General features: G+C 42.8%; 2 long non-coding RNA genes across 3 annotated transcripts; one reads left to right on the top strand and one right to left on the bottom strand.

Annotated features, from left to right (window-relative positions):
• Nucleotides 1–16,104: 16,104 nt before the first annotated feature.
• Nucleotides 16,105–58,725, top strand: LOC309348794. Of its 2 annotated transcripts, XR_014159552.1 has the most exons (4): nucleotides 16,105–16,178; nucleotides 34,511–34,587; nucleotides 51,659–51,834; nucleotides 57,479–58,725. It is a non-coding gene; the product is annotated as an uncharacterized lncRNA (long non-coding RNA). The 2 variants fall into 2 exon arrangements; XR_014159553.1 differs by lacking the exons at nucleotides 16,105–16,178; nucleotides 34,511–34,587 and adding an exon at nucleotides 45,999–46,079.
• On the bottom strand, nucleotides 40,412–43,460 carry LOC309348909. The gene is made up of 3 exons (XR_014159584.1): nucleotides 43,293–43,460; nucleotides 42,359–42,420; nucleotides 40,412–40,575 (listed from the first exon to the last, which is right to left on the bottom strand). It is a non-coding gene; the product is annotated as an uncharacterized lncRNA (long non-coding RNA).
• Nucleotides 58,726–72,089: the final 13,364 nt, after the last annotated feature.

Below are 72,089 nucleotides of genomic sequence, written 5' to 3'. Positions count from 1 at the left end.
CTGCAATTTTGCACTCATTAGCATGTGCATGGAACCCACAGACTTTGGAAAGGGTTACTGGCACTTCTGTGTGCCCATGATTACAGACCATATATCATGGGTGCAGAACCCTCTTGGGTGTTAAGGCTGTGAGCTCCCTCCCCCATTATAGGGTCAGGTTGTGCATATATATGTGTAAATAAATAATATATCACAACAGTTTCTGTTGTCCCTCATTCTGAGGAAACTGAACCTCTGGAATCTCTCACTGCTCAGAGATTGGGGTGGCATGCAACAATATACTTTATTGTTGATATTCTGTCAAGATGTTGGGAGCCCCGCTAAAGACAATAGTTCAAATTAATGTACTAAAAAATGAGCCAGAATCTATCCTCCATGCACACTGTAGATTCTACAGTCATGTAAAGGCCTGCGGCAGAACTACTTGCGGTCAGCGGTAGTTGTTGCCTATTAGAACTGGTAGGAGGGAAGACAGAGAGACCAGCAATGGGAGGTGCCAGAGCCAATGGCAAACAAAGGAGCCCTCTAACAGGTTGCAAGTAAGATGACAGGTATGTGGGTGCCAGCTGAGAGGAACTGATGTTGGTGGAGAGGTATCCCATTTACCCTAAAAGATCAGTCTTCGCAGCTCGCGATGAAAACTAGTTCACCATCAAATTACAATGTGGTTACAATTTTTCAGAATTCTTCAAGTGCTCGTTCGTTTTATTAGTGTGCCAGATAGTGTCTACCTAGAGGTTTGACTACAGTTAGAACTGGGTAGAGCTACAGTTAGAACTGGATATGGAACAACTGATTGGTTCAAAATTGGGAAAGGAGTACAACGAGGCTGTATATTGTCTCCCTGCTTATTTAACTTATATGCAGAATTCATCATGCGAAAGGCTGGGCTGGATGAATCCCTAGCCGGAATTAAGATTGCCAGAAGAAATATCAACAACCTCAGATATGCAGATGACACAACCTTGATGGCAGAAAGTGAGGAGGAATTAAAGAACCTTTTATTGAGGGTGAAAGAGGAGAGCGCAAAATATGGTCTGAAGCTCAACATCAAAAAAACGAAGATCATGGCCACTGGTCCCATCACCTCCTGGCAAATAGAAGGGGAAGAAATGGAGGCAATGAGAGATTTTACTTTATTGGGCTCCATGATCACTGCAGATGGTGACAGCAGCCACGAAATTAAAAGACGCCTGCTTCTTGGGAGAAAAGCAATGACAAACCTAGACAGCATCTTAAAAAGTAGAGACATCACCTTGCCAACAAAGGTCCGTATAGTAAAAGCTATGGTTTTCCCAGTAATGATGTATGGAAGTGAAAGCTGGACCATAAAGAAGGCTGATCGCCGAAGAATTGATGCTTTTGAATTATGGTGCTGGAGGAGACTCTTGAGAGTCCCATGGACTGCAAGAAGATCAAACCTCTTCATTCTGAAGGAAATCAGCCCTGAGTTCTCACTGGAAGGACAGATCCTGAAGCTGAGACTCCAATACTTTGGCCACCTCACGAGAAGAGAAGACTCCCTGGAAAAGAAGAAGAAGAAGAAGAAGAGTTTGGATTTGATATCCCGCCTTTCACTCCCTTTAAGGAGTCTCAAAGCGGCTAACATTCTCCTTTCCCTTCCTCCCCCACAACAAACACTCTGTGAGGTGAGTGGGGCTGAGAGACTTCAAAGAAATGTGACTGGCCCAAGGTCACCCAGCAGCTGCATGTGGAGGAGCGGAGACTCGAACCCGGTTCTCCAGATTACGAGACTACCGCTCTTAACCACTACACCACACTGATGTTGGGAAAGATGGAGGGCACAAGGAGAAGGGGATGACAGAGGATGAGCTGGTTGGATAGTGTTCTCGAAGCTACCAGCATGAGTTTGACCAAACTGCGGGAGGCAGTGGAAGACAGAAGTGCCTGGAGTGCTCTGGTCCATGGGGTCACAAAGAGTCGGGCACGACTAAATGACTAAACAACAACAACAAATGAGGTTTGACAGCACAATGCTAACCACCTCTGATCAGAAGCAAATCGTAATGTGTTCCATGGGGCCTACTCCCAGGTTAAGTGGCATTAGGATTGCAGTCTTACGCTTTTGAAAATCCATTCAATAGCCTTTTTAGGTTGCTGCAAGGTGGTTCTGCTTGTACAAGGCAGCCCCACCTAATCCTCCCAATTTCCCCCATCCTGCTGCAGCCCTCTGCCTACCCCCCAGCTCCATCACATGCTATTCCAGTGAGTCCAATCCCCAGAAGCTGCTTTTTTGGGTGGTGGTTGGGGACAGTGGGTCGTAGTAGGTGTGCAAGGAGCTATGAAACCCCGATCCATGCACAGAGTTCCATTCAATCTACCCGAGATCCAAGCCTCTGCCTTGCTTTATGGGACTATGTGATTCACAAAAGTTACTTCCTTTGTGTTTTGTTACAAGTCTTTGTAATCAGCTGTGAACTGAACAGAACAGAACATGAAGAGCAAGTAACGTAACACTTGTCCCTGGAAGATGAGAATCCAACCCTGTCCTTTTTAACAAGGCTTTTTGCGGGTGTTATGCCGTTTTGTCAAAACAACCTTCTGCAAACTGGACCCAGCTCTGCCGGATTAAATTTAAATCGAACATTTATCCTTTCTAAATGTCAATAAAGCACTGCCTCGCTGAGAAAAGTGGAAAGTCTTATGTGATTTACATTGCTTGATAGGTGGCTCCCCTTCTCGTCTGCCGGCGTGTGGTGCCGTTAGGTTAGAGTACGCTGAGAAGCGCTGGTGGGAATATTCCCCCAAAGTTAGAGGGGGGGGGATTCATCCTTGTACATTCTGAACTACTGAAGTTATTGCTAACTTAAAACCAACACTGATTACAAGGCTTTACTTCTCAATGGGTTGTATTCAACTAGCTTTCACTCAGAGTAGTAGACCTACTGAAATCAATACCTATGCCTAACTTAGGTCCATTAATTTCAATAGGTCTAGTCTGAGTAAAAGTTTAGTTTTCCTTCAAGTGAAGGTTAGGTTTATTACAGTATAGGAAGGGGAATAGACTGGGTTCACCTGCTGAATCTAAACAAGGCCCTTCCAGATTCTCCTTCTGCAGTGCTATCCCTGCTTGTGTGGTGTTTCTGGTTTCCCCCCTGCATGCTTCCACATGTCGTCATTATCATTCCATTGCTATTCTGGAATATCACAGTCATCAAATCACTTTTTCTTCTATTGCAAAAATGCAGACATTTTGGAAAGAACCAGAATGGTTCCACAATATTTTCACTGTGTGGAAGGTGTTTTGTGGTGGTGGGGGTGAGTCTTTTTTTGGGTGGGGGAGTCCTGAGTGTGTATAGAAGGGGTGGAGAACCTGAGGGCCATCCAAGCCACTCCACCTGGCCCTCCAGACTCTGTCCAAACCATGACCCTACCTGAAGCCACACCACTCATTGCTCCTGCTATGCACCCCCCCCCAAGCGTTTTAGCTGGGGATGATGTGTCCTTGCTGTGCTAAAGCCACTCAGTTGCCTGGATGTAGGTGTGTGTGTGTGTGTGTGTGTGTGTGTGAGAGAGAGAGAGAGAGAGAGAGAGAGAGAGAGAGAGACTCTGAATTTGGCATAGCTGGAATGTAGCCTACTGTGTGCAGTTAAGAGTCACCTGCATTTCCCTGCCCACTTTTGTCTCCAGCCACATCAACTACCGGCAAGATCCTCTCAGAAGGTTGCCTGGAGCAAATGCAGGCCTTGGGCTTAAAATGGGTTCACCTACTCCTGGAATATAGGATTGCAGCCTTCAGGAGAGCCAACTTGAATAAAATATTAATAGGGGGGCATATAAGCCCCACCCCAGACAATTGATCACATAGTGTGATGTGCACACACCACTTGAATGGCAATGCCCATCAACTTGGGGGCGGGGGGCGAAGGGACCTTGGCTCCTATGTTTGCAGCCTTCTTAGTAGTAACTTTCTTCTTCTTTTTATGTAACTCAATTTGAGTGTAGGGAATGAAGTGTGTCGAAATCTAATTCAGGAAAAGTTTGGCTCTTTCCTATGCACATTATCCTGGGAGCAAGCCCCATTTCATGCCGTGGTGCTTGCTTCAGGGTAAACACGCATGGGTTAGGGGGCGCAAATTACTTGCCTTGCCCCGGGTGCTGACAACCCACGCTACGCCACTGCACTGTTGGCGTTCTATATGAGAAGTTTCGGAAGCGCTGCTATGGAAAACGGAAAAGGCAAACAGGAGAGCAAAATCCCATGCTCAAGTTTCCAGGGGATTCTTTTCAGAACAAGACAAAGGCCTATAATGGCAGGGCTGTATGGTGGCCACCACCAATAGTCTTGTGACTATATAAATGCAGACAATTTTCAGTGCTGTGCCAGTTCAACACTTTTCCGCTGCGGAAGGGTGTTGCTTGGTACTGAAGAACAGGGTCATCCTCACACACATTTGCATAAAGGCATAGACTGCCTCTGCGCAAATTAAGATGGCGGGTGGATTGGGCACTCGAAACCACTGCACTTTGCAGAAAGAAGGTCTAGGCATCCTGTAAACTGAGCAAAGTTTTAAAAAAAGGTTTTGTTTTTTAAATTAAAAGAAACCAAGGTAGCGTGCAAAAGATCTATGGCTCAGCATAAAAGATCTGGGGTCTAGCTACCTCACAACATCCCTGTCATCGAAGGCATCTCACTCGTTTTGAAAGAGGGAACGAGAGAAACTTTTCTTGCATTGTAAGGTCCCATTTCTCTCTCCCATCTGACTGCATGCTTTCAGCATAATATACTCAAGACGCAGGCCCAGGAAAGCATGTCTGCGTTGTGCATTAAAAGAAAACCAAGACCAGGATTGGCCTGTGTGTAAGAGAGGCTGCGTGATCTTCTGTAGATGTTTTAGACAAGATAGGGCCAAGGACGAGAGGCGCTTGTCAACTTTCCCCCTGTCATCTTCTACTTGTACGGCAAAACACTGTTAATAATCATTTAAACACTTTGGTGTCAGTCTCTGCTCTTTCTTTGTAAATGTTACTCATTTCATAAATAAATCAAAACCTGCAGACCTGGGTTTTCAGAAACTTGAATGCTTTTGTTAAAATTGTATGAAGCAAATTCACAAACACATGATTTATATTATCTCAGCCCAGCACGGTAGATGATAGAATATACTGTTTAAATTAACTTCCCTCCCAACAAATGAAATCAATTCTGTTCTTGGGTTACTTTTCATCTGCCTTTTGTCTTGTTGCAGAATCTTTTCTATTTCTCTCACTCATTCATCTATTGTGCCCTTTCCTTGATCTGATAGCATTAAACATATAATTAAGTCATAAAGGAGGGAACTGATGAGTATAGCAGATGGTAATTGCTTCCTACATTTGAATGAAATGATATGCATTGCTACAATTTACTGCTCTCGCCTCATATTTTATTCAGGAACCTTTTATCTCTTTTCCTGCAGAATTATTCTGCAATAAATTTAGACATCTTATCAATAGCTTGTGTGATAGGAGCAGAAACAGAGGAAAAACTGAACTTTGAGCATCTTAATGTTTTAAAATAATTTTCTCACAATAATTGAATTATCTATCAGTGAATATTGTACAGAAGACTAACTTATTTATTTTTATCATAAGGGCAACTTAATGATTAGTTAAAAACAGTAGATTGGGCATTTTTAATTATATTTTGTTTGCCTGGGAAACAGTATCAGAAACTTCTTGTTAGGATTTTTTGTTTTAGTTTTTGTGGATTTAGTACCCAGAAATATATGTCTGGTCTTCTCTAGCCAATGGCACAGCTGCATTATAGATCATTGTATTTGTTTAACAGATGCAAAAGACTTTTGTTGTGTGATAAGAAACCCATTGGCAGAATCTGTTTAACCTTTTCAAAATTGCTAGTTAGCACGAGTCACTAGAGCAACAATGGGGAATTCATGACCCTCTAGATGTTATTGGACTCCAATTCCCACCAGTCCCCACCAGTATGACCAATGGTCAGGAATGATGGGAGTTGTAGTCCAACAACAGCTGGAGGGTCTCTGGTTCCCTATCCATAAACTAGGACATCTCCTGTAGCTTCATGACATTACTTCAATGACCTTCCAGATACTGTTGGCCTCCAATATTCAAAGCTTGTCAGCAAATGTTGCATGGGCTTTCCCTGTGATTTGATAAATAGCTTTTTAGTGCACATTCCATAAAGATGTTCCAATGTCCATTTCATAAAGGTTACAGAGTGACAAAGTATTGTTGGCATCCATCTGTCTCAAAGGGGTGAAGTCAAACCGCTGCATTAGCAGCCCAGAAGTGTCACAAACCTGGGGTGTGTGTATGGAGGTCCTAGCTGCCCAGATGACAAGACTCTCCTCTTGACCTTGCTGATGTGGTCCAAAGGAAAGCAGAGCAATACGTTTGGCACCAGCTTGGCTGCAGCACTTGCCAGAAGGAGGCGTACAATATGCCATCCAACCATCTTAGGGACTCCACTCCAGATTTGTGTAGGGTTTACTCCTTAGCCTTTTCTTCTTCCAACAAAGCAGCAGAGGTTTAGGATTAGAGTTTTCCCTCTCCTGTATGGGCTACCTTCCCAGGTTGTCGAGCCTCATCTGCCCCCTCTACAGCATGTGCAGAAACCATCTTCTTGACCTTTAGGCCCACTATTGGTCTCGTCTGCTCAATCCAGCAGAGCCTGTCTTTGCATGCAGGGCAAGTCCCTAACTCACTGAGGGATTGAGACCCATCAGCTACCCTCACCTGTTTTAGCCAGTCAAAGCCATTGATAAGGGATGCGGGTGGCGCTGTGGGTTAAACCACAGAGCCTAGGACTTGCCGATCAGAAGGTTGGCGGTTCGAATCCTCATAATGGGGCGAGCTCCCATTGCTGGGTCCCAGCTCCTGCCAACCTAGCAGTTCGAAAGTACATCAAAGTGCAAGTAGATAAATAGGTACCGCTCCGGTGGGAAGGTAAACGGTGTTTCCGTGCGCTGCTGGTTCGCCAGAAGCGGCTTAGTCATGCTGGCCACATGACCCGGAAGCTGTACGCCAGCTCCCTCGGCCAATAAAGCGAGATGTGCGCCGCAACCCCAGAGTCGGCCATGACTGGACCTAATGGTCAGGGCTCCCTTTACCTTTAATACCCTGGGGAATTATGGGCTGAGTTTAACTAATGAGTCCCTGAACAAGGATTTCTGCTGCACCCCTGAAATTGCCCCGGGGGGAGGGTGTTGAGAGAACCCTTGGAGCACCATGCCAAGGGGAAAAAGAGGGGATTACACACATTCAAGTTAAGACTGTGGATGGGATTTGGCCCCTTTTAACCGATGGCTCTATTGTTTCTTTAAATGATGGATGCTTGATTCTATGTCATTTTTACAACACCCTTCTTACATACATAAGTAAATAAGATGCTTCCTGTGCTTATACAAGTGCCCCAACCATATAGGAAGTGTGTGATTATAACAGCAAATGGGCACAAGTGAACCTTCCCTCAACCCCTCTCCATGGGTGAGGGGCACTGAAACCACTACCCACAGCTCCTTAATCCAAGTGGTTTTTATACAGGCAATATCCAAGGCTTGGCTGAGCAGCAAAGAGTGAAGCTGTAGAAATGTAGACCACAGTTAGAGGAAGGGCTCAAAATTCTTTACCCAGCACCTCTTGTTTGTTCATTTAAGAAATTTATACCTTGTTTTCCACCGCACACCTTCAAGCAGCTTATAAAAGTACAGTGGTACCTCGGGTTAAATACGCTTCAGGTTACATATGCTTCAGGTTACAGACTCCGCTAACCCAGAAATAGTGCTTCAGGTTAAGAACTTTGCTTCAGGATGAGAACAGAAATTGTGCTCCGGCAGCGTGGCAGCAGCAGGAGGCCCCATTAGCTAAAGTGGTGCTTCAGGTTAAGAACAGTTTCAGGTTAAGTACGGACTTCCGGAACGAATTAAGTACTTAACCCGAGGTACCACTGTATAAAACTTACCCTGTACAAAATTTAAAGCATAGATTAAAACACCAGAAGGTAGAACATTAACTACTCAGTGGTCCAAAGATTTCACTGCCCTTTCTCCATTTGAACGTGCGGCTTATAATCATCAATCTCGTCTAGGGCATACAGACTGCTCATATCAATCTATATACATTTAAGTTACTACGGAGGGAGTATTTTTTATTGTTGATGCCAGCTGACAATGTTTTCATTTTTGTTGCATTTGGAAATGGGAGGAAAAACCCCTCTTTTAAAAGGAAGAAAGGAGATAATTAGAGTACCATTCGTGGTGTGAAGCGATGGTGTCAGTGACGGCTGCCATCTTGGATGGCTTTTGAAGAGGATTAGACCGATTCATGGAGGATAAAGCTATCAATGGCTACTAGCCACAGCTGCTATGCTCTACCTCTACAGTCAGGGGCAGACATGGTCCTGACTACCTGTTGCTGGAAACCACAGGAGGGCAGAGAGCTCTTGTGCTCAGGTCCTCCCACAGGCATCTGGTCGGCCACTGTGAGAACAGGATGCTGGATTAGATGGGCCATTGGCCAATGGCTCAGGATCGCAATACCTCAAGGACCACCTCTCTCCATATGAACCTCCCCGGATCCTGAGATCACCTTCTGAGGCCCTTCTTCATGTGCCTCCTCAAGAGGTCCGGAGGGTGGCAACACAAGAACGGGCCTTCTCTGCAGTGGCTCCCCTTCTGTGGAAAGCTCTCCCCAGGGAAGTTCGCCTGGTGCCTTCATTATACACCTTTAGGCGCCAGGCAAAAACGTTCCTTTTTAACCAGGCCTATGACTTTTAAAATGTGTTTTTTGGGGGCGGTGGTTATTGGGTTATTGTTCTTATTCTGATTTTATATGTTGTGATCTTTTCTGTGAACCGCCCTCAGACCTCTGGATATAGGGCGGTATATAAATTCAATTAATCATAATCCAGCAAGGCTATTCTTATTATCTTAAAGGATTCCTGAAATAAAACTATTCTGATCTGGCATTTGAGTGGCATTGAATCAGAACTATTCTGATTTGGGCAGTTTCAACCTCAATGTTATACGCATAGAACCTGCGACCATCATATCTAAGTGAGCCCCACATTTTAAGATTCATACGCAAGAGCCACATCACTCAGTGCCAATCTGGCTCATCTGACAAATCACACCCACCCACACCCACCCACCCACACCACCCTGGCCACTGTCCTTTTTGTGTGGTGTGCATGTGTGTATGCACATGGATGGAGAGACAGAGAGAGAATGAAAGAAAGAAAGAGAAAGAATGAAACATGGGTGACTGAGAGAATGAACCAGATGAATGGAGTGATTGAGATGTGAGCTAGAGAGGGAGTGGAGTTTACGAAAGAGGGAACAAGCAAACTTGTTCTGTCATGAACTTGTATGTGTTCAGCATTTAACTTCCCTTTCACACACACACACACACACACACACACACACACACACACACACACACACACTTTGCTTTGCATCACTGTGGTGCAAACTACCAATCCAAACTGTCAATCCATTGGCCTGCGCAGCATTAACTTATTCCATGTTAATAAAAAGAGGAGCGCTTGCTGTCTATCTTCCTTTTGCAGGTGGGAACTGTGTGTTAAATGTGACATGATCCTGATTTGAAGCTTCCTCTTTTCCTTTCCTTTCTTCTTCTTTTTTTTAATAGCATCCACCCACCGCATGCCAGGAGTTAATGTGTATTTTTCCGCTAGTCAAGAGTGTGGGAGGTTCTCTGTTTATATAATTATGGTTTCATAAAGGGTTTAAATAGACATTGAGCAATGAACTGAGATTATATGCGGAATATTCAGATGGTATTATATCTGGTGGGGAGAGACAGGTTTTTCTTAGAAAAATTGAAATGTTGTTACTTGAACTTTGAAAGCAATAAAAGTTTATGGGGTGGTTGAGCAAGCTGCTTCTCAATGCTGTTACAGCTCTGAATATTGGTAGTCCCCAAATAGTAATGTGAGATCTGTGCTTATAGTGAATGCATGTTCAATCTGCTTATAGTTTATTTATTTAGCTGCTCACAGTGAGAAGAACCATAACTATTGGTGAAGGTCATAATGTCAAAAACCTCCCAGCAGGCTTTGGTAACAGGAGAGCGAGATTCACAGATGCCACCCATCACTGATACGGGTTGATGGGCAGACAAATAGTTACCCCCCTAGCTGTCTTCTCCCTATTGCTGGGCACCTGAGGTTACTTGAAAGAAAATCACCTTTCACACACATAGAGTACCTTTTCATAATTTCATTACCACTATTGCTATCTATCTCTATATACTTGTAAACATCTGAGGAGCCACTGGCATGTAAGCACTATAGGTAAAGGTAAAGGTACCCCTGACCATTAGGTCCAGTCGTGACCGACTCTGGGGTTGTGCACTCATCTCACTCTATAGGCCGAGGGAGCCGGCGTTTGTCCGCAGACAGCTTCCAGGTCATGTGGCCAGCATGACAAAGCCACTTCTGGCTTTCAAACTGCTAGGTTGGCAGGAGCAGGGACCGAGCAACGGGAGCTCACCCCATTGCAGGGATTCGAACCGCCAACCTTCTGATCAGCAAGATCTAGGCTCTGCAGTTTAACCCACAGCGCCACCCGTGTCCCTTAGCACTATATAAATGAATGTATAGTCATAGAATCATAGAATCATAGAGTTAGAAGAGACCACAAGGGCCATCGAGTCCAACCCCCTGCCAAGCAGGAAACACCATCAGAGCACTCCTGACATATGGTTGTCAAGCCTCTGCTTAAAGACCTCCAAAGAAGGAGACTCCACCACACTCCTTGGCAGCAAATTCCACTGTTGAACAGCTCTTACTGTCAGGAAGTTCTTCCTAATGTTTAGGTGGAATCTTCTTTCTTGTAGTTTGGAACCATTGCTCCGTGTCCGCTTCTCTGGAGCAGACAAGTGTGTCCGCTTCTCTGCTTTGGGCAGCTTCAAAACTGGGGTGGAAGCTATATGGGGTTTGAATTTTACTGTCACTACGTGTGTGTTGGGGAGTGAACATACTGAAGTGCTGTTGGTTTCACCTATGTATGTGGCACTTTGCGAAGAACAGGTACAGGAGGTCCTTGACGCAATCAAAACAGATGCAGATCAGCTGCAGAAGGGGAAGGAAATTAAGCGAGGGGTAACACTACAAAGGGACGTGGGTGGCACTGTGGGTTAAACCACAGAGCCTAGGACTTGCCGATCAGAAGGTCAGCGGTTCGAATCCCCACGACGGGGTGAGCTCCCGTTGCTCAGTCCCTACTCCTGCCAACCTAGCAGTTCGAAAGCACGTCAAAGTGCAAGTAGATAAATAGGTACCGCTCCGGTGGGAAGGTAAATGGCATTTCCGTGCGCTGCTCTGGTTCGTCAGAAGCGGCTTAGTCATGCTGGCCACATGACCCGGAAGCTGTACACCGGCTCCCTCAGTCAATAAAGCGAGATGAGCACCGCAACCCCAGAGTTGGCCACGACTGGACCTAATGGCTATGTAGGCAGTATATAAATGAATAAATGAATACAATCTCTACTTACGTTCCACATAGGCTCACTTCTGCCCATTAATGACAGAACAGGAGTGTAGGGAAGGAACTTTAAACTCCATCAAAATCAATAAAACTTGACTTCAGGGAATTCAAATCCAGGAGCATTAATATAAAACATACTCCTCCCAGAATCTAATATGCGGGACAAAGCTCCCCACTTCTGAAATGTTCTGCATTTATTTTGTTTCATTCATCCGGTGCTATACCAGCTGCACTGGCTCCCGGTGGAGTACAGGATCAGGTTTAAGGTGCTGGTTTTAACCTTCAAAGCCCTATACGGCCTAGGACCCTCGTACCTACGGGACCGCCTCTCCTGGTATGCCCCACAGAGGAACTTACGGTCTTCAGATAAAAACATCTTGAAGGTCCCAGGCCACAGAGAGGTTAGGCTGGCCTCAACTAGAGCCAGGGCTTTTTCGGCTGCGGCTCCAACCTGGTGGAACGCTCTGTCACAAGAGACAAGGGCCCTGCAGGACTTGACATCTTTCCGCAGGGCCTGCAAGACAGAGCTGTTCCACCAGGCCTTTGGTCAGGGCGCAGCCTGACTCCCTCCTTTGGCAATCTTTACAAAACTTTAGTTTATGGTTGCCATCAATTTTGATTTTAATTGATTTTTATAATGTTGCACTGTTTTAGTGTTGTTAGCCGCCCTGAGCCCGGCTTCGGCTGGGGAGGGCGGGATATAAATAAAATTATTATTATTATTATTATTATTATTATTATTATTATTATCATCATCATCATCATCTTGCCTTTCCTCAAAGAAGTTCATGGGATTCTTCTGTCCCTCCTGATTTATTGTCACAACAAGTACTATGAGGTAGGTTAGGCTAAGTCTCTAAGAGAACATTTGGCTCAGGTCACCTCCTAGAAAGCTTTAGGTGGTGATTTGAACCTGGTTTTCCCAGTCCTAAAATCTCTCTACACCACAACACACATAGGCATTCAGAACTTCGGTAAACGGCCTCCTTTGGTCCAAACTGATTTGGAGGCTGTCTGTCTGGGGTCTAAAACTGAAAGCTGATTTGAGAAAAAAATTGAAGTTGCATGCCTTCTTCATCCTCTATCACTGGGAGATATTTGATTTACAAAAAACAATGTATCCCTATTGGTGGGAATGCAGGCATATAGCTCTCAGGTCACCCATTTCTCTCTGTGATCTCATCAAAACCTGAACTGTAATTTAAATGGGTGTTTCTTATTTATTCAAGACAGCAAAAAACATCAACAACCAACCAACCAACCAACCAACCAACCAACTCATTTTTAAATCTATATATGTGTGTGTAACTTTGTACAAATATACAAGAGGATTTTTTTTTAAAAAAAAAACTTGTTTGCCATTGAATAAAAAACAATAATTAATAATATCAGGATTTCATAATCTAGTCATTTGATTACCAAACTATCAGATGGCCCTGATGTGATACCATTGAATTTCCATTTTATTGAAAGAGAGTGTTCACACTGTACAAACCAATTCTGTATATCCCCTTTTTTATCTTCAAAAATATATTGTTCTCATTAAGTCTGTTTATCTAGAAGCCCAAAGTGAGAGAGAGGGAGGGAGAGAATAAAAGCCCTTAGAAGTCCTGTGTGCAAGCAGGCATTGTTTGGCATTTGGTGGGCTGCTGGTTTTCTGCTGCGCAAGAGCGCCGGAAGACTGTTGAGATGCAGGAGTGAAAAGCATTAATGTCAGCACTGGGCAAACATGTTCCTCTCAAGTACTTCTTCTTTTAAAGCAGCTGTTAGCCAGCAATCTGGAACAAAAGAAAGCATGTGAGGAAAAGAGTGCCAGTTTAATAGGCCAAAGAATGTACATTGAATGGGCCAGACTTTATCCCACACAATGAAAGGCAGAGAAGGTGATAAAACTTCATGGGAGACGAAGATATGTAGCTCCCTACCCCTTGTTACTTCAAAGAATTATCACATTTAAACCTGGTATATAAACCAAGGAGGGACATGGGTGACACTGTGGGTTAAACCACAGAGCCTAGGACTTGCCGATCAGAAGGTCGGTGGTTCGAATCCCCACAACAGGGTGAGCTCCCGTTGCTCGGTCCCTGCTCCTGCCAACCTAGCAGTTCGAAAGTCAAAGTGCAAGTGGATAAATAGGTACTGCTTCAGTGGGGAGGTAAACGGCATTTCCGTGCGCCGCTCTGGTTCTCCAGAAGTGGCTTAGTCATGCTGGCCACATGACCCGGAAGCTGTACGCCGGCTCCCTCGGCCAGTAAAGCGAGATGAGCACCGCAACCCCAGAGTCGGTCACGACTGGACCTAACGGTCAGGGGTCCCTTTACCTTTACCTATATGAACCAACCTCATGTTGAGGCGGGTAGCAGTGCTGGATTTATGTATAGGCTAAGTAGGTTGAAGCCTGCCCACTCCCCAGTGCCACAGTTCCCTTTTTTTAAGAAAAAAAAGTTAACATTTTCAATGAATATATCCCCTCCATAGACACCTCTGTGATGATGATGACATTAAAGCATCCTGTTCTTATTTCTCAAGTGAATGTTTTTGTTAGCTTGCTAATGTGGATATAAATAGCAAAATATGCTTGATATTATCTGTTTCTTTGTTTTCCCATATACGGATGATTTATTTATTGTTGTTGCGAGCCATTCAGGGCATCATTTGGGGAGCGACATATAAGTAAACTTGTTGATAATAGTAATGCAAGAATTGGCCCCTGGGATGCAACTCTGATGTTGGAAACTTGGAGTGGGCTGGTGCAGCCATTGGGGAGCAGAGGCCACCACCTCAGGGGGTAGAAGCAGCACCCCAGTGGACACCCTCTGCCTGCTCCACCACCTCTGCCACCACGGGAGAAGTATCAGCAGAATCGGTGACAATTTCGGCCAATTTTAGGGGAGATATTGTGGAGTGTAAGAGATCCCACCCCAAATCAGCCAGATTTCACCCGAAATCAGCGCCGATACCAGCACCGCTTCTCCACCAGTGGTGGAAGCAGCAGGGGGAAGCGCCATAGATGGTGGAAGTGGCAGAGAGGCACTTCCTGTTTCGCGTCAAGCAGTGAAACAGGACACACCGTTCTTGCCTTAGATATACTATTAATACTCTTTATAGCTGTGCTAGTTGCCTGAGCTGGTTGGGTGACCTCAGATTTTGAGCTATATAACCTTTTTTTCCCTTTTTTTGCAGATTTGTTGATTAGTCTCAGAACTGGAGCTGTTCCATCAGCGTTAAACCTCTCAGGCAAGCCTCTTGAAGATGCTTCATGACTTTGCTATTAATTAATTAGGATGTCACAATCAGATCTAACTGTAGCTTGTAATTAATTATTTCTGAATTTCATCGGAATTTGATCCTGCCTTATAACAGTTTATTTCATGTGATAAAAAAATATTGGCAACCTAAATACTGTTACTTCCTATAATAAGCATACTTCCAGATGTCAGCTCCATCTGGATGTTTTTTTTGGCATGGATTGGCATCATATTAAAACAAGTATCCCTGTGGGATGGCCATGGGGCTAGGGGTGATTTTTCTGGATTCTGTTTTCTGGAGTGAACTATCCACATCAACCACTACTAATGAAGCAGTATCTATTTATGCAGATATTGTGGGCAAGAAGGCTTACTGCCATGTTTGTTCTAGAGCAGTGATGGCTCTCCAGATGTCACTGGGCTATATCTCCCATCACCCCTAAGCATTGGCCATGCTGGCTGGGGCTGATGGGAGTTGGAGTCCAACAACATCCAGAGGACCACTGGGCTAGAGGCCTATCCAGGGCCAAACTAGTCATGAAACACAAGGCATGTCCTTTTAACTTTGACAGAAGTTGAGAGGGATTCTGAAGAGCAGTGGCACGGGGGAAAGGATGCATAAACCTTTGCTTTCGGGACAGTTTCTCCAATCAAAACCAACCCCACTCCCACTATTTTTCTGTCTTCAGGGGTAAGTATACAAGGTCACTTTTCCCCATAAGTTTTTTCTTCCCAATAGTTTAGTGTGTGATTTTGTTAAGAATAACCTGACGGGGGAAAAACGATGCCAGACTCTTACATCTCCCCTGTGGTATTGCTCTGATCATATTTATAGCTCTCCGAGGCTTAAAAATTTTATTATACTATGATATAATGTATTGTATTGTTATTATATTATATTATATTATATTATATTATATTATATTATATTAGAGATACTGTATGCATCTGCTATGCCATATCTGGTCTGGTCCTTAGTGATATGTGAAAGTATGCTTTTGGGTATGGCCCTTTTCCAGACTGATGTACATTTCAGTGAAAACTATCAAACTATCAAAACTATCAAACCTGCTTCTAATCCAACCAAAATTTTAAACCCCATTGATTTCAAAGGAAACAAAAATTGAGCATGCACAGAAATAGTTACACTGTAATGAATGGGCAGTGCAACCCTACGCATGTTCCTCTGAAAGGAAGTCCTACTGTGTTCAAAGAGGTTTGCTCTCAAGTCAGTGTGCGTAGGGTTCTGCGTAGGTGACTGCTGCAGATTAGGACTGGTAGGGTGGAAGGCAGGGAGGCCAACAGTAGGGGGAGCCAGAGTCAATGACATGGAAATTAATTCTAGTTTTGTTTTCATTCTGCTTCCTGTTGAGTTCTACAAGGGCAACACTGAGATTGAGGAGAAGGAAGGTGACCAGCCACGCCATTCCCTGGACTAACTGTAAGTATGAAGTGAGGTCTGGGCTTGGTGGAGCAGTGCTGGATTTTTCCTAATGGACCAGACACCGTTGATAAGATTGTAAGCCTAAAAAGTACTTAGGCTTGGCTGGAGTGTACCTGATATGTGGGGTTGAGACTGTGATTTCAATGAGTGCGTTGTAAACGTATCACATGGATTTCTGCTAATATACAGCATTAGTAGCAAGTGGCAATCTTGAATGATGTAGATAGTCCTGCTTCCTGTATGAAGGCTGGGGAGGGAGACTGGATTAATTAGTTTCTCCAGTCTGAGTATTTAAATTCTCACTGCTCTTCTTCTGTATAGGAATTCAAGGGAGAGTTGTCAGTAATAATTTCTTGAGAGATTTTTTAAAAACCTGTGTCTCCCTCCCTTATTAGTTTTAATCAAGAGTCACGGCTCCCTAAGCTTGCTTTGAAAATTATTACCTATCAGCAAGACGGAAGACCAACATATGAGCTATTGACAGCAAAAGAGGAGAAGTTCTTCATGATAGCTAGCTGATGAGACAAGAGTCCCTTGTTTTGTTTTGTTTTATCCATCTACCTGAAATGAAGTTCTTAAATAAAGCAACAATAGTGGAACTCTATGATAGCATTCGCTTTGTTTTACAGGCAGAGGCTCTGACCCAAGGATTTGTGGGCGTTCCTAAGGGGCGTGTTATGCCAAGAGATCTGCAACTGGATCTTCCCACATGATTTTATTACATACAGGCACAAATATTCTAACTTTATGTTTCTCCCCTGTGACAAATAGCAGCATGGTCAGCACAGGGCAATTAATTAATCAATAATTTTAAAAGAATGAACCTGGCATTCATTTGGCAAGCTGAAATCTACGTGGAAGGACCAACAGCTCTTAGCTCCATTAGTATGTCAAGGTTAGACCACAGCATCAAAAATAATGCAGACCACAAACATCATATATTTTAGCGTACTCAAGGAAAATAAAAGGTATCAGACAGCATGTTCACATGCACAATCAATAGCATATTGATTTCGATAACTTTCCCTTATCCTTGCAGCCTGATGAGCAAATCTGGCAACAACCCTTCTAATCTATTTTTGATTTCCTTAATTTTAATTAAGAGCAACAACAAATGAACATACCAGTAGGTTTGCCCACAGTCAGCTGAGGTTTCCTGAGCATAGCTTCCTGACTTCATTTACAAAATGGTACATGGGGGTGATGCTCTTCCATTTCAACACAAACCCATAGCCATTTTTCATAACTAATATTACTCAGTCCCCTGATAAAATGGCACAGTTGTAATGGACTGCGATCTCAAAGATGTAAGAGCATGTCTCAGCGTCCGTTTGGGGAGTGATGCTAAGCAATCTGGCCTACACCTTTCCACTCACTGAATCTATATGGAGTATTTCATTTTAGTGCCACATCAGAGCTGAAGAGTCTTAAAGTCTATCAAGTCTTAACTAGAGTTTTAAACAAATGGTCCCTTAAAATTCTCCACTCTGTTTATGAGCAGAGAAATTGGGGGGCACTTTCACTACATTTCTCCAACAGTTTCTCAAAGATTCATCACCATTAGTAGTTGCAGTAGCACAATATCCCCCCCTTTTAATGCTATTGCAAGTGGCAGTAGCAGCAACTGTGTTGGCAGCTTGGCCACCATTTTGTATCCTCCACAATGCTTCAGACACAGAGTTGTTCTGGGGCATTGTGAGAGGAAAATGGTGGCTACTACAAAAAATGGTGGAGAACATTTGGGAGGAATTCTTTGGCCCTTTTCTAGGAGGTTGACTAAGATAAAGAAAAATATCACAAAAGAGTAGATTGTCTGCAACACTTTTTATGTGAACAGTACCATGGTCTCTTTCAACAACTTCTTTCCAGACCTGTGGCCATTGCTCTGCTGCTTGAGTCTTATATGACACAAAAATATCATCCATGTTTTTATTGAATTGAATTTTGTTTAGCCTTCTTCTCAGAAGGGAAAATATTCAGAGGTTGAACTGTTTGGCATGGGAAGAACAAAGCAGAGTAACTCAGGTATTGGAAGCTTATAGGCTCAATTTATAGGCCCGTGCCATCAAACAACTATTGATGCTTGAGAGTTTCCAATTGCTGGTAATGGACTGCAGGGTGGGTGGGTGAGGGATAATGTGTTTGATCGATCAGCATGGACAAATTTCATTTAGAGGATCAATAACAGTTTATACTTGACAGAGCTGAGGGAGCACATTTATTTTTCCCTTGGATTGAATAAATGTTTTCAATGGGACCACAAATATAAAGCAAATCTAACCATTTCTTAACTTGAGGCAGATATGTGTTATTGCAAGCAATGTGTATTTAAAACTAATACACAGGGCAATGGATAGCCAGAGGCTGAAGTTGCTGAACGAAATGAATGTATAGTTTATTAAAATGGAACATATGGCAAGTAGACGGGTTTGTTTTCCTAGCTGCGTGAAATCCATAACAGAAGCAATCATTTTTCTTAAAAGCACAGTTGTTTGTTTGTTTGTGTATGTGTAGCGTGATGTATTAAGGCTAAATCAGCAAAACCCCCTTTTTTTTTAAATCATGAAATGTAAGAGCCCAACTTAGCTGCCATAGTTCCATCAAAATATGAGAATGACTTATTGCATTACATTCTGACAGTATACTGTACAAAGTTGTCAGTGTTTAAGAACTACAAGCCAAGTAGCTGTTGATGCAAATTGCATGCTCACCATCAAGCTTTGCAATAATTACAACCATCTAGTGCATACCAGATTTTTTTTAAGGGATAGGAGCACAACCAGATTATACGTGTGTGTGTGTGTGTGTGTGTGTGTGTGAGAGAGAGAGAGAGAGAGAGAGAGAGAGAGAGAGAGAGAGATAACCCAAACAATGTGCACACACTATGCGAAGAGCATGGCCCCATTGCTTCCGAACAGACCAGTAGGTTCAAAGGGCAAATCGGGTTTCTAAGGTCAATTCTCAAGACCAAAGTAGTATGTTGAAATGTGAGTGTGACTTACACTGGGATGAGTTGGAGACATTTATTTCACCCTGAATCCAAAACCATACCTTTTGCAATGCATCCAGATTTTACTGGTGCACAGTGGGAAGGCTTAGGCAGTAAAAACTAGACACACCATTCATGTGCAATTGCCTCAGTGCCTGTTTTGGAGGCAGCTTGTTGTGGAGATGTTTGTAAGCAGGTGTCATGGGCCAGGAGTCGGCTTCACCTGCTGAGCAGCAGCCTGAAGGAGCAGAAGGCGAAGTGACTCCACCTCCTGCTGATCGGCCTTCTTGCTCCTGATGAGAACCAGTTGGCTCCAGCAGGGTTTCCAGCCTCTGTCAGTTTCTGGGCACAACATTCATCGTTCCTGACCAGACTGTTCTGCTTCTTGCTTCTCATGGCCTTGGACCCTCTGTTTTCTTGACCCCCCGGATTGTCTGACTATGTGAACTGAGATACTCCTGACCTTAGGACTGGACTGGACCTTGTTTATGTGCTCTGACTTCAGGCAAGTACTCCCCCTGAGACTTGGCTAGTTGGCAGGCTTCTCCTTCCACTGAGCTCTGCTGTGGCTGGCAGCACAGGACCACAGCAGTGGGTTTATCACTCAACCTCTAAGAGGATTTCTAAACAAACTAAGAGATAACTCAGATATGTCTGCACTAATAACTGGCATTATGCAAAAACTTGCACTAGCAACCCATTCCCCACAAGCTTTTCATATGAGTTAGTCCCCACCCACCCCAAAGCCCCAGAAATCTCCATTGATGTTGCATTACACGTGTGTGGCATTTTTCACATACGTTTCCCTATGGAGCAATTGTGCAGCTAAGAAACGGAGTGTTGTGGTTTGGTAGTGCAGGGCATATGCAATGAGCCAGAAGTCTTTGGTTCACATATCGCCTCAGGTGGTCTTGTGTCCTCCTTGGAAAAGGAGGGTCCTCCACTGTCAGCCCAAGCTTACGGAGGAAGAGCAGGAGTCTTGAAGTTGTCCGTCAACAGTCAGCATTTGGACAGCAGACTGAAAAGTCACTCAGATCAAGGCAGATGTGCAGGGCATTTTTTCAGCCTGAACTCAGTTCTGGCACCTCCCAGGTGGGCACCGTTGCCACTATAAGAGAACAAGGGAGGTGTTCATGGTGAGTTCCAGCACCTCTTGTTTTAGAAAAATAGCTCTGGGGATATGTATTTTTATTTAAACAATAGTAACTATTTCTCAATCTGCAGCTATACCTAAAATCTAGTATATGAAGCATTTCCTATTCTTTTTGTTGTTGCTGTTGCAAATTAGAAGTGGCTGCCCAAATTTCACTTCAGCTATGAGCTCCATAGGTGGCCTGTGGCAAGTTACAGCCTCTCAGCCTGTCCCAACCTTATCATCTGTAACATGGGACTGACAAGTGGGGCCCAACTTATAGGGTCACTGTGAAGATTGCCAAGATAATATATGGAAAGTGCTTTGAGCAAGCACCAAAAGCCTAAATAAACACGAAGCCCTATTCTTAGCATGGTAGGCAGCCCTGTTCTTTAAACTCACTGAGCTTCAGCAGTGAGAAGTCAGTTACAATAAAGGACATTGTGTAGGCCACTGGCTATCTCAGGCACACTTTCTTTCAAAAGAAACAACAAGAATGGTTTAAAATGCATATTGTCTGTGCATGTTTCGGTAACCAAAATGCCAGCTATGCCTGCCTTAGGGCTGCTTGTATGTCAAATGATTAAGTCTTCAAGACTCATAACCACAGGGTCATTATCAATGGTACTTCTAGGTCATTGTGCGCTCTACACCGTTTGAGGCAATTGTTGACCTTTTGACAACACTGCTGGGTAACATGGTTTTTGAGGGCATAAATAATCATTGTTAATTTGTTATGTGAGGGGCTGTTTTGTTTTTACAAAATGTGTGCATATTATAAGACTATGTGACTTAAGGATACTCAATTAGGAAAGCAAAACAGTTTTGCTTGGATTTCTGTCTTTCTCCCCAGTGACTTTTAAAGTCAGAGGAAGGATGGGGAGGGGGCTATATGCGCCAACCATAATAGTCTAAAAGATAAAATTAGACCCATATGCTAGGGAAGGGCTATAGCTTGGTGGTAGATCACCTGCTTTTCATGCAGAAGGTCCCAGGTTCAATCCCCAGCATCTCTAGGTAGGGCTGGAAAAGATAATAATAGTAATAATAATAATAATAATAATAATAATAATAATAATAATTTATATCCCGCCCTCCCCAGCTGAAGCCGGGCTCAGGGCGGCTAACAACACTAAAACAGTGCAACATTATAAAAATTAATTAAAATCAAAATTGATGGCAACCATAAACTAAAGTTTTGTAAAGATTGCCAAAGGAGGGAGTCAGGCTGTGCCCTGACCAAAAGCCTGGTGGAACAGCTCTGTCTTGCAGGCCCTGCGGAAAGATGTCAAGTCCTGCAGGGCCCTTGTCTCTTGTGACAGAGCGTTCCACCAGGTTGGAGCCGCAGCCGAAAAAGCCCTGGCTCTAGTTGAGGCCAGCCTAACCTCTGTGGCCTGGGACCTTCAAGATGTTTTTATTTGAAGACCGTAAGTTCCTCTGTGGGGCATACCAGGAGAGGCGGTCCCGTAGGTACGAGGGTCCTAGGCCGTATAGGGATTTGAAGGTTAAAACCAGCACCTTAAACCTGATCCTGTACTCCACCGGGAGCCAGTGCAGCTGGTATAGCACCAGATGAATGTGATCTCGCAGCGAAGACCCCGTAAGGAGTCTCGCTGCGGCATTCTGCACCCGCTGGAGTTTCTGGGTCAGTCTCAAGGGCAGCCCCACGTAGAGCGAGTTACAATAATCCAGTCTGGAGGTGACCGTTGCGTGGATCACAGTGGCTAGGTCAGGGCGAGAGAGATAAGGAGCCAACTGCTTAGCTTAGCGGAGATGAAAAAATGCCGCCTTTGTTATAGCTGCAATCTGCGCCTCCATGGAGAGGGAGGTTATCGAAGATTACATCAAAACTCTTAATGGACGGTGCTGGCCCTAATTGCACCCCCGCAAGAGATGGGAGTTGCCCCCTCAATCCCATATCGTCCCGTCCCAGCCAGAGGACCTCTGTCTTCGAAGGATTTAACTTCAACCAGCTCCCACGTAACCATCCAGCCACAGCTTCCAAGCATCTGATCAGTGTGTCTGGGGCCTTCCTGAAACCCTGGAGATCTGCTGCCAGTGCAGGGACACTGAGCAAGATAGTCTGATGGTCTGATTTGGTATAAGGCAGAGTCCTATGTTCCTGTATCGTCTCACAATATAACAGGAAAGCTATCCAGGATAGCTAAGCTGTGGCCTTCAAGATTCTGCTGCCCTACCACTTCCATCAGCCTTCACTAACTTGACCAATGGTCAGGGATGATGGGAGCAACCACTGGAGGGACACAAGTCATCCATTCCCGCTTTAGACCCATGATTATCAGAGGGACCGATTTCACTGCATGAACCTGAAACTGCATAGTTTACTCCTTCAGTACATTGCTTTGATTTCCAAGAGTTTACTTAAGAGTAAGTGGGTGGAAGGTTTTGGTATCTGATATTTGGAAGGCCGGAAAATAGGAAACTGCCTTACCGCAAGTCAAACTATTTGTCTATCTAGATCAGCATTCTAACTCATAGGGGTTTATTCTGAGACTCTCAGGGGTCTTTCTGATTACCTGGTCATTTGATTCTTCATTACAATTCCATAAATGTTAGGGTTTTAACTAGTCCTTTTTTCTGGGGGTACGCAGGGGTACGCATACCCCTAAACATTTTGTGAATCTTTGTATTTTTGTCCATTTACTGTATTTATTTCCCCCCGATTTGAACTATAAAATGGTGATTTTCTTGAGTCAGAATGAGAGTACCCCTAAACATTTTTAAAGAAAAAAAAGCACTGGTTTTAACATTCACTTTGATCAAAAGCCTGTTCCTTTCTTTCTTTACCAAGAGCCCAGACTCTCCCTTTATAAGCAACTAATTCATTGTGGAAGCTTATTTAAGCACTTGTTTTCCTTGTTTTCTTGGGGAAGGGAGTGGGGGGGGGGGGAGAGAAGGACCGCACCCTACAATTTTTAAAAAGTTTGTGCTACAAATTTTCAAGAGAAATTTTGAGACAGAATTGGCCACACATTGTTTGAAAACTGTATACTTCAAGTAAGGAATGCAGCAAATCAGCTTGCCAAGGGCCTAGCTGCTGCTGCTGCTGAGATACTGTATCACACTATTAATTAAAATACAAGTCAGTTCTTCCTCCCTCTCCCCCTCTCCAGCACTTGTAGCCTGTGGGTATCCAATGCACTCCACTTGATTGAGTCAGGTGGCGATGGCAGCAGCAGAAGCAGCAGCAGCACAAGCATTCGTGATTCTGTGTGCTTGGAGTGATGGCATGAGAAGGCAGTGAGAAGAGGAGGGATGTAAAGCCGTTTTCTGTTCTCTCTTATATCAAGACAAATGTGCTGCAATGCTCAGACTGCAAAGAAGAAGAAGAAGAAGACTACAAGAGATCTACCCTTAAAACCTTTCCTCTGTGATTTAAACAAGGGGGTCCAACTCCTCCGAAACTCTGAGTCTTGTAGCGTACTCAGATCTTTGTATGGCCAAGGCAACTGTTTCCATGGTGATGCAAAGCATTTGACAATGGCCACTGTTTTGGTGAAGCAAATTAGTCCATGCAGGAGACCTGTATTTAGTAATAAGGTGGGATACCCTCCCCTTTCCTGGGAAGGCGAGGCATCAAGGAACATGGGTGGGGGTGGGGAAAAAGAAATTTCATTATTCAGTGCAAAGCAAGTCATATTCAAGCACACCAAAAAAACCAACAGCAGCAACAGGGGAATGGAATTAAATATGTTATAGTTGGCAGTACAGCCAAATCATGAAATATATGTTTAAAATCAGAAAGCTTGGAAATCAAATTTCACTAGTCTCAGGTAAAAGTCCTGGTTTATGCAAAGTACTTGGATTTCTTTTCTGTAAAAAATGTCTGGTTAGGATTTTGTACCTTCCGTTCCCAAGTGCAGAACAATCAGCCATATTGTTAAACAGCAGCACTTCCTGGATCCAGCAATGGATATAGCCTTACACTTACACCCCCCCCCCCTGAAATGGCTACAGATGGCATCTGGGGAGATGGACATTCTATGCACGTTTCACTACCCACCTAAGACTCACTAAACTGATGCTATACAGTGGTACCTCTGGTTACGAACTTAATTCGTTCCGGAGGTCCGTTCTTAACCTGAAACCATTCTTAACCTGAGGTACCACTTTAGCTAATGGGGCCTCCCACTGCCGCCACGTGATTTCAGTTCTCATCCTGAGATAAAGTTCTTAACCCGAGGTACTACTTCCAGATTAGCAGAGTCTGTAACCCAAAGTGTTTGTAACCCGAGGTGTTTGTAAGCTGAGGTACCACTGTATGTCCTTTAATGCATTTTGGTATGCATATCCTTACCCAGAAGTATTAGCTTGGTTGTTTATTTAATTCTTTCCACTGAAAAAGCCTTCAGCAACTAGCTGCCTACTGCTAGGATCAATGACTAGTAATTGCAGCTCATTGGCTTTGAAGGGACTAATAAATCTAAACATTTCAATTTTCAATCAGAGATATAGCCAAGGAATGAGGGCTGGTTCAAACATTACATACTAGCAGCACCACACCCACTGTTGCTCTGGAATTCTAAGAAACAAACAAAGTGCAGTTTGGAAATCAATGTTTAAAATCAATGTGGTTTTGAAAGGTTCTGTCCATCGCCCCGATTCAAACTGGTATCCAATTGCATCCACATACAGATGGGAGCCGGCTCCTCAAACTTATTTAGAATTTAGTTAGAATTTATCTTTAGGAAGTGTCCCAACTGCATCACAGGTAAACAACCTTCCAAAATATGTCGCAGATTTTGTACACAGGAGAAATTTAACTGAAGGACAAAATCTGATTCAGATGTAGACTGATACACGGAACAATCACACATGTTTTCTGTATGACGGTGTGTGTGGGGATACTGCCACCCACTGCAGCTTCTCAAATCTTGCATATCACTTGCTGTTGTGTTATTGCTACATATTATGATCTATGTGTTAGTTTGTTTCATTCTTTGTTGGATGCAGAAGTTGCTTCAGTAAAAAAATAAAAAATAAAACGCAACATTTGAAACAGCAAGAAATCACTCCCATTTAATATAAACCGCTCTGGAGCAAACTGAATCCCGGGTAATAATATTTAAACTTCGGTTGTCTTCTCTGCCATTGCCTGTTTTACATCAAAATATGATCTTCTGAGATTTGCAGTTCCAATCATTATCCAAATGCCTTGGGGACATAAAAGTAGATAATCAGAATTTCAAATAAATTGAAGGTCTATTTACATAGGCTTGTAGAGGCAATGAGCTATGTGAAATACACAATAGATTCAGATTGTTGCTGTAACTAGTATTTTATACAGTTCACTCACATTCCTAACAAACAACAATTCTGCCATTGTTCCGGATTACCTGTTCTATTCCTGATCAGGAAATTACTACTCCTATCATATTGGTATCCCTGGCGACACAGTCACATTTTTGAAGGAATATATTTCCGTATATCAGCGAGCCCTCGCCCTGAGATCAGCGGGGGAGGTCTGTTTCACTGCCCCTCTGGCAAATGTAGCTCCTTGTGCAGTGATACAGAATAGGACCTTCTTGGTAGTGGCACCCAAAAGAAACCCTATCTTTCCACCCAGGCTTTTGGAAGAAATTGATTGTTCAAGCTCAGGGTAATTATGATGTCTGCTACAGTACTTATATGATGGTATAATGTTTCTTTTTAAAAATGATTGTTGTTTATGATTATTACTAGCCTTGATGACTAAGTTTTACACCCACTGTCATAGGCAGTATGTCCATGAATACCATTTGCTTGGAATTGCAAGTAGGAAGAGTGCAGTTGCACTCAGATCTTGCTTGTGAGCATCCCATAGACATCTAGTTGGCTATGGTGAGAACAGGATACTGGACTAGGTGGGCCATTGGTTTAATCCAGTGTGGTTCTTATGACATTCCTAAGGTCTTCTTTATGATTACTCAATTATTCTTTTTTCAGATATACCCTGAAACTGTATTGTTTTTTACAAATATGCTCCAAGCAGTTCTAAAGGTAAAGGTAAAGGTACCTCTAACCGTTAGGTCCAGTCACAGACGACTCTGGGGTTGCGGTGCTCATCTCACTTTACAGGCTGAGGGAGCTGGCGTTCGTCCACAGACAGTTTTCCCGGGTCATGTGGCCAGCATGACTAAGCCGCTTCTGACACAACGGAACACCGAAAGCAGAGCAGTGCATGGAAATGCCGTTTACCTTCCTGCCAGAGTGGTACCTATTTATCTACTTGCACTTTTTGGCGTGCTTTCAAACTGCTAGGTTGGCAGGAGCTGGGCCCGAGCAACATGAGCTCACTCCATCGCGTGGATTCAAACCGCCAACCTTCTGATCAGCAAGCCCAAGAGGTTCAGTGGTTTAGACCACAGCGCCACCCACGTCCCTCCAAGAAGTCCTAAGATGGTTTAAAAATAGAACAAATAATGATGATGAATATTATTTTTGCAAAGCATCAGTAGTTTGATTTCAACTAGTGCGAGACAGACAGGAATTCCCAGTCCTTACTGCTTATATACAGGAGTCAGGACTTACTCTTTCTATATGAATAAAATGAATTAGTCAATCAGTCAGTGACAAAAACATCCTATGCAATCAAAAGATTTTTCATGTTAAGATTAATTTAGTGTAATGCAAGCTTAAATATTGCATAAGCCCCCTTGACATTGAAATATACGGCTCGGAGGCAAGACTGGAGCAAATACTGCCAGCCACTAAAAAGCTGGACAGAAAGGATAATGGAACACATTATCACATTCTTCTCTCATTCTTCGTGTGGCAGCTGATAATAAGGGAGGTGGGAGGAGACGAGGAGGGAGGAAAGTTAAGCTGTCAAAGACCTTCCGATTTTAAAGCTGTTTCTGCACCAAGTGAACTGCAGGAATAACTCTGCTAGACCCAACTACTCATACTGTCATCATTTTATGAAGAAGGAGCACATGAAATATTGTAGTGCTTGGCAAAGGCCCTTATTCCTCAGATATTCTGTGGAGGTTTGCAATGGAGAGCTTAAGGTATTTTCACACATCATGCTACCGTTATGTGTCCTGGAGCATCACGAACCCTATTTGAGTACATGGTTGAATGTGCAGGAACCTGTTCTCCAGTTCAACAGAAAGCTGTGCCAGAATATGGGATTACCATTGCACCTTGACCTATATGAGCTTTTGGTGTCATGAACATAAGCACGTAAAAAGTGCCTGCTGGATCTTGCCCAGCATCTTGCTCTCACTGTGGCCAACCAGGTGTCTCTGGGAATCCCACAAGGGCCTGAGTTTGTGCCTGCAAACAGCAAGGGCAGCTGTCTAAGCTCGTTGGGGCCTGGGACCCTGCTGCATACACACCATACAATTAAAAAACGTATAAAGCACATTATTTGCCCCCAAAGAACCTTGGGAACTCCAGCTTACCCCTCACAGAGGTTGAATTCCCAGCACCCTAAGTAAACCAGTTCCCAGGAATATTTGGAGGAAATGGCGTTTTACATGTGTTCTGAACGTGCTCTGTGTGTACACAGCCCCATATGTACTAGTTAGGCCCTTTGAGGAATGATTCAGGAGGCAGCATGCAATCACATGTGTAAAATACATTTGAGGTGGTGGTAGGGAAATTAAGCATCTGTTAAAAGAATATTAAAGCTGCATAGCTAACCAGATGGAGGTTAGGAAATTTGAAAGTTGAGGTTGGCTCATCCAGAATTAATTCATCTTCCTAACACCTACAACACATTCCGTTTATCTTGGCATGCTTTTGCTCTCCCTACAGGAGCACTCACAGGCATTGCTAACAAAAATGGCTACATACTTCTTAATTAAAAGGGGGGAGGGAAGAAAATCAGGCATGAACTGTGTAGTCCCTAAGGGCCATACTGAGAGGAGAACTGGTTTGACTGAGCTTGATAGAAACCAGTAGCCTGTCTGTTTACATCCTTGGGAAGCGCTCTTCACCAGCCAATCAGAAGTCATGTCCTTAGCCATGCCCACAATCACATGGGCTACTTCAGGGGCAGAACACATCTATCATTGGGCATTTGTCCATTTGGGGCTTGCTTGGATGGCTTCTGGCCTATTGGAAGTGAGAAATGAATGCCTGCCCTCCCACTGCAAGAAAACGAGAGAGGTGCCAAAAGTCATTATAAAAAATAGAGGTGCTTTTTGATTGGGGAAGAAAAAAACCCAACTGAAACCAAATGAGTGATCTCGGCTTAGGCCCAACATTTTGCTTTTTTGTTTGTTCCAAATCCACAGAGATATGTTAGTATCAGCACGAGCTGTTCCGCAAACAGCCTCACAAAACAGCATCAACATGTTGAGAGACCACCAGAAAAATATCAGTTAATAATAGTGAAGTGCAATCTGCCATAAATATGGAGAAATGATTTTGCCTGCAGACTTTCATTTTTCATAGATGGACATAGATGGTAACTGGGTTTGAACATATAGATTAAAAAACAACAACAACAACCACCCCTGCACAAGTAATATGTGTGCAGAAATGTTTTCAGTTGTGTGCGAGGTGAGATTGTTCCCATTTGACATAGGAGCATAACCGCCATTAAGTATTAACTAGACAGGTACTAGTAATAGCCCTTGTCAACACTTTCAAAGGAAATCAATATACAACATAAATGTAAAATTAAAAAGGTTCTTCCCTAGATAGCAATGTGTAACTTGGGCTGAACACTTAAAACGCCTCATAATAATCTGCATCCCTCTTTTTTCCACCATCCCTCTCCAGATACACAGAAGCACGGTTGGGTGCCCTTTCAAACGTTAGTTAATGCAACACATTGTAAAACCTTTGTGGCAATCTATATGTGCTGGCAGATGGCTGCTGCCAAGTATGGCTAAGAGGGACCACCTCCTCTCCTGTTTTACAGAGGCGAGTCCTCTGATTGAAGGAGTCCTCTGTGTGAGGGGCTGTTCAGTCTGGGAACCATAAGAAGGGAGAGCGGGGTGCTCCTTGAGGTGGCCTATCTCAACACTAAATACTTAGGCAGCAAACTGAAAAGGCACAACGGTCACCTGATCATTGACTTCCCCACTATGGTAAGATGTGTTACATTTCTGTTTAATTTAAAGTGATAACATCAAATTTTGCATTTCTACATATATACCTGCACATATAAGCTTAATGCAAATCTGTGTATTCTTTTGCTGTCTCTTTTTGGTGATGTACTTCTTTTTGCGGGGAGGGGGCATTTGTTTGCGCAATGCGTAAGTGGCCATTCTCAAAGCAGCCTGTTTGCATAGCACACTGGTCTTTCTCTCCTCATACTGTGCAGTTTCACTTACCCATGTGGTATCACTTTTCTTTGGTGAAAACTCCATGCCAATCTACTGTGCAACTTGGTCCTATAGAACAGTGTTAATATCAACGAGAACACTAAAAGGAGGGCTATTTCCACTCCCCAAAAAAACATTGCTGAATTAGTTCAACTTTCCAGAATACTTTACCTGTGAAATTATTTCCTGTTGCGACTTTCCCAAGGGCCAGTGCAAATAACAGCAATTTTGTCTATCACGTGGCATGGCACACTGGCACACTGTGCCCACCGTCACAATCTTCACTTGTCTATGTGGCGATGGCATGTCCAGCTGATGCCCTATGCATGTAAAAGCCTATTTTCACAGTCCTCAGTCTTCTTGGTTCAGAGCAAAAATCAAAGCATGTTAATAAAGGGGTGAAGAGGTTGTTTTGCATATGACATACAAAGGAATGAACATGGAACTACACTTGGGCCTTTTGTTTCCAGAGATGAACTCATGCTGATGGTCAGACAGCCAAAGAGTTAAGAAAAATACATTTTGTAATCGGAACAACACATTTTGACACAAGTAACACAGTCAGTGGAGTAGCGGTTAAGGAGATCTAGCATTCTCAAAATGAAAGTGGATTTGAATACAATGCTAGCACACAAAATAAAATTCATAGCAATGATCACATTCATATATTGCATTAATCTGTGTGAAAATAAATTGCAATTAGCATGGAATGAATAGCACATTATTAGCGTCTACTTTAATTAAAAGTACCATAGTGATGGATACATGTTTTTATGGGGTTTAAATTGATTTTTTTTTTCAAGACCTGCAGAGGGAGCTATTGTATTTATGCAGAAATATTTTTAAACAGTTTTTTTTTCCTAAGGAGAGTAAGAGGGGTTTGTAAAGAAACATAAATCCACAACCGCCCCCCCCCAGTACCATGCCAGAGAACTCTTTCACAAGAGCAGACAAGTATATGATATAAAGATTCTGTAGTCATATGTCACAACCATCTTAATCATATATATTTGGAACTAGATATTATTTGTAACCATGGTAAATGCAAAGTGGATAGCAGGATAAAGGATTTTGAAATTACTTTCAGGGACCTTTTAAATTTTGTTTTGCAAATTAGCACTAACTGCAGTTGTTACGGCTTTTCATTATTACTGGTTTACCCATCAATCTTACCTGATCATGTTTTTTTTAGAGAAGGACTATAGCTCATTGGTAGAGTACATCCTTTGAAGGCAAAATATCCCAGTTCAATCACTGGCAGGGCTAGAAAAGTCCACTTTCTGATATCCTGGAGATATCTGATATCGATCAACCAGTGGTCTGGCCCGGGTATAAGAGAGCTTTCTACATTTCCTCAGGCAGGAGAAAACAACTTAATGAGCAATCAGAACAAATAATCATCCGATATTCTTATCATGATAATCAAATCATTAAAAGCGTATACTACAACACTAGAACTGACCCAAAAATACCTGGTCTGTGGGAGCTGCCAACATTAAAACAAACCATTTTTTAAACAGCCTCTCATATAGGTGAGAAGTGATGTGACCAGGAGCATATCTGATCACCTTTGACTTTTGGAACCTCATGGATTAGGTGCTCATTTGATGTGTGCATCTCAATTCTCAGAGAACCCCACTGAAAACAATGCTTTCATCTAGACAGCATCTTCTGTGCACAGCCACATGTCAGAGTCCTTTTGCTTACATTTTTTAATTTGCATTTTTGTTTGTTGGTATCCTGCAGTTCCTTGCCCTTTTAGGAAGGATATTTTAGTTTGGTTGGGGAACATGGGAGCAGAAAACTGACTGAATTTTCTCACCATGCCTATTTGTGCAGCCACTATATGCTTGATATGATAGTGAAATCCCTATACTTGTGATGGGGTTCTTTCCCACCGTTTTGGCCATGACAAATAGGCTTCCTCCCATGGCAGTTTAAAATAATTAAAATCGCAGTCCCATTAAAACCACAAGAGCCAGGATGAAATAGAACCAAGCAGATGAAAGTGATCTGCAACAGGTAAGCCTAAAATAAACTAAAGACTGGTAGAATAACTGCCCATATGAACAGGCTTTTCCAAAGAGAACACAGAGAGTGGCGTGAGTTTGTATTCCAAAATAAGTCTCTTTGCTTATATTCTCAGGGCCAAAGTAGATGAGATGCTATTCACAGAATTGCTCACTGTGTGAATGGTGTCACACCTAATTTGGCCTTCAGGGCTCTGTCTGGAACTGAAGTCAGCCTGCCTATTGATCCCCCTTTTGTAACTTGTTTAGTATTTTAAAGCTCTTCCCATGCCCTGTATGGTTTGACGGACTTTTCCAAAATCCTCTCAAACTATACTCTGTGTGCACCTTATTGAAGAATGTCTGGTGAATATCATGGTGATTGTAGAGGACAGGGAATTTGGTGATGTCTTGTTGCAGAAGCGTGCTTGAGTTCTGAGACAGTTCTTTAGTCAGAAAAGGACAGACTTGCTTTGCCCAATTTTACTTTGATTTTAGTTCTACCCTAAGCAGGAGGAGCTCCCATTGCTCAGTCCCTGCTCCTGCCAACCTAGCAGTTCGAAAGAATGTCCAAGTGCAAGTAGATGAATAGGAACTGCTCCGACAGGAAAGTAAACAGTGTTTCCGTGTGCTGCTCTGGTTCGCCAGAAGTGGCTTAGTCATGCTGGCCACATGACCTGGAAGCTGTACGCCGGCTCCCTTGGCCAGTAAAGTGAGATGAGCGCCACAACCCCAGAGTCATCCACAACTGGACCTAATGGTCGGGGTCCCTTTACCTTTAAGCAGGAGGGTAACCCACTTGTCTCAGTTCCCAATGAAGTTCTGATCTTGTACTAGTGTAGTTTTTCAATGGTGATGAGCATAAATCACATTTCTGTAAAAGTTGGTGTGATGTCAGGGTTTGCTGGAGAGATCAGTATGAGTATTTGGAGAATTATGACAGCGTCAATTAAAAACATTGATCTGTAGAAGGTGGGAAGATCATCGATAGGCAGAAGGTGGATCATATAAATGGAAGAAAAGCCCTGCTCACCTAGTTCAGCATCCTGTTCTCACAGTGGCCAACCAGATGCCTATGGGAAGCACACAAACAGGACATGAGCACACCAGCACTCTCCCCACTTGTGCTCCCTAGCAACTAGGTAAAAAAAGGTAAAGGACCCCTGGACAGATACCGTATTTTTCGCCCTATAGGACGCACTTTTTCCCCTCCAAAAATGAAGGGGAAATCTGGGTGCGTCCTATGGGGCAAATGCAGGCTTTCGCTGAAGCTTGGAGAGCGAGAGGGGTCGGTGCGCACCGACCCCTCTCCCTCTCCAGGCTTCAGGAAGACATCCGCAGCCTAGGCAGCCCTGCGGGAGTTCCCACAGGGCTGTCTAGGCTGCGGATAGTAGCCTGCTTCCCGGAACGCCGGGCGCATTGAAAGCAGAGCACCCGGTGCTTCGGGAACACATCTGCAGCCTAGGCAGCCCTGCGGGAGGTCCCGCAGGGATGTCTAGGCTGCGGATAGCAGCCTGCTTCCCGGAGCGTCGGGCGCCCTGAAAGCAGAGCGCCCGGCGCTTCGGGAACACATCCGCAGCCTAGGCAGCCCTGCGGGAGTTCTCCGCAGGGCTCCCCACGCTGCGGATAGCAGCCTGCCGCCTGGCGGGCAGGGCGCCCTGAAGCAGAGCGCCCCACGCGCCGGACAGACATCCGCAGCGTGGGGAAACCTGCAGGAGTTCCCCGCAGGGCTCCCCACGCTGCGGATAGCAGCCTGCTGCCTGAGGCAGACATCGGCCAGCCCCACAAGCTTGGGGGACAGCAGGGAGGCGCAGCACCGTTCCTCGACCTGGTTCGCTTTCCCCGACCTGCTTTTGGGGGGGAAATAAAGGAAAATTTTTTCCCCTTTATTTCCCCCCCAAAAAACTAGGTGCGTCCTATGGGACGGAGCGTCCTATGGGACGAAAAATACGGTAAGTCCAGTCAAAGGTGACTAAGGGGTTGTGGCACTCATCTCGCTCACAGGCCGAGGGAGCTGGCATTTGTCCACAGACAGCTTTCCGGGTCATGTGGCCAGCATGACTAAACCGCTTTTGGCGCAACAGGACATTGTGACGGAAGCCAGAGTGCATGGAAACACCTATACCTTCCTGCCACAGTGGTACCTATTTATCTACTTGCACTGGAGTGCTTTCAAACTGCTAGGATGGCAGGAGCTGGGACAGAACATCGGGAGCTCACCCTGTCCTGGGGATTCAAACCGCCGACCTTCCGATAGGCAAGCACAAAAGGCTCAGTGGTTTAGACCACAGCGCCACCCGCATCCCCATTCCTAGCAACTAGTTTTCAGAGGAATACAACTTCCAATACTGGAGCTAGTACACAGACATTTTGGCCAGTACCCATGGCTATCCTTGTCCTCAATGAATTTGTCTACCTCCACCCCTTTAAAGCTATTCGAGTTGGTTGGTGACCAGTGTTATGACTCCATCTTCCGATTATGAATTCCATAGTTTATGTGATGTGTGAAGAAGTACTTCCTTCTGCCTGTCCTTAAACTTCCAGCCACTGTGGTCTAACACAGAGTGCGCAAGGCAGCTTCCTAACTTTTTTAATCCTAGCATAACAATCAAGGATACTGCACTATTACAACTCTATGTAATTAAATACCGTTTCCACCTAGTGCATTTTTCTTGCATTTGGAAATGCCGCTGGGGTGGAATAATCTAATGGGACTTCAGCCCTTTGTCATGCCATCTAGAATTGTGGAGTGACAACAGCAGAACATTCTACTTCCTATATAACCATCCTTAACATTTCTTTCGGTGTTGTTTGTGTGAAATAAAATATTCTACCTGAACTTGAATTGCCTTTCATTTTCGGGGAAGGAGATGAATTTATAGTTCTTGCTCTAAACTTTTATCATCTTCTTTTTATAGGCTGGTGCCACCGGGATTGTACAAGTGGTGACATTAACTATTATAACCGTAGATGGAAAACAGAATTCAACATTTCAGTAATGACTGTACATTAGCATTTAATTTGTGATTTATCATTTGGGCTTTAGTGCAAAATCAGCTAATAATAATAACAATAATATTTTTTAAAAAATATCCCAATATGTCCATGTTAAATAAAAGAACTGTGCTTAGAAATAAAATGTCCTGAAGGATATTGGATTAGAAGGCACAGAGTTTATATTTAATTTCTTCCTATCAGTTGCTGCCTGTATAAACTCACAATATGTCTGGATCTACACAGATCTATGCAATTGGATAAAAATCTTAATATCCTATCTTAAATTTTTATCTGTTTGCAAGGATTAGCCCATTCCACTAATTCACGGAGGTCGGAATCTTAGCTATTCGGCTGTTCCTTACTTAAGACTGCATCCTAAGGGAAATCTTGCAGTATCAAATCCAATTGTAAACATTAGCAGTTAAACTGTACAGACTTGCTTCATTCCAGAAGAAAATGATATTGCATTAGGAAGCGGGCATTTCTTTTGCCAACTGCAATGAAATATATTTTCCTCATAAAAGGCCTAAATGGAAGACTGTCATCAAATTGCAGTGAGTGATGGGCTTGGGGTTCCTGTAGGAGTAACTATATTATGCAGAGACATGGTACTGCTGCCAAAACACCATTCCAATACTGAGTCCTCTCTTTCCTCCCCACCCAGGAAAATATATTATTGCTTACCTCATGCTGACATTTTGTCACTGCATGTTTCCTCCAAAACATTTACTTATTTAAGAAAACCTATACCCTGTCTTCTTTTTGTGATCACAGTGTTCATGATGGCTCCCAGCAAATGAGAAACCATTCCAAAATGTGTAATAAAAATTCCGTTTGGGGCCTGGAACAATCCAGAGTTTCCCAGAGTCAAAATATGAGAAACTATGATTTGTTCAAACCATGATTCAATAAAACCAGGATCAATCTGTGGTGTGTGTTTTTTATTCTAGTTTGAACAAACCACAGTTTTCAATATTCAATGTGACAAGAATCTGCAGTTTGTTCCCAACTGGAAATTGCACCTAGTGTACAATGTGGCAGCCAGATTACTAAATGGATTTCACAAGTCTGAACATGAAACTCCAGTCCTGGCCCACTTGCACTGCTTCCTGGACCAATTCAAGGTGCTGGTTCTGACCTATAAAGACTTGCACAGCTTGGGATGCCAACACCCCAAGGACTGCCTTTACTCAATGAACCTATCTGGACTCTGAGATCAAGATCCAGTCCAAGAGATAATTGGAGGGTGGTAATGGGAGAATGAGCCTTTTTCTATGCTACCCCTTGATTGTGGAATGCCTTCTCCAAGGCAGGTCTCCTGGCACTGACTTTGTCATCTTTCTGGTACCAGGCAAAGGTGTTTTATTTTCCCAAGTATTTGGATAACACTGATGGCCAGGCTTCTAGTGGCTACTGGTGTTCATCCTTGTGGGGAGGTGTAAATATTTTGTGTTGCTTTCCATGACATTCTTTTGAATGACACTCTTTGATCACGTTTGGACAACTGGTTTATTGAGCATTCATCCTGATTTGCATGCAGGGAGGTCAGACTACATTAGCTATTCAGTGAGCATACATTCTGATTTGTTTGCAAGGAGGGTAGATGAGGTTGCATCAGCAGGGCTTTGTGGAATTGCATCCACAGCCATGCCACTCAACTGCAGCCATGGTGGAAGGAGCGGGACAGGACAACTGGATCTGATGCAGAGCGATTGCTGTGCTGCTTCCAGACTGCACAAGTAATTAGATCTGGGTTGAGCCCGATGTCATCACATAATAGCTGGCTCAGCCCCATGCTCCATCCTTGAAATTCCCCATTTTAGGGCACTCCACTGGCCCCCACCCATGGAGACACTACTAGTAGATCTCCCTCTTGCCTCCTCCAGTTGGTGGAAGGGAGAAGCTAGCACCAACAGGCTGGTGCTCACATCATTCTTTTGGGAGCATAGATGGGAGAGTTGGGCAGATCTCCATTCAATCCACCAACTTGACATAAGTGGGGTTAGATTGCTGTGTTAATATTTTATATTTGCATTGTTTATTAAATTTCATATGCATTTGTATTATTGTAAATTCCTTTGGGGTACCTCTCTCTCTCTCTCTCTCTCTCTCTCTCTCTCACACACACACACACACACACACACACACACACTCACACTCAGGAGAGGGAGGAATGTCAAGCTAAACTGGACCACTGGAATAGTACAACCCTTCAATACGACCAAAGCTTGCTCATCTAGAAAAGCAATGCTCCATAGAATTATCTACCCTTATATGGGGAAGGAAGGGAATCTGTTACTGATACAGCCACTTCCTGAGTCCACAGACTCCTTTGCCCAACAAAATGTGGCCAACTCATCAAGAGATTTGTGTTGACTCCCCATTACGTTGCGATGAATTCAGATTTCATGGGAGAAAAAATACTCTCTATCTAGAACTACGTAGTAGCAAATAGTAACATCTTTTCTTTCTTTTTTTAGGAAATCAGTTTCAGTACTCAGGTTGTTTGGTCATTTAAAACACCTGGGGAATTGAGAAGTAGCCTTTCGACAGCTCTGAGCTTCCCTTCAAGTGGCGTATGCAGATGAGTGCCCCCTTGATGTGTAACAAGAGGGCTCTGCATCTTTTTTAATAGCAACCCTGATGGTAAGACATGCCCTGAATAGCAAAACATACTTAACTACAGTAACTAAATCCATATACTAATAACTCTCCATGATGCAGAGTATTTGGCAGATGTTTTCTTTCTTTCTTCAGCACATGAAGGTCTGATTCCAATGTCTAGTTTGACATTGCTGCTTTCATTAGTTGTATTGAAACGGTTGTGTTTGTAAAGTTACTGGGTTGTATGGCTCTTATGTTGTTGTTACACTGTAAAATGTCCTGTGGCCTTTTGCCAAATGGCGGCACGTAAATTTCTAAATAATATCGCCCCTCCTTTGTTTTTCTAGATGCAAAAGCTTAGGGAAAATGTAACAACTGAAATGGTATTGCTCAGTAGGGGTGCACAAATGTAACTGAAAAACAAAATTAATACACCTCCATTGGTTGGAATGTGGACTCCTTCATTCCCACTCCCCTTTTGCTTTTGTTTTTTTCACGGTTCTTTTATCCAGTGCACCTGAAATTTGTAATATGCAAATCTTGTCTGGTCAACAATATTTGAAATTCCAGATTTCCCAGATCAGTGTGAAGGTGCGTGAAATCAGTGTTACCACTTCAGTGCTGGAGGGCATAGGTGCCAAATCTAGATTGGAATCCCTTGGCCCCCTTCCCCAATAATTTTCATCTGGGAGCACAGCCCCCTCAATATTGGCTTCCCCCACCCACCTGCATTCCTGCCTCCCCACAGCCAGGTACCGCCCTCTGTTTCCAGCTTGCCTCCAGGATGAGCAAGGAAAGCATAGCGATTGCGGCAGGCACATGTAAGTGTGTGGTGTGTGCATGTCTGTCCTCCACCTGGCTGCCCAGCCTTCCTTCCCCTGCTCCCCTGCTCGCTCCCTCTCTCTGTATGGCTTACTTTGATTGGTTACTTCCAAGTAAATACGTCTAGAACTGTAATGTGGTCTTAGGATGACAGTCCTAATCACCCTTGGTACGGGGTAAATGCCATCGAGCTCCACAAGATTTACTTCAAAGTAAGACTGTGTTTCTTGTGTTTGCCATGTGTCGGTATGAATGCTTGTCAAATATCCTCCTGCCAGTGCTGGAGTGCTTTCCCAACTTTCCACTTGTGCCAAACTGATCAAAATCCTTTCCAAGGGAAACTTTCCCCCTCGCTGGCACTTAGGCACCAGTGTGGTATAGTGGTTAAGAGCGGTGGAGTCGTAATCTGGTGAACTGGGTTCGTTTCTCCGCTCCTCCACATGCAGCTGCTGGGTGACCTTGGGCTAGTCACACTTCTTTGTAGTCTCTCAGCCCCACTCACCTCACAGAGTGTTTGTTGTGGGGGAGGAAGGGAAAGGAGAATGTTAGCCGCTTTGAGGCTCCTTAAAGGTAAAGGTACTCCTGCCCGTATGGGCCAGTCTTGACAGACTCTAGGGTTGTGCGCTCATCTCACTCTATAGGCCGGGAGCCTTCTGGGTCACGTGGGTCTCCTGCCCATATGGGCCAGTCTTGACAGACTCTAGGGTTGTGCGCTCATCTCACTCTATAGGCCGGGAGCCTTCTGAGCCAGCGCAGCACACGGAACACCGTTTACCTTCCCACTGGTAAGCGGTCCCTATTTATCTACTTGCACCCGGGGGTGCTTTCGAACTGCTAGGTTGGCAGGCGCTGGGACCGAACAACGGGAAACACCCCGCCGCAGTGATTCGAACCGCCAACCATGCGATCGGCAAGTCCTAGGCACTGAGGTTTTACCCACAGCGCCACCCGCGTCCACTTGAGGCTCCTTAGGGTAGTAATAAAGCAGGATATCAAATCCAAACTCTTCTTTTCTTCTTCACCAGGCCCAGGTACTCCAGAGATCTTGGAGGTGGCCCTGTTTAAAAATGTAAACAGGGCCACCTGTTTTTGATGCTCTCATTCATTTGTCTACATAATTAGGTGTGGTTGGGTTTTTTTAAGCAACAATTTTATCTCGTTTTCAATGTTTTCTTAGCCACAACCATGACTTTTAATCAGAAAGTGTATTTTAAAATACATTTTAAAAATAAAATCTACGTGAATAGGACTCCTTGGGAGAAAATCTTGTTTGGGGTTCCAAAATCTACACTCAGTTTAAATACCCCCCCCGGCCCTCTGTGGAACTGTGCTCCTTAGCCATAATAGCTCTGAGATCCATAAAGGAAGCATTTCCTTAAGAATGCAGTACACATTACCATAATTTTCTGATGTAACAAAGAGGAATTCAGAAAGAGGTATCTCTCCACCTGGCTGCTGTGCTGGGAGCATTCAAACTGCATCGTTATATGATCATTTGCATAAAGGTGAAATCACTGCACTGTAAGAATTTGTAAAGGCACTACAATTATGATTGTGTAGATGTGGCTGTCAGCATTTTTGGGATCACTCACTATGCGACCTAACATCTGGAAGTGATGAGTGCTCTCGAACTCTGCAGGCTTCACTGGGAATTGAATGTAGTTTTGAGTACACTTGCCCCCTCCCAGAAACTGGTCAACACCTTGCAAGGTTGGGCCCTGTGCAGCATTGACACTATCAACGTTATTCTATACCAGCCGCAAATGATGTTACCTACAAAGCTGAATTCAGCTCGTCTCAGCCATGTAAGTTAGCCTTTTCAGACGATAATAAACTTGTTTTCGATTCCTACCCAGAACTGTAAAAGAAATGCAGTGTTGTTAAGCAGCTGCAATATAGGTGCTGGTGGTCTGCGCTCAACTTAGAATCATAGGATTGTGGAGTTGGAAAAGGGGCCATAGGGTCAACTAGTTCAACCCCCTGCAATGCAGGAATCACAGGTAGCAATTGGTGTGTTGAAAGTTGTGCAGGCTTGTTCTATACCTGTGTTGTAGCATATTAAGTTTTCTTTCGATATTCAGAAGTTAGGATACAATTCCTCCCCCCCCCCACTTCTCTCCTTCCTTTCCCCCCTTATTCTTTTGGAGGAATTGCCACTGGCTACAGAAGAGTCATGAATGACTATCTGAAATTCCAAGCCTCAAATTTCCAGCAGCAAACGGGACAACACTGGAGCAAACCATTTAAGGACAGCATAATAAGACACAATATTTGTGAAAAAAGCATTTTAGATTACTTTTTCCCCATAAGCTTCTGCAGACAGGTTTTTTGGGTGTTTGTGCAGCTTCACACATCCCATGGAAATACAGCATTTCATGAGATGTTTAATCCTTAACTGTGTATTTAATGAGTTTCATACAATGAACACTTAATATTATTTTAGTTTTGTGTCAACACAAAGCACATTGGTTTGTTTTCACAAGATATAAAATCTTGCCGTCCTCCCATATCGGATCCTCCTGCAAGATAATTGACCACAATGCGAGTTACAGCCAGAATCCTAAAATCAACGTTGAGGGCAAATAATGAAAGGAAATGTCAAATATTTCACAATAGTGCTTTCATATAATAAGAATGCTCATAAAGGACCCAAGCCTGTTGAATTATTTGGAATTTGTCTGCTGACTTGAGTGGGGTTTTTTTTGTCAGCCTCAAGAGGAGAACTGAGTTATGTTGGTCCAGTTAGTCATCTTGGCTGTAATCCAAGACTCGAAAGATACAGTGCAAGTAGACCCAGACAGGCTTTTCATTCGACAGTCTTCTATGCCAACCACAAACCTCTTTTTAGCCCCCCCCCATGTTAACAGTCTGCTTGTCAGTTTAGTGGGGGAAGGTATTCTGGTTGTGTGAGGCTGAGGCCTTCCTGATATTGTTGGACTACAACTACCATCACCTGTGCCCATTGTCCATGCTGACTGGCAGGGGCGGAGAAAGGGGGTGTGGTGGGGGCGGATTGCCTTGGGTGTCCTTGCTGAGGGGGGTGACATTGGCGGCATTCCCCCTTCCCCCTTCGTTTTGACAGCTGGGAGAGGCTTGGGAGTAGCGGGCGCATGGTGCGCAGAATGTCCGCCATCGGTGGCTTGCTCTGCCTCTTAGGGTGTCTCTCTCTGCCCCGGCTGCAGGGTGTGTGCACCCAAACGGCTATCCCGCCCCTGGGAGGGCACCCTCCACCTCCCTCAGGAGCGCGCCCACCCTGGGCAGCACGGGCATATGCTCCGCTGCTGCTGACTGGGGCTGATGGAAGTTGGGAGTCCACAATATGGAGGGCGACAGATTAACCCCTCCCGACTCTAGAAAGATGCTTGGTATAGCGCTTGGTATTTGTGGCCAATTGGTGTACCCCAAATTCAAGGCTATCAATAGCATATCTACCATTACCAATTTACCAGAATATGAGTGACACCATTTGGCCATTGTATTTGCTGGGCATTTTCCTTTTTATTTTTATTTTATTAAGTTTCCCATTTTAACAATCCAATCCAATCACATTGAATGTTCCAAATTATACAAATACATATCAAATAGTCCAAATATTCTGCCTAAATTATAAATTTTTTGTTGGGACTTCCCATGCTTCAAGTTCGGGGGGGGGGGGCTCTGATCATCTCATATCTCTGCTGCCTTGAATAGTCTTTCCAATAGTTCCTTTAAAATTTGCTGGGCATTTTCCATTCCATTATATCAAGACTGAACAATATATGAGGCAGGCACTTCTGTGGTGCAATTCAACTGACTGAAGCTAATGCAGAGCTTATACCAGCAAATACTAGTTAGACCCTATCCTTCCTGGTCCACCACCGCTACCACGAATCTGGGGCAAAGTGAATTTTAGAAGGTTGTGATACTTGAGCTGCACATGCTCGGTGATGTTTTTCTTTTAGAGGCCTAGAGGGTGTTTTTCTCACTTTCTAGTGATTGCTGTGAATATCAGACCAAGCTGGAAAGAACTGAACCTTACCTTGATCAGCATGGCTCAGGTCAGAGAAATATTATTTGGTGACTAGATACATTCTGTCAAGTGTTTGTGGTTTGTTTGATTTTTAAGCATCAAGTTTCTTCTTCCATAGAAAATATACATTTTGTGGTATTCTGAACTCTGACCCCCCCCCCACTTATGGGTGTTTGTGGTTTAGGTGAGTAGGTTGAGCAGCATTCCTTGGCTTCTTAGTTTTCCCCCACCTGAAGATAAGCAGTCTTTAGTCCTTGTAGAACTTGAGATACAATGCAAAAAATGCAAACTTCATTACCTTAGTTTGATTTCTGAGAAACCAGCCTGCTCCCACCTTTCAGCATTTTCAGCCAGTCAATGAAGTCCTAGCAATGACTGACGTGTAAGGAAGCATATCTAGACAAAGAGAAGGCTAGAGTTGAAACACCCATTGCTGGAGCCTAAATCATCTGAAGTTGTATTTTGAGTTAATAGGGTATTTCCCATGCCTTATGATTGTGAGTTAGCCATGAGAAAATTGCATCTCATTTATTCAGAACTTTGATTATGTGCATGTTTTTGGTCGTCTGGCAACTATTCAGATTTGGCTTTTGGTTGTGAGACAAAAATGGAAGGGTCTCAAGCTGGTACAGGAAGAGAAACAAAATAACACAAATCATGCTCAATCAAAGGGTAGGTATTGATTTTGTAAATAAGGAGAGATTTGTCTGTATAACCACAATACATAGTTCCAAACTTCCCTCAAAACCACTGGTTGGGAGGCATTCATTTTGTCATACGCATTAATTCAGTCGGCACATTACAATGTTAAACTAAATGACATTATTACAAAGCTGTGCTAAGAAGTGTTGACAGGTCCATATGGTAATTTTACAATGTATAATGAACACAGACTCCTTTCTTGCAGAAATTTATAGTTCAAATCTATACCCAGGATATCCAGTTTTATTTCCAGAAACTTAAATTGACTTATTACGATGTAGTGAATGTATAAATTAGTTCCAGTAGTTAAACTGAAACATTTCCCTACAGACTCAATTAGATTCATTAATCTACGGTGTAGACCTGTAAACGGTCCATTGTTCTTTCTCCACTCCCCAAAATGTCAAAAACTATTTCCCAAAGTATAAAATATTTTTCTTCCAAAATTATTTTAAATGGAAATAATTGTTAAATATTTTTAAATCCCAGACCCACACATTTCTAATTGCATCACCCTTTTTTTCTTTTCCACTGGAAGAGGGGGAAAAACTGTAGCTAGCTCTTGCCTGATAATTTAGTGGGATGCTGGCTTGTTTCAGTGTTCCATTAAACTTCAGGTGTACCATCTTCTCTCTCTTTTTAAGGATCAATTTCCACGTGCACTGCAAGGAATAAATCAGCTGGAAAAGACTCCTGCTGTTTTCATAACCTGCGGCATATATATCGTTACAAACCTTGGCATGTGATTGGACAGAGGTAACAGGAAGGCAAAGGGACTAGCCAATCGCAAGACTGGGAAGAGTCTGAGTTTAGGGAAAGCTGGTTTGCACATTTTAGAGTTCTTTCCAAGAATGATGGGAGAATACAGGAGTGCAAACAATTTTTGCAAAATTAGGGAGCCAGAAGATTTATTAGGAGCAATATAGGTGAAAAATCCTGCTTCCAGACCTGTGTAGTAGAAAGTCAGATTCCGTTTTCTAGGGTACGAGTAGCTAGTGGGTGCCTGGATTTCTATATCCCTGTTATAAACTGTATCTCAAATTTATTTTCACTTTATCACAATCTTATTCCCTGATGTTTTCACGGAGTCTTCATTCTTCATTCACGTCTCCTAACTTTGTAGATTTCAGCAGGGGTGGGCAATCAGCACAGTGTAAGTGGATGAATGTGTTTAAAATTCCACATTTGGGCAATCCCTTTATACGGCCAACCAAAATGTCACAAAATCATATGCAAGCTTTTAAGCTTTCCAGAGCTCTTCAACAGGCTAGATGGCAAGCAAAAGGAAAAATAAAAAGGGTGGGGAGGAGAATACATATATTTGGCTGGTGGTGCGACCACCTCTGTCTGCATTTTGTAAGGGGCTTATGATGAAGTGAGGGAGCAAACATTCAAAAGGGTGTGTGTGTTTTAGATGCTGCTCAGATATCAGGTTGCCTAGAGGTGTCTTAAGAAGCAGCAACATACAATAATGACTCCCCTTTCTATGCAAAAACAAGAACCAGCCATTATTTTTAAAAAAAAACAACAACAACTAGCATGACCTTAAATTAATCGCTATCTTTGTGAATACAAGAGCAATTTGTTGTTTTCCTGTTGTCCAATTCCAGACTTGTGTGTATCACTTAAGAATGGCAGACAAGCCTGGGTAACAGCTGGTTTTTGTATTGATGTAGCTGGAGGGACAGTTGTTACATGTATGTATCTTTCTGCTTCAACAATACAGTGGTACCTCGGGTTACATATGCTTCAGGTTACATACGCTTCAGGTTACAGACTCCGCTTACCCAGAAATAGTACCTCAGGTTAAGAACTTTGCTTCAGGATGAGAACAGAAATCGGGCTCTGGCGGTGCGGCAGCAGCAGGAGGCCCCATTAGCTAAAGTGGTGCTTCAGGTTAAGAACAGTTTCAGGTTAAGTACGGACTTCCGGAACAAATTAAGTACTTAACCCGAGGTACCACTGTATGTCTCAGTGCAGCCCGATACCTGAATAGCACCTAATATAACCCCCTTGTTTTTATATAAAAAAGAACATTATTTTCAAAATTAATGAGTAGTACATACATCAGCTATGAATACAGCCCCATTTGAATGTTAGTTGCCTCCTCGTACAAAATTCTGACAGAGATAGCTTCACCCACCCATACCTTTTTATATTTGTTTACCATCTAGCAGATTAAGAGTTCTGGAGAAATCAAAAGCTTAACAAACAAATGTCCCAATGTGATTTTTATTGTGACCTGTCTGGCTTCAGTTCCAGCTTGCTCACCCTCATCCATCTGGGTACCACTTTCTTCTTCAGAAGTTAGGCATCCTTTGTGAGATGAGTAGATAGCAAAGAGGTGGAAGATACTGTAACCTGCATATTGGTGACACTTCAGTCCAAATCTTCAGAGGAATTATCCTAGAGGTTCCTGCAGCCAATATCAATCAGCTCTTAGTTTACCCATTACAATTTGCTCATAGAATCATAGAATCATAGAGTTGGAAGAGACCACAAGGGCCATCGAGTCCAACCCCCTGCCAAGCAGGAAACACCATCAGAGCACTCCTGACATATGGTTGTCAAGCCTCTGCTTAAAGACCTCCAAAGAAGGAGACATAGGAACATACACTTAATAATAATGATGATGATAATAATAATAATAATAATAATAATAATAATAATAATAAACAAATTATTTTCATTATTTATACCCAACCCATCTGGCTGGGTTGCCCAAGCCACTTTAGGATCTCTGAGAGATTTTGCACGTATCAAAAAGTACCAATTGAGCCAACTCTTAGAAATTTATTTGCCTTTAATAATTTGTAGCCTGGTTTTATTTGAATTTCTTGAAAGCAAATCTTACCAGGTTTAGTTCTCACCATGCCCAAGACTTATCCTATGCACACTTGGGAATAAACCCAATTGCACAGCAGCATTAATTGCTGCGTAGACAAGACTGGGCTACATGGCTCCCCTTAAAAATGTATGCAAAGATGTTTCTGCACTTATTTTTCAAATTCTTGGTTCTAATGCTCCCTGCAAAACAGTTCATATTTATCTCAAGTATTTTCCAGATTACTTGCCTTAGCAGTTTCTCCTGCAATCTCCCCATTGTAACTTTCAAGCAGACTCTGCAAATAAGAAGCCTCAGCATGTGAATATTGACTTTCTTTCTGTATCCACTAGGCAGATACAGGCATGAAGAACATACCGTGAGATGAGATGACTCAGAGTTTCAGACGCTGTATTAATGTTTTCCAGTTGCAAAAGACTAATGTACTGTGAACCCTCTCCATTGTTATTTTAATCCACATTACAGATATCTATTCATCTAAATATTTAAGACTGTGATCCTATAAACAGTTAGTAAGCCCTGTTGAACTTAATACACCTTTTTTATAGTAGATATGTATAGGACTGTGTTGGTGTAAGTGTACTTCTTAAAGTTGGAGTAATAGGACAGGCCACTAAACCAACCTTCCACAACCTGGTTCCCTCTGACTTGGTGGCTTCCATAGGTGCCCTCTCATGCCAAAGATTGTGGGTGCCCACAATGTAACGCAGAAGTGTGACGTCACACGCACATGCCCTCCTTCGTGTGCCGCCTCCTCAAGAGGTCCGGAGGGTGGCAACACAATAACGGGCCTTCTCTGCAGTGGCTCCCCGTCTGTGGAATGCTCTCTCCAGGAAAGTTCACCTGGCACCTTCATTATACACTTTTAGGTGCCAGGCAAAAATGTTCCTTTTTAACCAGGCCTTTGGTTGATCTGATTTACATCCTATGCCCTTTAAAAAAAAAATTGGGGTTTTTTTTGGGTGGGGCAGGCTATTGGGTGGTTTTTATTTTTATTATGTATTTTGTGGTTTTATATCTTGATTTTATTCTGTGAACCGCCCTGAGACCCCTGGGTATAGAGTGGTATATAAATTTAATAAAGAAGAAAGAGGAGGAGGAGGAGTGCTTTTTTGCTTTAAAAATGTTTAGAGGTCCTCTCATTTTGACTCAGGAAAACCACCATTTTATAGTTCAAATCAGGGGAAATAAATACAGTCAATGGACAAAAGTACACAGATTCACAAAATGTTTAGGGGTATGCATACCCCTGCGTACACCCCCCCCCAAAACAAAGCACTGATAATAATACACGTGGTGTGTATGACGTCACACACACCAGACGGCAGTGGTGGCAACACTTCTTCCTTCCTCCCCCTCACAGATCGGGAGGCGGCGATGAGGCAGAGGCGGACAAGGCGGCTGGTGGCAGTGGCTCTTTCTCTTCTGCCCTCACGGACCAGGAGGTGGCGGTGGTGGAGGAGCAAGCAGAGACAGACATGGCAGCTCCTTTTTCACATGAAGAGATGGAGACAGCAGGGAAGGGCAGCCCCCACAAATATATTATTGTGGGTGCTGAGGCACTCACGCCCCCCTGGAATTGGCACCAGGGATTAAAAGGTAGCCCCACGTAGAGCATGCTGTTGTGATGGCTGTGTGCCAAAATGGGTGTGTGCCATTGTGGTCAAATCAGACATCTCAAGGAATGGGCACAGCTGGTGCGCTAGATTTAGGTGTGCGAATGTACTCCTGGCCACCACCTCAGGGCTGAGTCCAGGAGCAAGCCCAATAGAAAAGGAACAATGGTATTTCCGGGTTGAATAGATATGAAGGAGATAAAGAGAACAAAGTTATAAGTTCAGAAATCTATGGCCAACCAGAGATTGTTCATTAATGTCAAGATTCAAGACTCAGACTTCAGAGTCCCAATGTGTAGAAGATGCGTAATTACTGGGTGATCAGAAAGCACCTCTGCACCTCTCTTTTATGTTTCACATATAGAAATGCACAGCCCAGGGCAGGCTTGCTTGAACCTCTTAACTCCTCCATTTTTAAATATAAGATGCTCAGTATTTTACATTGTGGCATCCCTGGGCAGAAGCTTCAACCAGGTTCGAGTATGTAAGATTCCACACCTGGAGTTTTTGTTATCTGCATAAATGGGGACATGTATCAAAGGAAGAAATTCATTTTCACTTTGAGCTTAGCTGGGATTTGAATCCTACTCATTTTCTATGTATTGCTGTACATCTTGTTTCTTCTCTTACCAAAGCTCTCGTCCTGAATATAAACTACTGCTAAGCAATCACACTCTGATTCGTTTCATTAACCCACAATTTATGAAATTTGAGATACAGAATTTATGTTGCTATTTTTCAGGATATTGTGCTTTGTAGTTGTCACCTGGGGAATTTCCGGCGCTTTTTCTGCCCTTTTGCCATTTTCTGACAACTTTCTTTGCTTAGCAGTTAAAGCTGCATTGAACAATAAAGATCTTAAAGATCTGAATAAGCAGGCATAGGATTGTAGGGCAGGGGCCACATACACTGGTGATTTTACAATAGGGGTAGTAATAATTGATCAGCAATGAAACAGCAGCAACAACATCATCTGCTCTTACCAGCTTGTTCTGCCTTTTTGACTGGTGCAGTCAACACTTTATGGGGACTGCTTTGGTGCTGACACAGTCATTGCTACACCACATTTAACAAGGTACAGTGGTACCTCAGGTTACAGACGCTTCAGGTTACAGACGCTCCGCTAACCCAGAAATAGTACCTCAGGTTAGGAACTTTGTTTCAGGATGAGAACAGAAATTGCGTGGCGGCGGGGCAGCAGCAGCAGGAAGCCCCATTAGCTAAAGTGGTACCTCAGGTTAAGAACAGTTTCAGGTTAAGAACAGACCTGCGGATCGAATTATTATCATAAATAATATTTATGATAAGTTTTAAAGGTTACAAAAAGTTTTAAAGGTTTTAAAGGTTACAAAAAGAAAAAAGTTAGGCAAAAACTAGATAACACATCACAATAAGAAAGAAAAGAAAGAAATAAAAAACAGAAAAAACAGAAAACAGAGAAATAGGAACAATTAAAAAAACACAACAAACCTTCCCATAACTTATCTTTCATTTGCTTGTTTCCTTGACAACCTCACCCCTCCCTTTTTTGTATTCTAGTTCGGTTAGCTATTTCAGCAAATCCTTTCCATCTTTCCCAGTTTTTATTATAATTTATCTTAATAAAGTGTAACTTTACCTTCCCTCCTTTCATCCATTAACAGTCTATTTTTACTTAGTCCTTTATAACATTTCTGCTAAAGCCACATAACTTCATTCCAGCCTCCTTCTAACATTCCTTAATTTTACAATGTTTCTGTAAATAAGCTTTAAATTTCTTCCAATCTTCTTCCACCAACTCTTCTCCCTGGTCTCGGATTCTGCCAGTCATTTCCGCCAATTCCATGTAGTCCATCACCTTCATCTGCCATTCTGGAACGAATTAAGTTCTTAACCCGAGTTACCACTGTACAAATATTATCGCCTATGCCCTTCTTCCAGATATATAACCATTCCATCAATGCACAAGAAGCAGAAATACCTCAGAGTTGCACTCCATACTAACATTATCTAGTACACCAACAGCAAGCAAATGGAGAGCAATGGTATCAATAGCAATTACAGTACAGTGGTACAGTACCTCAGGTTAAGTACGTAATTCGTTCCAGAGGTCTGTACTTAACCTGAAACTGTTCTTAACCTGAAGCACCACATTAGCTAATGGGGCCTCCCCTTGCTGCCGCACCGCTGGAGCATGATTTCTGTTCTCATCCTGAAGCAAAGTTCTTAACCTGAAGCACTATTTCTGGGTTAGCGGAGTCTGTAACCTGAAGCGTATGTAACCTGAAGCATATGTAACCTGAGATACCACTGTAATTGTAATTCCAGTGGTAATACAACTGAAGAGGAAAATTACATGAAGAAACTGACATACTAAAAGCATTGGTTTGAAGGAACATCACACAGCAACTTTGCTGAAGCTAAGCGGGTCTGGATCTGGTCAGTTCCTCGATGAGAGATCACCAGGGAATCCCAGAGACACTGTCTTGCCATCATGGAAGAATGATGCACGATACAAAAGTCAAGTGTGTATACAAAGATCTTAGAAGAGTCTTGAACAGAATAAGAAAATTAGAAAGCCCAAGTGGTTCAATGAACTGCCCCAAAATGCATTCTGACTGGTTGATGTGTGTCCTGTCCTGTCACCAGCTTTCATAATGGATGCCTAGCTATTCCTTTGGGTGTGTGGTTGTTGCAGATCCTCACACTCAATCACCACCAGCGGGTGGCCAGAATGCACAAGGCCAAGTGACTGTTGGGGAAATTTCCCTGGCCACCTAGGTAGCTGGCTGGAGTTCCCACCAGTCCCTGCCTTTTAAATTGCCCAATGAGAGTCCTGCTCTGGAGGGTGCGCCTCACTGTCTGAAAGGCCATTGGCTGCCCAGCTGCCCCGGCAGCTTTGTCAGAACCACATAGAAAGCACATCAGGTCACATGAGGCACAATAAATGGAGTTGCCCTTGAGATCTTTAAGACTTGTCAAAGGATTGGGGGAGGGCAGGACAAAGAATGATATGTTCACTTCAAACATATACCAAAATTAAGGGGATATTTGACCCATGTAGGATGCTAGCTTTCATCAGAATGACAGGTTTACTTCTTTGTATCTGATAGAAGGAATTCGTCTCATCTCCTCGTGCATCCCCTGCCCTCTCCAAAACTACAGTGGTACCTCTGGTTACGAACTTAATTCGTTCCGGAGGTCCGTTTTTAACCTGAAACTGTTCTTAACCTGAGGTACCACTTTAGCTAATGGGGCCTCCAGCTGCTGCTGCATGATTTCTGTTCTCATCCTGAGGGAAAGTTCTTAACCCAAGGTACTACTTCTGGGTTAGCGGAGTCTGTAACCTGAAGCATATGTAACCTGAGGTGTTTGTAACCCGAGGTAAATACAACCTTCACCAATCACGTGACCTCCAGATATTTGGGGCCACAAATCTCCTCAACTGCAGCCAGCATGTGCTGGCTGGGCTGATGGCAGTTGTAGTCCAAAAACATCTGGAGGGGTCAGGTTGGGGAAGACCAATTTAATAGTTAGCAGTTGGTTTAGGTGTATTATGACTGAAGTTTCATAAAGGACCCCTTCACAAGTACTCTTTCTGAATTATTTCTTGAAACCAGAGATTTGGAGACTCTGGTGTGAAAGGAAAAAGTGTTACGGATGTCACCTTTTAAGTTAGCCAGTGGATTAAATGATTCTAATATCTGGCATAATGACATTCTGTATGGTCTAGATCACATTTGCGATAGTACATCTGACACCGTTGTAAACCCTGGAAGAATAAGGCTAAAAGAATAGCTTGCTTCCCCACCCCTTTAGCTTTAAACACATTACAGTTGTGAGTGTAAATCACTTGTCAGTCTATGGCAAATGTAACAGTGTTATAATCTGAGTTAGGGGGAAAGGAAATAAAGTATAGATAATCTTTTTGGCCATATTCCTGGCACCATCATACATTGGAGACTGACAGGTCCTTCACTTGAGTGACAGGTGTCCTTTGAAATGCCTGTGAATCAGTATCTGTACAGACTGTTGAAATGCATATTTCCATCCTTATCGTAAAGGAATGGATGGGCAAGATAGGTGCTGTTAACATTGCAAATAGCTCCAGAATTATTCATTGTCAGCTCCAGGCAAAGAATAGGGGGAAAGTTTTATTATTCACCACGCACAATAGCAGGATGCTTAATGATTCTCAGTTACCCTGGCAGAATTGTCTGTCGACTTCAGGCACTAGCAATGGGTGACACAGGTCTGGCCAAGTGTTAGAGCAAGATCATACGTTCTGGTCCCATTTTAATTTCTAATACATTAATCTTTCCCTCACAGATGCACAATGAATATTCCACAGTCTCTTGTTTGTCAGAAGCTGTCTGGCTTTCATCTATTCAGGTGGTTTCATTGACTGTGAAAGCTTGCTTAAAAGGCCTGATCAGTCAATGACAACTGTCTCACAATAGCAGTACGTAATGCTTCCTTTTTTTCTTTTCAGGCATCTGATAGACAACTTTGACACCTGATCTCTGGGGACCTCAGAGAGTCACTCAGAGTTCTTAAGAGACTTCCCTTACTTTATCATTCCAGAAAGAATTGTCACAGGTGAATGTATCGCACTTTCGCAGGAGCTGAACTCGACACCCTCCTCCCAAATCTATTTCATTTGTGCCGGTAGGTCCCCCCCCCCCAACCCCGGAATTAAAATGGATTAAGTTGGCTTAATGCTGTTTTACAAGCAAGCTGCAAGCGCCACACTATTCATTTTTAATTTTAGTCCTTTGTCTTAGCCTGTTAATTGCAATTGTTTTAAGTCCATTATCCCAAGGTGCACATTGTTGCTAGATGGATCCAAATGCTTGTAAGCTTTGTCCTTACTTTTGCAAATACTGACCCTTGAATTGTTAACTTAGTCGATGTCAGTGCATAACACCAGACTTGGGTGATTCATGCTTTAATTTTTTATATATTTTTAAAAAAATCTTCTTGTGCCTAATTAAGTAATAATCAGGGAGCAGGGAGTGTAGCAGAATTAATGTGCCCCTAAGATTTTTTTTTTGTTTTTTTTAAGAGAAGAAATGTCATGCTGATGCCGGTGAAACACATTAGTGTTTCAGCTTATACTGGGCTAGGAATTCTTTAGCTGCACTGTAAAGTACAGCTATTTTAAAAAGTTTACAGAAACCAGATTCAGCACCTCCTTCCTGGGAACCCCTTCCCCCCTTTGCTGTCTGTACTTGAGTTACAAACCAGACTGCCATATCTGAGGAGAGCACAAAACAACAGGAGCCCATGGGGAGAGGCAGAAACTGACAAATTGCCTTTTGTTTGACTAGGGATGCTCCCTTCACATTTCTTTCACTGAAATCTGCAGTGGAACCACCTGCGGCAAATTGCAGAGTGCTCAGCGTTCATCAGGCTCTGGATGTGATCTGCATCCCATCTGCTTATGAGTGTATTACAACTGGTCTGGGAATTTAATTCTAGGTTCAAGGGTGTACTTTTCATTGGGACCACAGCCTATACACATAGGGGACTTAACTCTTCCCTCCCTAGGTGTGATCCCATATAAGCCACTTGCTGTATTGCGATTAGCAATTGCAGAGAAACTTCATAGTGGTAGCAATGCGAGATTATTTTTTTCTTTCATTGACCATTACCGGGAGAGGATATTTCCATCAGAGTCACAGCTTGGTAGGGAAGAGTTAAACTGCTTTCCCATTGGAAGTTCCTACATAGACCTAGGATTATTATTTTTAAAAACGCCAACTCGGCTGCCAGCCATTCAATTTACATAATACAGTTCATGGGATTCTGGGAAACTTAAATGGCTCTGGGGGTGGGGGGAACACCCCATAGCTTATACAGTATTTTTAACTCAGCAGTTGAGTTGAACTTTCCTTCCCCAAAAGCAACTCTATTGAGAAGCAAAGTTTTCATATTGGCATGCAAATGAGTTTTCTGGTTTAATTTCATTTAGAATTTGTATGTACCACACATTAGTACTAGTCAGAGGGTGTGAACAAGGACTGGAGTTGTTCCCTGTATAAAACGTTGTTTGCTTCAAGCCCCCTTTTGGGTAGCTCTCCCTTCCAGTCCACCTCTTCATTTGGCTTGACTTCCCTTTCCCCTTCATCCTTGCCTTTTTGCTTCTTGAAATTGCCCAGAAGCAGAAGCTCTAAAATACAAAGGTGTTCTCCTGGCATTTCCGGCCTGACTGGAAGCAGGAAGTCCTGTGTCTCAAGAAAGGAAATCAATTCTTGTGAGATTGCCAGCTCAGTTCTGCAGACCCAAGAGGATTGGATCGTTCTAATAAGGGCCTGATAATCCTTTTGCTGAAAGAGGCTGTGAACCTTTCACTAATTAGTGTAGCTATTAATACAGTATCATGTCACAAAGCTATAGAACTGAAACTCTGGGACTGTGATTGGATGATATATGTACGTAATAGAATTGTGCTAAATTCCCCAAAGAGTCCTATTCTAGACTTTAGTGGTGGGTGGGTGGATTGCCTTCTAAGCCAAGAGAACTATGCAACCATCCACATTCTGGTTTTTGTCTTAAGCGTCAAAGTCTACATCTTTATCAAAAGGTTATTGTAAGTCAACAGTGGTGTAACTGCATCCCTCCAGAAGATCTTGGACTCAAATTCCAGTCTCCCCAGCCAGCCTGGGAGTTTTATCAGCCAACCCTGTTTTAAGTTGGTGAGATGATAGACAAAATGGTTCTGGGAGTTCCACGTGTTGTGGTGTTTGTCCACACTCATGAGCCAACCACATCTGAGATCAGAGGACACATTTTACTCTAGGCCATATTGGTGTTGCCTTCTCCTTTCATTTAGGTCTGGTTCAATTCCCCTCCCTCCCCAATCCATCCAGTGCAATTTCCTCTACAGGCACAGAATGGATGTGATGCTATCTCCTCTCTGCTTATTGTACATAGTGACGAAAATTGTGGAGGCTGACCTGCAGATGACCCATATTTAGGTTGTCCTTTCTTATATTATGGGAGCTAGACAATGGATTTTACTTCCTTATAATACTATGAGGATAGCACCAACCACAGTTATGGAAGCACGTTTGTGAGTGAAAGCATAATAAATATAGGTTCGGATGAACCCTTTTACACAACATGTTTAGCCAACACCTTGAATGGGTAACAGAGCAATCCATCTGTCCTGCATGCCACCCTGCCACCAAGCCCATCTACACACTTCCCCTGGCAGGCAGTCATAGGGCATTCTGCAGTATATTCAGCAATCTGCTCAGGGATGAAAGTGGGAGGGAATCTAAATGGCTTCACCGAATCCTATGAAGATCCTCCTAGACATGGCTGCTTGGACAGGAGGGAATGGATTGTGGATGCACATATTTAACTGTTGACTTCATTCCAGTCCAACCAATCCTTGAGTCTGTTCTAAAAGGGTTGGACATAGAGTATTTGGGATATGATAGGGCAGCCATTACTTTTTGAAATATGGCAACCCTAGGATATGATCAACCAATCATTGGTGCGTGGTGGTTTTTCCTCCCTTGTGACTTCTTCCCTTGGTACTCTGCCTTTGTATCGCATGGTTTGTCTGTCCAAATCTGTGCCTGGATGAGAACAGTATAGAGAAAATCCACTGGAAATGGCAACCAGGCCCCATAAACTCACTCTCAGTTACAATGACTTTGCCCATTAAATTTTGCCATGTGACAGCAGAGCCATATTTAATACATGGTGGTTTATTGTTCTATTCAGTTGTGAGCTGGTATACCATAGTGTCTAAGAGTCTGTGCTACAAATCAGGATGTCTCCCCCTCTTTTATACCTCCTTTTGCTATGAATTATCTCTCAGGATCCACCACCCCTCCCATGGCCCTCTGCCCTGCAATATAGAGATAACAATACCTACTTTACAGGGTTGTTAGGAGGATCACAACAACGCATTATGATCTAGTTCTCACAACATGGTAAGCCAGACTAAGGCTGACTAAGACGTTTGTTGTTAGTCTCAGGGCTTTCAACAATGCATTCCTCAAATTCTTGAGCACCCCTTTCTATATGCTGGGTCTTTTGTTTTGCCAAAGTTTGTGTTCCTTTTAATTTTCCTCCTTTGCACAATACTTTTGCATTTTGAAGGAAGCCTTCTTGCCTCTCGTAGCTGCTATGACTCTGATACACAAGCATCAAGTTGTACTGAGAAGTGGTTTAGCAGGTATGGTAGGGGATAGGAAGATTTGCAAAGGAGAAGGCCATTGACAATACCATGGTCTTAAGAATGAGCATGGAGAAAAGAAAGACCTTTGCATACCACTGCATGCTGCCCCAATCTACATGTCGTACAAGATTCCAGGGTTTGGGAATAAGGCACAGTGGGGGACTGTAGTGGCTTTATTATATATGGCTTATTTACCCACATCTACAACCTGAGTCTATGATGGAGAGGTTCACAGCATTAGCACACCAAGAGGGTCTTGCTTCTCCCATAGCCCACAGCCTTAGATTCAAGCAGAAATCAGCCATGGCTCTCTCTGTGCCCTTTCCATCGCGCAACCTTTTTTTCCTCTAGGTCCCATCACATCATATAACTCTAAGCTCTGGCTTTTGTCCTTCTAACTATCTAAGAGCTGGAGGAGAGGCCCAGCCCATTTGCTGTCTGGCACAGAGCCCCTCTCCTTACTTCCTTAATGACCCATCACTTTTCCTTTGTTTTCATAATGGTTCATCACTGCAAGATTATCTCACCAGGAAGCTAGCCTGGCTTATATTTTAACACTTGCTGAATCCAGGGCTTCAGTGTCTAGCATCCAGTTTAACACCCCAAGCCTTGATTAAGTTCTAACACTAACTGGATCCAGTAAATATAGGTATCTGACACCCCCAATTGCATAACAATACGTTATGCAATGCTTGCTCCCACTGAACTCAGAGGGACTTACTTCCAAGTAAACAAACATAGGATTGGGCTGCATATGCATTTAAAACCATACATGGAAAAGGTGTCCATAATTTTTCAAAGGGTATAATTCTTCCATATTTAGGGCAGGGAAAATATTTTAATAATCCTTATCTGCTTATTTTCCCTATGGAATGTAGTTATGATTGACTAGGTGAGGGAAAAAGGCTTTGTTGAACATTGCACTAAAGTTAGCCTCTATACTCCATAAAAGCTCATTATGCAAAGATTATGAACATATAACAATGTGTTTTAAGTGGGTGGCAATGATCCATAAAATTGGTATGGCTAATTAACAGATCAAATCTTTATGAGGACTGGATCACTTTCCATACCCGTTGGTAGTTTAATTCCGGAAGTATTTTACTATCCACACATGTTTAGCAGAATTAAAATAACAGTATAAATGTTCAGTGGGATTAAAACAACACTGAAATGAAACCAAACAAAACGGGTTGGTTTTTGCTAATAGATGAGCAGAGAATCCCAGTGTTGATATAACATTACACAAAATCTAGAGCAAACACAGCCTGAATCCCAGTCTCATTTCACATGTAATTAACCTTTCTCAATCAAGCTAAGCATCCCTCACACCACCACCACCACAACAACCTCCTCCTCCTCTTCCATAGCTCAGTACCTGCTTCCCTACTTTTATGGAGATAAAAGACAAGCCTCCATTCACAAGAGTAGTTCTGTATCCAATGCTTATCATCTGTGTCTGGGTTACTACTACTTTCTCTGATGTTATTTAATTACGTCGTGTCCCATTGTATCTCAATAATTATATTCACTAATTCATCATTCACATATACTTCCTCTTCTCTTGATCACAGGCTTTGGGCTTTAAATGTTTTGCCATTGCACACATCCATCCATATACATTAGATACTGTTAACCAAAAAAGTGTGCCCACGTAAGCGTCAGCTTTAGAAAGGTTCCTAAAGTAGCTGGGTTGTGGAATTGTGCCATGTATTGTTAGGGTTATCCAGATGATCAGGTGAAACAATTCCTCTACTATGACATATTTTTTTCCTTTCCTGGAAAGGCCTGCAAGGCTAAATGCAAAGACTCCAGTGGAATAACCATCAGAGAGGGTAGAATAATGGGATCACTGTCCTGTATTGCCCCTATTCCTGTTTCTTAAAAAGGCCAGATAAAGCACAGTATCCTACTTGCCTTGCATAGGGAAGGCTGGCATGGGAGTTGAGCTTGACCCATAGCAAGGCTGCTTAGAGAAACCCTGCATTGGTTTCACTTCAGCACCTGCCCAACTCAAGGAAAAAGCTGAAGACAGACAGCAAGTGAGGGTCATCGTGTTGTTGCAGGCACTATTCAATTGAGTTGCATCCAACAAAGTTATACCCACTGTCCTAGGTTAGTCATGGTCCTAAGTTCTACGTTAGGCATGCCTATTCTTTTCAACAAATCTAGACTGAGTAGGACTAACGTTGGATCCAGTCTATAGATGCCTAAGAAATCCATACAACTACATTCAAGGCAACATTCTAAACTGCAACACTATGGGGTGTTGTGTGCCAAGAAGATGTTGTGTTCATAATCAGAACTGATGCCTTAATGGAAGACCTCTGGATCCCATGTAACGGGTGAGTTGATCAGCCCTTCTAAAAGACCTGCCCTTAAACAGATGCTATGAAAGAAGGAGGCAGCTGGGAGAATTCCCAAAAGCCACTTCACCAAAGATCCTTCCTAGCCCTAATATTTATTTATTTAATTTGTATACCATCCTTCAGCTAAAGATCTCGTGGCAGTTCACAACTTGATCTATGATAGATCTGTTCATTTGTTTATGTCCCACCTTTCCTCCAAGGCTCTCAAAGTGGGGTACAAACTTCTCCTCCCCCTCATTTTATCCTCACAGGGCAGGGCAGGCTGAGAATGAGTGACTGGTCCAAGGTAATCCAGTGAGCTTTGTGGCTGAATGAGGATTTGAACCCTGGTCTCGCAGGTCCCAGTCCAGCATTCTAGCCACTATACCACACTGGCTCTTTCCCTTTCCTCTCTTGCCAAATTGTTTGCCGGGAGTAGAGCAGAGCAGGCCTTGCCTGGTGATGGAGTAGAAAGAGTTGGGTGTGGCTGGGCAAGGGGAGCTGACTAATATTCTGGATGCAAAGGCTAAGAGATGTAGCCAAATGCAACATCATGAGCATTGTCTTCTCCAAGCTTTTAGACAAGCTTTTCAAGATGTTGATCGCTTGCAATGAGTTGGGGCATTTTTATCAAAGGGTTGGTGTAACACTAATAAAGGTAAAGGTAAAGGTACCCCTGCCCGTACGGGCCAGTCTTGACAGACTCTGGGGTTGTGCGCCCATCTCACTCAAGAGGCCAGGGGCCAGCGCTGTCCGGAGACACTTCCGGGTCACGTGGCCAGCGTGACATCGCTGCTCTGGCGAGCCAGAGCTGCACACGGAAACGCCGTTTACCTTCCCGCTGGTAAGCGGTCCCTATTTATCTACTTGCACCCGGAGGTGCTTTCGAACTGCTAGGTTGGCAGGCGCTGGGACCGAGCAGCAGGAGCGCACCCTGCCGCAGGGATTCGAACCGCCGACCTTTCGATCGGCAAGTCCTAGGCGCTGAGGCTTTAACCCACGGCGCCACCTGCGTCCCTACACTAATAATAATAATAACACTAATAATTTCCCCCAAAGTAAGACCAACAGAGTTCAGCAGGTCTTAAAAGGTAAAGGGTAAAGGGACCCCTGACCATTAGGTCCAGTCGTGACCGACTCTGGGGTTGCGGTGCTCATCTTGCTTTATTGGCCAAGGGAGCCGGCGTACAGCTTCCGGGTCATGTGGCCAGCATGACTAAGCAGCTTCTGGTGAACCAGAGCAGCGCATGGAAACACTGTTTACCTTACCGCCGGAGCGGTACCTATTTATCTACTTGCACTTTGAGGTGCTTTCAAACTGCTAGGTTGGCAGGAGCAGGGACCGAGCAACGGGAGCTCACCCCGACACAGGGATTCGAACCGCTGACCTTCTGATCTGCAAGTCCTAGGCTCTGTGGTTTAACCCACAGCGTTACCCGTGTCCCAAGCAGGTCTTACTCCTAGGTAAATGTGAATAGGATTGCAGCCTTAATATCTATTTATCTATTTATCTACATCTACATCTATATATAGATATATAGATATGTATATATTTATATATAAAACTAAGCAAAGCAGCAGACGTCTTTCCCCAAAGCTCTTCCCAAGAGCTTTTGAAATAGTGAAAAGACTCCTATAAAGCCCTTTTCTACTCTAGAAAATGTTCAGGATAAGCATTTCTAATTTTGCCAAGAAAAAAGAGAATGTCTCTGTCATCGCATGCATGACCCGGGGACTGACACAAACAAGAGCTGAGCTTTCTGGAACATGAAAAAGATGAGATACTAACTAGGATAAAGAGGGGCTGGAATTGAAGTACATGACAATTCCTGGCAATATATATGGAGGTTGCCAAAGGAAACTAAACTCACTAACAGAAGTGGAGTTTTCCTCCTACTGCATTGTCTGTGTGTTTAAGTAATAACTACATTCCTTTTCTAACTATTTTGATAGATTTATCTTGCTATGCCTTGGTAAACCTGGCAGTACAAACGGACTAGATATAGGCACCTTATTTCAGTAAGTAACACTTGTCTTTGCATTTAATTCTCTTGGCAAGGTCTTTGGTTTCTTGGGTTTGCAAAGTCTGTGCAAGTACTTGCCAAATTCATATGAAAGATAGACTCTCGTTTGCATATATTTTGGATGAGGCACCTTGTTCTTAAAAAAAGAAAGAAAATGTTATGCTTTCTCCTGCTTACAGCTCCACACAGAAAGCAGACACACAATGGTAAACAACAACAAGACCATCTCCTTCCCACATCAGAAGTGTACAATTTACCCATTTCTCTTAAACGTGTGATGAACACAGAATGCTGTCTTGCTGCTGAAACTTTGCTCTCAGGAGTGTTGTACCATGACTAAACTGATGATAAAGAATGCTTTCAGTCTGGAATAAGTGTTAGTCACTTATTAACTGATTTTATATCTACTGCTTTTTGTATTTTTACTGTTGCTGAGATAATTACTTTTATTTCAGTTGTTTCTGATCTGTTTTATATTTGTTTTATGGTTCTCTTTTGTAAGCTATCAGGTTACATACGCTTCAGGTTACAGACTCCGCTAACCCAGAAATAGTGCTTCAGGTTAAGAACTTTGCTTCAGGATAAGAACAGAAATCGTGCTCTGGCGGCGCAGCGGCAGCAGGAGGCCCCATTAGCTAAAGTGGTGCTTCAGGTTAAGAACAGTTTCAGGTTAAGAACGGACCTCCGGAACAAATTAGGTAATTAACCCAAGGTACCACTGTACACATTTTCAAATAAAATAAAAAATTCTTTTTTTAAAAAAGAGGCTGATCTGTTGTTAACTGTGGTTTGGTGATGCCTATATGAATGGCTTCTGCAATAAGGGGGCAACGGAGGATATTGATTTGCATTAAATTTGCACATCCTAATTTATATATACAGATTCAAAGGCAAAATTAATTATCATAATGTAACTAAGAGTTAGGGACTTTCATTGTATACGGAGACAGGCTCTGACAGATTGAGCGGATGAGACCAATAGTAGGTTCAACAGTCAGGAAGACAGTTTCTGACCAAGTTGTAGAGGGAAGTGAGGGGTGGATGGGACTTGTCAACCTGGGGAGGTAGCCCATCTAAGAGAAGGAAGACTCTGACCCTAAGTCTCCACTGCCTGGCAGTACATCTTTGAGAGAGAGAAAAGGCTATTAAATGGGCTCAAGATGTTGGACACAACATTATGTTGGCTGACTGGGAACAGTTATGGACCACAGGTATGAAGTTCACGGCATGTAATGCCTTAAGAGAGAATATTATGAAAATGATATACAGGTGGTACATGACACCAGTCAAGCTTGCAAAAATATATCATTTGTCTGATAATAAATGTTGGAAATGTAAAGAGACTGAAGGAACATTCTTTCACCATTGGTGGACGTGCCCAAAGATTAAGGCTTTCTGGGAGATGATCTATAATGAAATGAAAAAGGTATTTAAATACACCTTCCTGAAGAAACCAGAGGCCTTTCTCCTGGGCATGGTCGGCCAATTGGTGCCAAAGAAGGATAGAAATTTTTTTATGTATGCTACAACAGCAGCAAGGATACTTATTGCAAAGTATTGGAAGACACAAGATCTACCCACCCGGGAAGAATGGCAAATGAAGGTGATGGATTACATGGAACTGGTGGAAATGACTGGCAGAATCCGAGACCAGGGAGAAGAGTCGGTAGAAGAAGACTGGAAGAAATTTAAAGTCTATCTACAGAAACATTGTAAAATTAAGGAATGTTAGAAGGATGCTGGAATGAAGCTATGTGGTTTTAGCAGTAATGTTATAAAGGATTAAGTAAAAATGGATTGTTAACAGGTCAGAATGTAAAGTTACAATATATTAAGATAAATTAGTAAGATAAAAACAAAGAAGGAAAGGATTTGCTGAAACAACTAATGAACTAGAATACAAAAAAGGGAGGTGTGAGGAGGTCAAGGAAACAAGCAAATGATAGATAAGATATGGAAACATGGATTTGTTTTTAATTGTTTTTATTATTTTTTCTGTATTTTGTATTTTCTGTTTTTCTTTTTCTTTCTTTTTTATTCTTGTAACTTTTTGAAACACCAATAAATATTATATAAAAAGAGAGAGAGAGAGAGAGAGAGAGAGAGAGAGAGAGAGAGAGAGAGAGAGAAAAGGCTAAGGAGCAAACCCTACACAAATCCAGAGTGGAGTCCTAAGATGCTTGGATGGTGCCCTGTACACCTGCAGCCAAGCTGGTGCCAAATGTATTGCTCTGCTTTCCTTTGAACCATATCAATGATGCCAAGAGGTCATCTGGGCAGCTAGGACCGCCATACACACGCCCCAGGCTTGTGATCCGGGGAGGTTACTTTGGTGTTGCTAAGGTAGTGGTTTGACTTCAACCTCTAGAGACAGATGGATGCCAACAATAGTTTGCCACTCAGTAACAATTATGAAATGGACACTGGAACATATTTAAGGAATATTAAAGACCTCCATACACACTGCCCAGACCTGCGCCCCAGCAAGGTCACTTTGGTGCTGCTAACACAGCAGTTTGACTTCACCCCGGAGGTGCAATCCATTGCCTCTTGAGAGAGATGGATGCCAACCATTAAGAATACAAGTATCTCACCATAGTGGGGAAAGCTATGAGAGGGTGACCTTTGTGCCTGCCCAGGTGCTGCTACCATAGGGTTGCCATGTGTCCTCTTTTTCCAGGACACATCCTCTTTTTCAAGGGTAGAGTCGTGATAGCGATCCATAGTTAAAAGTAGAAGTTGGCAAATGTGTCCTCTTTTTTGCTCTTCAAAATATGACAACCCTAGAACTGTTGATGGGCAACTTCAAAGCCCCTCCTGCTCTCTCTTCTTGGACCAGATAGGCCTTCAAATCGGGGACTCCTTCAAACAGAGGACTGTCCTTTATTAAGCAAGGAGCCATTGCCACCCTTAGCTTGCGACTGAAGCTATGACACAAGGTTTATGATTACCCCAGTTTATATATACCCACAGCTCATATCTATGAGGTTTCTTCTGTCAACTATTTTAGGTAATTCATACTGGGAATGATCCAGCCAAAGGTAACTGTTTTTAAGTTTGTTCAGTGGAAGAAAATGAAACATATGCTTAACTCTCCCACTGAAATCAAGAGGAATTAAGAGCGGATGATAGGCTAGGCCTGTGTCCATTGCTACTTATGTTGTTGTGGTAACTAAACATTTGAATTGATTTTTTTCAGTTGAAATTTAAGTTACTGATTAGTGGGATCAAATCAAGTTAAATTCAATAACTCCGACTTTACTGTGGAAACCAGCCAACATCAAGAGCATATACCCTGTGAGGGCAGGGGGACAACAACTCGGCTAGCTCAAATTGTCGGCTGCAAATGTAGTGTCGTTTTTTAAAAAGCCCATTTTTAAAATGTATCATTCTTAATCACAGAACCAAAGAAACCACAAGTGCCAAATTCAGCAGCACTCTTTCGTCCTGAATTAGATAACATTACTAGGAGCAGGCACCATTCTTGTGGGAATGAATGCATGAAAATAGAGTTTTGCATAACAATGTCAAAATCATAACTCTGAAAAGAGCTCGCTTAGTTAGAATGAAGCTCAAGTGGAATATTGATACAGTTATCTTTGAAGACTTCATAGATGCTTTGTTACGATGAATTGTATAATAATATCTCTGACAAGGCTGGGGGCGGGGGCGGGGGAGACGGGAGTTCCATGAAGTATCCAGGCCCCCAGACCAGATCCCACACCTGCTTTTCCAGGGCTCATGTTTGTTGTTTTAGGTAAAGGTCACCCACAGCTGGCCCTTTGAGACTTTCGGTATTGGAAAAGCATAATGGAGCACTTGCATGAAGGACCTTAGGTAAGGTCACTTTTGAAAATATGAGGTTATGAATGGCTTTCCCCATATAACATAAAAGACCAAGCGACAGCTACATATTACAGGTGCCCTGTAGCTTAACACCATGTACATCAGCCTCATACTTCCTCTACCACCCCCCTTATATTTAGAAATGCAAAACTGACTCATAGCATAATGGTTGCATTGCCTATATCCTCAGCATGACCACCACAGCAGCAGCCAAAGCAGTGTAGTGGAGCTCAAGAATTTCCACAAAATGTTCCAACATCTCTGCATTTTGCAAAGCCAAATTCACAGGAGAGAGAGGAGGAGTGTGGGGGCGCCGTTCTGTCAACCATAATGCTTAGTTCCAGAGTGCAGCTTAAAAGGGAACAACATTGCATATTTTTTTTTCACAGCAATTGCACTTTAATTGAAAAAAAGAGTAAGATCCATCACCCCAGTGTTTAAGCAACTTGGTCCCATATTGTCTTTGCATATTCTTGAAAACCCTGCCTACTTTTTATTTGCCCGAATCCTCCTCCAATACATATTTCTAAATGGCTCTGTTTATTGATGTGGTTTTTATTCTTGTCTCTCTGCCACTAGGCTCTACTATTTGTGGTGCTGTTTATCAAGAAACACCATGCGAAAGTTAATAATAACATAATTTAGAGCAATAATTACATTTTTATTCAATAGCTTTGGGAAAACACTGAGTTGAATAATGAGATAAAAATGAGTGTCTTGGTTCTAACAGGACATTAATCAACACATTAACTGTGTAGGCAAACTGATTTGAGGCTGTTATGGCTTAATTTGTCTCAAAATCATTATTTTTAATGTATTGCATAATGTACTTTAAAATATGTGTTGAAGTGATTCTATGTATGCATTAGTTTTCCACAGAATGAATTTTACTCTTTATTCTGCCTTGAATGATAGCTTTTTATGGTATACAGTATAAAATCGATATTCTTGAAGCTCTGGCATTTCAGAGTCAGGTTAAAAATAAAACAAAATTAATCCTAAAACATATTTCCCTAAACCTTGATTCAACTACAGAGGCTGCAGGGGTTTCACAGCTGCTGTTCACATTTGGCATTGAGTAGCTGACTTGGTTTCTCTTCATACGAAAACCACATCATGTTGTTTGAATGCTCTTTAAGTTCTCTTGAAATGGTGCTGCCGTTTTAAGCAATGCGCCCTAAATGTTTACAAAAGCCTCCCAAGAGAGGGGCAGCAAGATCTGCTGTATTGTTAATTGCCAATTTATTTAACAGAAGGCCAAAACAGAGGTGTGCCACTGCAACACCCCCCCCCAACCACTTGACAGTGCCGCATGAAGGAAACAGCTGTCCAGGGGCTCTGAAAATGTATTCTAAAACTGGCAACAATATAGGGGAAGAAATGAATGTGCCAGTCCATCATGTGGGCGTTTGGGAACACAGCAGTGCATTTCCCAGCTGCTACCCAAAGTGCACCATCTGAGACTTGGCTTCCCCCACATAGTTGTGTCCATGAGGCCATACTCTCCAACATATCCCTAATGAAAATAGGGACATCCTAGAGAAGGGGACGACAGAGGATGAGATGGTTGAACAGTGTTCTCGAAGCTACCAGCATGAGTTTGACCAAACTGTGGGAGGCAGAGGAAGACAGGAGTGCCTGGCGTGCTCTGGTCCATGGGGTCACGAAGAGTCGGACACGACTAAACGACTAAACAACAACAAATTCTATTATCATTATCATTATTATTATTAATACCCCGTCCATCTAACTGGGTTGCCCTAGCCACTCTGGGGGGCTGCCAATATATATAAAAACATAATAAACATTAAACATTAAAAAACGTCCCCGCACAGGGCTGCCTTCAGATGTCTTCTAAAGGTTGCATAGTTACTTATCTCCTTGGCTCTGGGGTTGCATAACTCCGTATCCTCCAATATTTCTCGGATGAAAATAGGGATGTCCTACCATACCCTCCAACATTTCTCCAATGAAAATAGGGACGTCCTAAGGAAAAGCAGTACATCCCGGGATCAAATCAGAAACTGGGAGACCTTCTATAAATCTGGGAGTGTCCCTGGAGAATAGGGACACTTTGAGGGTCTGTGAGGCCATGCCACACGGGTGAGCTAGCCTAGTATGTATTCTGTGCTACAGTATTGGAAATCTCAGAACCAGAAGCTCACATGTAGCCCATATATGGCTGATGGGGAGAAGACACACTGCAACATTGTTTTGCTATCAACAAGATGCCTTGTCTTTTTTTTTTATTAAATAAATTTTATTAGTATTTTCCACACAAGAACAACATCAAAAATATCAAAAAATAACAATACACAACACACAAAAGCCAACATTCAAAAACTAAAAAAGCAGCAGCAACAACAAAACAAATCCATATCTTACAAGTTAATAATATAAACACTAAAGAACAACAACAAAACATTGACTTCCACCAATCCCGCAGCACCTCCTTTATCTCTCATTGTGTCTTCCTGTTTTCCTGTTTTCCTTATCCTCTCTATCCTAACATCTAGATATAAATCCCTCTTTCTTATCCTTTCACTTCACAAGGTTATTCCAGACTCAGCCAGATTTCTGTCCTCAAACCTTGACTTTTGAGGTATTCATTTAGGCACTCCCATTCTTTTTTTTACTTCACTTTTTGGTTTTTGTCTTATTATGTCTGTCAATTTGGCTGATTCTAAGTATGCCTTGTCTTAATGTGAGGCAGGTCTGGTTGGCCAATCATGCCATTGGAGCATGACTATAACTGACCTTTCAGCCTAACTCTAGACTACATAGGTGGATAGGATATTGCAGCCTCTGTAAAGAGCTACCATAGCTTCTTCAGACCAATGGTCTATCTAGCTCAATATTACTTACCCAGACTTGCAGCAGCACTAGGTAGCTTTCTGCAGGCCTGCTATCTAAGATGAATGCAGGGACCTTCTACTAATGATGACTGCACTCTAACACCACTGACTCCTGACACTCTTCCTGGGATGCCATAGTGTTTTTCATCTTCTTGACTACAAAATTGCTTTGTGTTCTTCTCTCTCCCCTCTGCCCCCCTCTTTTCCTTCTCTTGGCTGTGGATTTGGATGAATGATGTGGTGGCACAATAGCCAAATTGGTAAGCGCTCAGCAATTTGATACTTAGCAATGCTAATGTCAGATGCCAGACAAACTGGATGTCAAACAAAGACCAGCACGGCTTAAGCATTCCATGTGATCTGCAGAGCTGGCTTCGGTGAAGCATTTCAGAAGACAATAGTCTAATGTATGCTGGAAAGCTGGTCGGGCCACTTCATGTACAACATGAAGAAGCAACGAGACGTCGTAAGTGATGGTTTTCGATGGCAGAGAAACAAAGGGAAGGACAGGATTGCTTTGGTCAATTGCAAAGCTCCCTTTCCCTGTCCTCCTGTATAATTTGAGGTGTGATATTCTATTGGGATATTCCTGTTTTTGTTTCCTATATATCATGGATATATGCATATGCAATCAATGTAAATAATATACAAAGGGTTGGGGAAAGGCACAATCACTCAGCAGTGCTCATCAGAGATGAGAAAGAAAATGGTGCAAGACCTCTCAAATCAGGAAATCTCAGGCAGGCATTTCTGTTTGTTGTTACAGGGTCAGCAGGCTCAGTAGTTTCAGCATAACCCAACACATTCAGATGGAGTTTTGCTTTGCTTATAATATTGGTAGTGAGAGATAAACAAATGCATTGGAAGCTCATGGGAACAAAAATCAAGGCAATCAATAGTGAAGAAGCTGGTTCCATTGTACTCAGTGGCCTGGTTTGGACACAGTGCTAAACTATGGTTTAATATTCAGGGCATGAACCTTAGGCTCATATGCTCCACCCTGCCTCTCCTGCTCTGGCATGGCTGCAAGACGGATTTGATTTCTCATTAACCGCAAGCAGAAATTGGCCAATCTTTCAATTTCTGTTTTTCTCTGTTTCTCATTTTCTCAATCTTAAGTTCTCTACATTTTCACAGAAGTTTGCATCTTTTTTGAAAAGTTCTCATGAAAATTTGGCAGGATTTTGCATGCATTTTGGGGGTATGCAATTTAGCCCACGATACACTATAAACCACTGAGTCTCTTGGGCTTGCCTATCGGAAGATCAGCATTTCAAATCTCCATGACGGGGTGAGCTCCCGTTGCTCTGTCCCATCTTCTGCCAACCTAGCAGTTCGAAAGCACACTAGTGCAAGTAGATAAATAGGTACTGCTGTGGTGGGAAGGTAAATGGTGTTTCTGTGCACTCTGGCTTCCATCACGGTATCTCATTGCACTAGAAGCAGTCTAGTCCTGCTGGCCACATGACCTGGAAAGCTGTCTGTGGACAAATGCTGGCTCCCTTGGCCTGAAAGCGAAATGAGCGCCGCAACCCCATAGTTGCCTTTGACTGGACTTACCTGTCCAGGGGTCCTTGTGGCGATCACACACAGGGCCCCCAGACGTTTGATGGTCTATTGACCCTGTGCTGCCTCTGCAATTGCTTTTTCCGCTGCCACCACCCCGTATCTCACGGGGACACACGGAGTCCAGTCAGTTGTTAACATAAACAATAATCAAGTTTATTTTTAAATGCAGGAACAAGCTTATGGTTTCAGTTAGTTTTTCTTGACAGTTTCTTAATCTTAGTTCCTAACAACTTCAAACTGATTATTCCAACTATCTATCTGACTCCCTTGGACACCTAACAATTCCTCTCACTCTCTCACAATACAGCTCTACCAAACCACTACCTAAACCTCCCTCTTCCTTCTTCAACTCCCAAACCTCAACTTCAACTCAACTCAACTGACTCTCAAAACCTCCCACTCTAACTTTTATTCCCCCCTTGCATTCTCACTGGCCAATCACATCACACCTCTTTTAACCCTTTCCTTATGACCCATCCTAGGAGGCAAACGCCACAGTCCTTTTTAATAATTTTTTTTATTAATTTTCACAATAAACAAAGTCATTACATTAAAGGGAAAAAACATAAAAACCGTAAACACATTTAATATTGAACCCACATTATGGGACCCCTTTAACTACCTTTACCTTTTACACATTTTTGCAAAACAGTTTTCCCCAATATAATGTATTTTTTTATTGTTATTTTCATTTTTAAGCACGCTATACTGTTGAATAAGTATTTCTGCTTATATTACTTAGCTGAAGACCTACATTGTAAAATTTGTAGAAGTGCCAGTTTCTGAAGATGACTGTGTTTCAGTTTTCGCATCACTTTAGAAAGTGCAAGTTAGGTTTGCCTTCAAATGCAAACTGAATCAAATTTCTCTCTCATCCCTAACCACAGTTTATAATTACGTCTGAGTCCTATACAGTGGTTAATCTTAACTATGGTTTAAGGAAATAAACCAGGGATATTAGCCAGAGGTTGGCTTGTTTCAATAAACCATAGTTAAGATTAACAACAGCATGTTCTTGATAAACCACAAGTTTGGACATATTGATAAACCATAGTTAACTGAAAATGGAAATAAAAGATTCCAGTCTCTTCCTTATGGTGGAGGAAGATGGAAGCAGATGATGAGCCCAATAGGAAATAATACTTTTATGAATAAATCCTACCTTTATAGGATCTTGGTTGCCAATGTTATCAGCTAATCAACTTCTGGTCAGTCATAAACTTTAGGGTCCCAGTTTTGTAAGATATTCTGTAAAATACCGTTATTATATTTTGCCTGTCCTTCCCACTCTGAAAACTAGAAGGGTGTGGGGCTAAAATGACCAGGAGGCTAAATTAGTGACCAGTTTAATCATCATTAATATGAGGTAACCAGATACACATCATTATGCTGTTGTTGTACCCCACGATGAGGAAGGGAGACTGACAGACCACTGTGTTCCCATGGATGGCAAGAATACCTAGAAATAACAATCAGATGGAAGTGAGGAGGTTGTTGTGAAACAGGACCCAGATCCCTGCCAAATGCTGTAATCTCGTGGAGAGCCAAAATCTAGTTTTGCATGTGCGAAGCTCCATGAGGCAACCTATTCAGCAAGAAGCTGCTTCCACAAAACAAATAAGTAAAGAGGATAGCTCATGTAATCAATCCTGAACTCATAGAATTGTAGAGTTAGAAGGGTTCACAAGGATCATATCATCTAACCCCCTTCAATGTAGAAATCTCAACCAGATGATACATGAGATACGCTGCTCGGGAAACCAGTGTTGTGCCCTCAACATGTCTTAGTCCCAGGCTGCTTAGCTAGCAAGGAAGAAGCAACTTTTTCAAGTACACATAGCACAAATGGGTACAGATGTCTGTTGTCATGAGCCACCAGTCATTTCATCCGACTATTTGACAACAAGAGTTTGATGGATGCAGTTAAACGGCCTCGGCCCAGTATACCTGAAGGAGCGTCTCCACCCACATTGTCAAGCCCGGACACTGAGGTCCAGCGCCGAAGGCCTTCTGGCAGTTCCCTCACTGCAAGAAGCAAAGTTACAGGGAACCAGGCAGAGGACCTTCTTGGTGGTGGCACCCGCCCTGTGGAACGCCCTCCCATCAGATGTCAAGGAAATTAACAACTATCTGACTTTTAGAAGACATCTGAAGGCAGCCCTGTTTAGGGAAGTTTTAAATGTTTGATGTTTTATTGTGTTTTTAGTGGTTTTAGTGGCTCCCCAGAGTGGCTGGGGAGGCCTGGCCAGATGGGTGGAGTTTAAGTAATAAATGATGATGATGATGATGATGATGATGATGCAGTGATGCAACTGTCCATTCCTAGGTATTTCATTGTTGGCTGTGCAAGCATTATAACCAAACTATTAATTACACAGTATTTCTTTCTTTTTCTTTTCTCATTTTCAGTCCTTCTTCCTCCCGATTATGAAAAATTTAAAATAAAAGCTTGAAAAGCCATTGCAAGACTCCACAAAGCGATTAATATTTTCCATCAAGAGCAAATGGTCTCTTTCATTTGTGCTATTTTTTTAAAAGACAGTCTCAACACTACTCACAATATATTTCTATAGAAATATTCAGTCTAGAGCTATTAGGGAATTTTCTTAAGAACACAGAAGATTAGGCACTCAGGAACGAAGGGATAAAAAAAATACATGGAAGAGAGAAGATAGATAAAATAGTTTTAACTAATTCTCCCAGTCATTTTTATTTTCCAACATCAATCTTGTGGTTAGGTAAAATTCTGAAAATGGAAATCCGATAATTATGGAAAAAGTGAAATAAAAATATAGTATTGTCTTTGGCTTGATAATAATGTGGCTGTTTAACAGTGGCTCACATAAATGAATATAAATCAGACGGAATTCCTCCCTCTTTATCCCTAGTGAGATAAACATGGTTTGTCACATTGAGAGAATATTCTATAGCATAGGAATAATCAGAACACATTGTTGGCTCCAATTTTCCATCATTTTATTTTTTCAATATCAAACAAAGGTATAGCCAGCTAAACAATTTAGTCATAGGCAGAAGGAGAATTAACTGTATAATGCAAGCTGCTTTGGAGAAGTAAGAGGCAAAAGGGAGTGCTGCTTGCATTAAATCATATTGTTCGCTGCGCTTTACCAATGCTATAGAAATCACTTTGATTTTCATTGTTAGGTGCTTTACATGTTGCTTGTATTAAGCAAATGCGTTACTTGTCTCCCTGTTCCCCCCACGGCAGATCTGCACGGCCTTTTGAAAGGAAGCTGAACTCTCACGGACAAAGACTGATGCTTCATCCATCTGACATGTCACACCAACAAATGGGGTTTTTTTGTGCGCTCTGTCAGTGTCTTAATCAGAGTTGTCACACCAGGCCCACACAGTACCTTCCCTGCTCTGAAAGCCCGTCCAGTACTTAATCCTTCAACTTGTATATGTTGTACAGACAATCAGATGAGGCCTGATAATACGTGTGATTTACATGTTTCCTGTCGTCGCTCAGATTTGTCACACGTCATGGAATCACTCTCTCCCCCCACCCCACATACTGTCATCCTTATTTCAAAACATGTGAGGAAAGCCCTGGGTCCGGTTTAAGGCTTATTTCAACTCCTGGGTTCTTGTGGTTTTAGTTCTTTGCTAGCAAGTAAAACAGCTTAGCCTTTTTCTAAATGATGTGGCGAGCTGTACTTTTGTCTGATACGGAGAATTACCCTATAGCAGATGGATTTAGCAAAGTGATTATGTTGAACTATCGCCTCAGGATGGTAAATTTGGCAGTGATTATAAAACAACAACACACACACAAATACAGGGTTGTATCCAACTAAGGGTATACCCATTGAAATTAATGAACTTAAGTTAGTCAATGCAATTGATTTCAATGAACATACTCACCCCAAACAAGGAGTTTCGTCCAGAGACTGTGACTGTAAGTTACTAACAATGATGTGTTACAGAGAGGACTGTCTATATGAAATTATGGCTACCCAACAAGCATTGCATTTCAGGCTCCGAATAGCGTACTCTCAAATGAAAATTCATAGCATAATCTGTGACAATATACAAAGCAGTATATTGTCAAAAACCTAGT

The sequence above is a fragment of the Podarcis erhardii genome (assembly GCF_964252035.2).
Source record: "Podarcis erhardii genome assembly, chromosome: 1".
Lineage (NCBI taxonomy): Eukaryota > Metazoa > Chordata > Lepidosauria > Squamata > Lacertidae > Podarcis > Podarcis erhardii.
This window is presented reverse-complemented; position numbering and strand designations above follow the sequence as displayed.